Source organism: Lissotriton vulgaris, chromosome 9 (genome assembly GCF_964263255.1).
Source record: "Lissotriton vulgaris chromosome 9, aLisVul1.2, whole genome shotgun sequence".
In the NCBI taxonomy this organism is placed as follows: Eukaryota; Metazoa; Chordata; class Amphibia; order Caudata; family Salamandridae; genus Lissotriton; species Lissotriton vulgaris.
The window spans coordinates 197,860,619-197,932,707 of NC_141697.1; the positions used below are offsets into that span (position 1 = coordinate 197,860,619).

General features: G+C 42.0%; 1 protein-coding gene across 1 annotated transcript; it reads right to left on the reverse strand.

The window, feature by feature from the left end:
• Positions 1 to 17,562: 17,562 nt before the first annotated feature.
• LOC147689843 (uncharacterized) lies at positions 17,563 to 19,108 on the reverse strand. Its single transcript, XM_086939441.1, has 5 exons — positions 18,906 to 19,108; positions 18,611 to 18,697; positions 18,372 to 18,519; positions 17,961 to 18,262; positions 17,563 to 17,791 (listed from the first exon to the last, which is right to left on the reverse strand). Exons 1-5 carry the CDS (start codon positions 19,106 to 19,108, stop codon positions 17,563 to 17,565), a joined length of 969 nt encoding a protein of 322 aa, XP_086795567.1.
• Positions 19,109 to 72,089: the final 52,981 nt, after the last annotated feature.

Sequence of the window (72,089 nt, forward strand, 5' to 3'; positions counted from 1 at the left end):
ATTTTTGCAGTAGCTTTTCCTACTTTATGGTCCTGAAGAAAGCCGGACAGTAGTTTCCATTTTGGCTGAAACATGTCAACCTCTCTGCACTACGCCACTGTGTAGTTATAATTTCAAACTATTGGGCGTTATCATGACACTAGGACAATCCTGATTAAACTCTATTTCTTGCCCTAGTAGCCATTTTTAGATTTTCACTGACACCTTTTCACAGCACTACACTTCATTAGCACCACTTGAGACGCACCTTGGCTAGAGTTAACCTACTGATATCCATCTCTGCACCATCAACTGATGGGTTGGGCGAGGTTTGGATTCACCATCTAAATCCCACATGATGATGCTCCGCCATGAGGGTGGGCTGAGGGGAGTTTCTCAGCCTGGTGTTACCTCTTCTGGTTGCTTTAGTATTCAGTACAGTACACACTCTTCCTTGACCGGACATTTCTCCTTCTTTTGGTTGCTAAAACAATTGTTTCCCCTTTGCTTTCCATGGCTACATTTATTTAGCAGTTTGGCTGCAGCATTGATATTTTCCTTTCCTCATTCAATAATGTTTTCAGCAGTGGGAGTAGAATGTACCATGTAATACACAAAAAGGCTAATTTTAGCATCTGTCCGGTCTTTTTTTGGCTGCTGTCTCAAACTTGTGCAGTTTGCGGACTCGTGACTGAAGGGATATTGTACCTGTAAGAATTGACATGTGAATCGTGCTGGTCATACTGTGAATATTCACGTATTTTTAAATGTATGGATAATGTGTGGATACCATTGTCAACTGAAGTAATACTACAGCCATCTTTTTGGATGTCAAATAACCCTCATCCATTGTAAACTAGTAGACACACTTCAACTATTATGAATATGTGAATGCAAAAAGGCACAACAAGAACTTCAATAATATCTTTCATGATATTGTTTTGGATCATTTGAAGGATTATAAATTGAATGGCCCTTTGATGTCTCTTTCACTAATATCTCAGAATTCACCGTCAGGAAATATTGCCCAATTAACTGTAGGAAAAGGGAAAAACTAATAGGAATTCACAGAGAAGGCGTGAGAATGCATCTGTGACTGAATACAAGCATTATATCTTGCACTGCTAAGTCCTGCTTGTTGGCTAGTTTTTCTGTAGATTTGAGGAAGTCTTCCTTTGCTTTCTCCAAAATCAATAAGCAGTGTTCAGGGGTAACTTTTTCTGCTGTAAACTCTTTATTCTTAGGAAATATTAGGAAAGACCTAAGTGCAGAGAGTTCGCAGATTACATTATCATAAAACATACTATTTCACCATTTTGTAATTTTGATTGTGCATTGATAATGGACAAAGTTTTAGATTTTTTTAATGTAGTGTATTATGATCTGATGTGCCATTGATTTAAGGGGATTGAATAACACCTGTGTGCGTTGGATGTCCTTTTGGAAATTCAACACTGGTAAAGATGCTAAAAAGTGCCTTTGATAATGCAGGCACCTGGTTTAGTAAGGGAGTATGTTGAGGTGTTCGGTTCAAAGTGACATTGTCACTTCATCAACCAAAGGTCATGGAACTCTGAGTCCTTTAAAATTTAAGCTTGACCCCCCCCCCCACTATGAAAGTCAAATATGTAGAAAAAAAAATATTTAAAAACTTTGTATGCACTTTTTTGCAGTGTGCCGAGTTTCTCCAAAATAAATTCTCAACACTTTTGAAGAATCCCTGAAACAATAATCATCTAAGTTATAATGCACTATCAATGCATCAAAGTGTTCAATGCTTAAAAATAGACTAGAATGAAAACAAAAAGGGTGTTACAGTGGCTTATTACCATGCTAAATACAGAAAGAAGGAAACGCAACTAATAGTTTTACAAACAAAGTTGACACTTCATTTTCAAGTTCATGTAGGCTTTTGTGTCCGGTGTCATGGAACCTCTTAAGGTAAAATTTCAGCTGGTCCCCCCTTATGGAGGTCAAAGTTGTTTAAATGATCTAATCATTAAAAAAACGTCATAGGTGCAATGGTAGTGTCCTAAATACTCCCCAAATGAATTTCAACATGTTTGGAGTATCCTTGATCAAAAACCTAATTAAAATCCCTCTTCATCTGTGCTTTGAAGGGCCATGAAACGTTTATAAATTGTACAAGTGAAGAATAAAGTATGCAAATGTGACATATTAACATGGTGAACAAAATGTATATTTCCAAATATTGCTACGTCCTTTAATAAAGTCACTTTTTCATGCATCACCAGTGATGGGTGCAAGAAGCTCACTCTTTCTTAAAAAAGAAATTTAAAAAAATTGAGTTTTCTCAGCAACCTATTTCTTATAAAGAAGGTAGATGGGGTTTTTTGAAGTAGAATACATCTCAAATCTCTGAACAAATATTTGTCCAGTGTGAGGAATTGTTTTTATTTTATTACACGGCTGGGGGCCTTATCATAGAAAACTCACTCAAAAATAGTTTGGATTCCAGTCAGGCTCATCTGCATCACCTTTGGGCAGCCCTAAGCAGCTGTGGCATCAAGCAGCAACTCTCACTTGGGTACAGAGGAGTGCTCACACTAAAATTAAGAATCAACTTTTCATTACAAGCTCCTGTTACAGGTTTGTGATCTTTCAAAGAAAATTGATCAACACGGTATCATTCAAAGAAAGTTGTTATTTTTCAAAAGTAGATATACAAATTAGAATAATACATGAAATATAACAATTTAGCACAAACTTGAAAAAAAATAACCTGTTAGGGTCTCAAGTTTCAGAGTCACATGAAATTCATTTTGCACATTTTATGAATACATCATGAATATTCACAAAAGGCACTTTGGCTGTAGAAGGCCTGTTATGTTGTGCCCTTTAAGCACAAAAAGACTAATTATAGCGTTAGTAAAAAGTGCTTTGTGATTCAAAGTGAATAATTTTTATGGAGATGATTACATGTTTGGTTATTATAGATATATGCAAAGTGCATACAATCTAGAACTTTAAGTTCACTAATACTGGAACAGTAGCTAACAAAGTGTATATGTATATAAGGACGAACACCCATTACAAAGATGAGTGCTCATCGAGGTTGCATAACAGCGCAAATTTTACAGCGCAGAAACGTTTACATAGAATGTCTCCAACGCATGCTGTTACATCGCATGGTTTTCCACATCGCTTGCAATTACAACGCATTTACATAATATGTCTACACGACGCATGCTGTTACATAGCAAATATGATATCAGCGATTGCATGGTATTACAACACTAACATATGTATTTTATTGTATCATGGTATTACAACACTAATATATGTATTTTATTGCATTATGAATGACGTATGGTGACGTCGGCATTACGCTAATATGATGTGTATAATCTATACAGAAAAAGAAGGGCTCTGCCAGCACACCAAAAGTGGACTTAAGTGTATCAATTCTAGACAATACTAGATCTCCAGGTGGCTCATGATTACACCTTTAGTATAAGGAGAAAAAACACCAGCTAAAATAAAGTCCAATCCAACAGTAACATTTTAAATAGATGCAAAGATCCAGTGCAGAAAGTAATCTTCAAAATCTTTATTTCAAAAGTTCATATAGATAAACTTCACAGTTCACACCGCCGACACGTGTTTCGTCTCAATCTTGAGATTTATTTTTTCATGGCTGGAAGTATTAAACAAATACAATAGTGAGTAATACACCCAATAATAAATAGAACATTTTTAGCGCGTCCCGAGTGACACCTGTATTTTACTCGTTTTCGCTTTTTTAAAAGCGGACTTTTACCTGCATCTGTGTCTCATACCTCCTCTACCTCCTGGGCCGCTCTCAGCTGAGTATTGACGCTGAGAGCTGGTCCCGGGGAGGCGAGGGCTGTTTGGCGGCCATCTTTAGTGTAGGCGCGCCCTCGCGCTCTAGCTTCTATAAAAGAGTACTCAGCGGCTCCGCGCAGCGGACGCGGCAGCGGATGCGCCGGATGCCCGCCGGAGTCACGCCAGAGTCCAGCCCGTCTGCGCCCGTCCGCGCTAAGGACGCGCTGGACGGCGGGGCACTGGACTCGGCCAAAATGTCATCCTCCGCCTGTAGTTATTCTTTGCGTGATATGTTGGCCCTTAAACCTAGGAACAAACGCTGTCATCATACCTACGATCCGGACGCTTTCCTGCTCCCCCTCCGCTGCGGCTGCTACCTTTCTCCAAGACCTTCCAATCCCGTTCCCATCCACCCTACCTCTGAACCCTCTACCTCTCCCACTTCTAATCTAGTTGAAGTAGAGGGCATCCTAATTAATGCCCGCTCGCTGATCAAGAACAGGGTCATGTTTAAGGAGATGGTATTGGATAGAACGCCTACTGTAGTGTTTGTGACAGAAACGTGGGCCAAGGACTCCTCTGACCCCGATCTAACAGAGGCCGTTCCGGAAGGTTACTGCCTGGCCAGACTCGATAGGCAGAGACGAGTGGGAGGGGGGATAGCGATCCTTTATAAGGATCACCTTCAATGCCACACTGTACCCCTGACTGATTTCCCTGATAGCTTTCAAGCTTTTCACTTTTCAATAAAGGAAGAACAACGCCCCTTCTTTAATGGCATTCTCATCTACCGTCCCCCCGGCTCGAGAACTCATTTCACGCACCACCTTCTTCAATATCTTGAACCCTACTTTGGTCTAGATAATTTTTCCATCATGGGTGACTTCAACTACCACCTAGAACGACACGACCTCTCTGACACCTCTTGTCTTACTGAGGCCTTACAATCTTGCGGCCTTATGCAACGTGTCATGGGAGCTACTCACCGTGCAGGACACACCCTAGATGGCATCTTCTCCAATGATCCTCGTCTGACTACCAAGGACCCGATCCATCTTTCTTGGTCCGACCATCTGGCGGTCCCTTTCCTCTTGAATCATCATAGGGTAAAGTCCCCTATACCAGCAAACCACACTATAGAGACGACGAGGAATTTTAGGAATATTAACAGCAATTCCTTCGTGCCCTGGGCTGCAAACCTTGCCATCTCAGGCCCGTGCAGCGTTCAGACTGCAGTCGCCCATTTTGATCAGGTCACGACTGAGGCCTTGAATCAACTGGCCCCAGAACAATCCCGACGCCGCGCTAGAAAGAGACCCTCTGCCCCCTGGTTTTCTAACTCTCTTAGGCTTCTTAGGCAAGAAGTGAGGAGAATGGAGAGACTGTGGCATGCCAGTTGGGATTTTAAAAACAAGGATGCGCATCGACTTCTGGTTAAAAAATACAAGGCGGAAATCTTGCAGGCTAAACAACAATACTTCGTGACAGTGACCTCCTCGCTTTCTTCCCCGAAGGAACTTTTTAAAACTGTTGATTCCCTGGTTAGACTGCAAGTCCCTGACCCCGTTATCCCCTCACAGGATCTCTGCGAGAAGATCGCCTCCTTTTTTCATTCCAAGATCCAGGACATTTACCTAGCCCTTGAGGAACAAAGAGCTGCCCTCAGTGCACCTACACCTGGTGTGGAGATGAGTCTAACCATCACTGAAATCTCCACTCCTTGCACTCTGGACACCTTTCCCTCGCTGACCGTACAAGATCTTGAGCTCTTGTTAGCCAAGACTAAGTCCGGATCTCCTTTGGACTCTTGTCCGCTGAAGGTCATTAAACAATGTAGGGAGACCCTCCTACCTCCTTTGGTGGAGCTAATGAATCTTGCCATTAGAGATGGTATCTTCCCTGCAGAGTGGAAGAAGGCGGTAGTGAAACCCCTGCTGAAAAAAGCTTCCCTGGATCCGGGGGTTCTAAAAAACTTCCGGCCTATCTCCCTGCTCCCCGCTCCTGCCAAGATGCTTGAAACTCATCTCAACAAACATCTTGCCGCCTTTGTCGAAAGCTCTGGATGATTAGACTCCTCTCAGCATGGATTCAGGAAGGAATTTAGTACTGAGTCAGCCCTCACCATCGTACTTGACAAGATCCGTACATCAGTAGATGAGGGCCAGACATCTCTCCTGGTCCTGCTAGATCTAACGGCGGCTTTCGACACCCTCTCCCCCTCGGTCCTTACATCCCGGCTGAGGGAGGTGGGGGTGAAGAATGCAGCTCTTGATCTCTTGACCTCCTTCCTTACAGGGAGGGAACAAAGAGTCAAACTTGGGGAGTTTCTATCTCCATCCCGTCCGGTGCTATGTGGGGTTCCTCAAGGGTCGGCCCTTAGCCCGACCCTTTTTAATATCTATGTCACCCCACTGGCCAAACTTATAAGATCTTTCGGGATGGAGGTAGTCTCGTATGCAGACGACACTCAAATCCTCGTTTCTCTACCCCATTCAGATGAACCAACCGCCTCCAAATTTAGATCTTGCATGGAGGCGGTCGGTAGGTGGATGGTTTTGAACTCTCTGAAACTGAATGGGGAGAAAACTGAGGTGATGGTGTTTGGGGGAAAAGAAAACATCTGGTCAGCCAAGTGGTGGCCTGACTCCCTTGGTACCTGTCCCTCCCCCACCTCCTCTGCTAAAAATCTCGGGGTGATATTAGATCCTGCCCTCGACCTAGGCAACCAGGTGAGCAGAACTGTCTCCACTTGCTGGGGCTTGATTCACACTCTCCGTAGGGTTAGGAAATTTCTTTCCCTCCAGGCAAGAAAACAAATGGCTGTCGCTCTCATCGGCTCGCGTTTGGACTATTGCAATGCGCTGTATGCAGGACTCAATAAAGGACAGCTGCAGCGCTTGCAGGTGGTCCAAAATGCCGTAGCCAGATTTGTGCTGGATATCCCCAGACGCTCTTCAGCCACGGCAGCCAGAAAAACTCTGCACTGGCTGCCGGTGGAACTGCGCATTCGGTTTAAGGTCCTGTGTATGACCTACAGAGCCATTGCTAAAAAGAGCGACACTGGAATTGGATCCATTATCTCCCACTATGTTCCCCGCAGAAACCTGCGTTCCTCCGGGAAGCTGCTTCTTGCAACTCCCCGTGTACGGAAAGCCAGGTGGGGCGGTAGAGCCTTTTCCACTCTGGCTCCTAAGTGGTGGAATGAACTTCCTTTGGATCTGAGATCCCTTCCATCCCTACAGATTTTCCGCACTGCCTTAAAGACCTTTCTCTTCAAGCAAGCTTATGTTTAAGATATATGTTTCCCCTCTTGGTCCTTCCTGACCTTCTGCTAGGCGCCTTGATACCTTCGGGTTATTGTTCTGCGCAATATAAATTATTTTCAATTTCAATTTCAATTTCAAAACCCACCATTGTCAAGCTTACTAATTAATCACTCACAAATCTAACACATTCTTAAAACCTTTACCTTAAAATTTATAAGCTAGAACACACACACATGATAAATACAGTGCGGTAAGACACCTGTTAGGTACATAATAACACATTCATTTCTATACATATTTACAAAAATCCTATATTTCATATCTTGCATCAGCGGAGCTTATGTCATGTGGACATCACATCTGAGTTATATATAAACGGGGAGAAAAAACATTACATATGCATAATAAATAGAGATAAGACACAGTTTGCAAACATTATATACCCTAGTGTATCACAAACAGTAGGGAAAAGAGCAATTATTATGGTTGATTTTCTAAACATTAGTTAAGATGGCCTATTGACACAGCAATGACCGAGATCAATCACTATTACTAATCAAAACCATATAATTCAAGTTCACATACCATATAATGTATAGTGATCCTTCTGTATCTAAACGGTGTAAAGTTAGACAACCTATCCATCGCGAAAGACACTGGTAACACGCGGACCTCGTTACCCTTCCAAAGTGACGGAATATCTAAACCACGGTCATCACACGCAGCCTAGAAAGAGTTCAAACAGCATATATAGGAGAAACAATTATGAAGAAAGCGGTGCAATGACCATACAGTATACTTAAAGACATCCCTAAAGTCATAGCATCAGGAGGCCCAAAGCATCCCCCGATTTGCTATATTTCATATTACTATATGGATACTAGCCACAATAAGTCTAGATATTATTATTCATGACTGGAAGACCCCATATGGCCACAATAGCCCTTGAGACACATTCCTCACCTCATAAGACCCGACCAGGAGTAGTCTGCCGAGTGAATATTGATAATAAAGACCTACAAGTGGTACAAATATATAGTATATGTCATATAGTTGGCTATGTTGACCGTTATAAGATAAACTAGCTATAATTATCGTTTTTTATTTCTTATTTTTTTTATTTTATTGATCTTAGTACAGTAAACTGCAAACAAGCTCAAAAACTTAATGTACATCACATTAATCACCAAATAACAATGTCCGTCTCTTTACTTTCATTAGAGAAAAATACTCATGATTCGTAATAGTCCCGAAAGACGCTCCAAATTTTGATACCCAGTCTCTTTTTCCTTGATCCTTTAATTGAAAATAAACTCCACTCCAAATTATATAAGCTCAGAATTTTTGGAAAGCCATTCATGAAAATCCGGTGATTTTTTCCTGTAGGCACTCCTTGGCTATACATAGAGGTGCCACAGTCATCGCAAAAAATATAAAATGTCTATATTGAAAAATTGTTTCCATATTATCTTTTTGAATTTTACCTAGCAGCATCATTGCTGGAGAGAACAACCGTTGTTTTAATCACCAAAGAGATACATTTTTCCAAATGCTCAATACATTCCTTCAACTTAACACAACTATAAAAAATGTGAATCGCCCCAGCATCCTCATCCCCACAGCAAAAACATTTACCATCGTTTCCGGCTCCCCATTTTGCCATTCGCTTAGGTGTATAATATAAATCATATAACGATTTAAAAAACTGAGCTTTCAAATTTGCAGACATAAGCGCCTCCTTTGACAAAATTAAAAGATCCTCTACGTCAATCTCTACATCCCCTAGAGATTCTCTCCATTTCAACTGCACTTTCTCTACATCATCTTTCTTAGCATAGACCAAGTACTGATAAATCACTCCAATTTTACCTGATCTGTTAATTTCTTCAATGACTTGATGTTGAATTAGGTTCCTACCCCTTCGATTTAAATAGTCCCGAATTTGTAGGTATTTAAAAAAATACCATCTGGGCAGTGAATATTCATCCTTGATCTCTGCAAAAGATTTATAAATCCCATTCTCATTAACAATGTGTCCTAAGATCTTAATGCCTTTCTGCTGCCACTTATTGGTCATTACATCAGAAAAAATTCCAGGTAAAATCCTATGCGCATTGAGCAGAGTATAATGTGACACTCTTGGTAAATCCATATTTTTCATATACCATTTCCAAACCTTCAAGGCCCCCATGGTTACCTTAAACCTTGTTCACTTGAAATAGCTCCCATCAATTTCTTGAACTAGAATATACTTTGCATATGTCCCTAGCTGTATATCAAAGATATTTGACATATTAGCATCAGCACTTTCATGTTCTCCTGTTATCAAGACTTTCATTTTCAGTAAAAAACAAGTTATATAATAAAGAAAAAAGTCAGGTACACCCATTCCTCCCCTTAAAACTGGCAGCGTCATGTAATTCATTGCCCTTCTAGGTCTCCCAGGACTCCATATGAATTTCCCGCATTTAGATTGCAGCGCCTGTATTTTATTTTTAGTTATCTCTAAAGGTATAGATCTGAATAAATACAGAACCTTTGGCAATATATTCATTTTAATGACATTTGATTGTCCTATAATCGTTAGATACAGCCTCCCCCATCTATCCAGAGATGACGTGATTTTTGCCATTAACGTATTCCAATTGACTTGCACTAATTCCGTCATATTTCCCCTGATTAAAATTCCCAAATACGTCACTTCTTTGACCACCCTACTATCTTGCAATATAATCGTATCAGAGCACAGAATTTGAGTTTTTGACTCATTCAGTTTATAACCGGTTATAGAACCAAATACCTGTGCTAATCGTTCTATTTCCTTTATTGCTGTTACAGGATTAGTTGTGGCCACTGCGATGTCATCAGCGTATGCAAATACTGAAAAATAATAGTCCTGAGCTTTATAAGGGGGAATCAAAATGTTCCGACTCAGTAACTCGACTAAGGGGTTTATATAAAGGGCAAATAAAAGTGGGGAGCAGGGGCAGCCTTGTCGTGTGCCGCAGGATATGATGACAGTTTCAGAGAGTTGGCCCATTACTGATTTTCGTTTTAGGCAAAGGCAAAATGCAGCATTGGTGATGCATGTGTATTTCAATGGGGATTTTTAAAGTCTACCTAAATACGCTTTACCAATACATTTTCATTATTTTCTCTTTACTATCTCATTATGCACATGTTAAGAAACAGTTTCATGCATTATTACCTAAATAGCATAAAAACACACTGAATTATTAACAATTTTCTTTGGGAATTGGGTGACCAGATGGCCGGAAATCGCCTCGTATGGATTCAACTTCCATTTTGGGTACCTTCTGTGTAGACCACATGCCTTTAAATTGGCACACTGTAGTAGGCTATGCAATAGAATGTGTTGCAGAGGCAAATGTAGCTCTACCTAGTATGGATCATGAATTATGCCACAATATATGTGACACATTTTCCCAAAACTGGATGAAACATTCTAAAAACATGAATGGAATCAGGGAATGATTCGTACTACTTCTAAACATGCTACATGCATGAGATGTGACACAGAACAGTGGACTGATGTCAGCATTGTTCTCCTTTTTGAATTATGATTCCAGATAGTATGGCTTTAGAATTATAGGCAAAAACAGAAAGTGTTCTTCGACCTACCTGAAGCTGAAAAAGAAAAACATACCTCGAGGGTACACTTAATTTGAACCTTTTTCCTATAAGCCACAAACATAAGAATTGGTACAATGAAGTGTACATATGTTCTCTACAATCTGCAATTGAAATTAAGTCTTTACCGTATACGCTTCAAGAATTATAGGGCACATTCGGCTATGTGTTGTATCCCATCAATTTCAATGGGTGACCAGATGGCCGGAAATTGAAAATCGCCTCATATGGATTCAACTTCCATTTTGTGTACCTTCTGTGTAGACCACATGCCTTTAAATTGGCACACTGTAGTAGGCTATGCAATAGGATGTGTTGCAGAAGCAAATTAATCTCTATCTAGTGTGGATCATGAATTATGACACAATATATGTGACACATTTTCCCAAAACTGGAGGCAACATTCTAAAACATGAATGGAATCAGGGAATGATTAGTACTACTTCTAAACACGCCACATGCATGAGAAGTGACACAGAACAGTGGACTGATGTCAGCATTGTGCTCCTTTTCCAATTAGGATTCCAGATAGTATGGTTTTAGAATTATAGGCAAAAACATACAGTGTTCTTTGACCTACCTGAAGCTGAAACAGAAAAACATACCCCAAGGATACACTTAATTGTAACCCTTTCCCGAGAAGGCACAGACATAGAAATTGGTACAATATTGTGTACATATCTTAGCTACAATCTGCAATTGAAATTAAGTCTTTACCGTAAACGCTTCAAGAATTATAGGGCACATTCTTCTATGTATTGTATCCTATCCATTTTAATTGGTGACCAGATGGCCGGAAATTGAAAATCGCCTCGTATGGATTCAACTTCCATTTTGTGTACCTTCTGTGTAGACCACATGCCTTTAAATTGGCACACTGTAGTAGGCTATGCTATAGAATGTGTTGGAGGTGCAAATGTAGCTCTACCTAGTATGGATCATGAATTATGACACAATATATGTGACACATTTTCCCAAAACTGAAGGCAACATTCTAAAAACATGAATGGAATCAGGGAATGATTCGTACTACTTCTAAACATGCCACATGCATGAGAAGTGAGACAGAACAGTGGACTGATGTCAGCATTATGCTCCTTTTTGAATTATGATTCCAGATAGTATGGTTTTAGAATTATAGGCAGAAACATAAAGTGTTCTTCGACCTACCTGAAGCTGAAACAGAAAAACATACCTCAAGGTTACACTTAATTTTTAACCTTTTCCCTAGAATGCTCAGCCATAGGAATTGGTACAATAATGTGTACATATCTTATCCACAATCTTCAATTGAAATTAAGTCTTTACCTTATACTCTTCAAAAATTATAGGAGGGTTGGCTACATGGCAGCAAAGTACATGACTTCACAGGATTGTATAATTTGATTATGAGGGAGCAGATCCTAAGTAATTGTCAGACCAGCTCTTGCACCAACACCTGGTGGACTCAGATTTGACGTCTCTCCACGAATTGGGAAAGAAGGCAGATAAATGGGTCAGAACCAGGATTGGGCCTAAGAATCAGGACAGTAACCAGAAGAAGGAGTCTACCAAGCCTCAAGATAAGGGTGGGGATAGAAATAAAGAAAAGACTTCCCCAGGGCCCCAAAACTCCAAGAATGGGGGTGGGTCCCAAGACACTTCTTCAACCCAGAAAAAGCCTTATTGTCATGCCTGTCAACAGGTTGGGCATTACATAACAGACAGCTGTTGTCCCAAGAATGGCAATAAAGAGAATATACCTCCAAAGCCAGCTACAACACATCCTGTTACTTTCAGCAGTAATCCCCCAGGAAGTGGGAGCACCCCCAGGAATCTGGGTGGGTTTAATTTGGGAGCCCAGGTGGACCCTGGCATATCCAGGTCTCCATCCCCAATTGATCTTGTTTATGAGACTGGCATGGTGTTTGCCAACTTCTCCGATTGCCCAAATACCGTGAGCAAATATAGACAAGAACCCATCATCAATGGTTTGAAAGTTGAAGCCTTTAGAGACACAGGGGCTAGCATCACCATGGTGGCTGACTGTATAGTCCCCTCTAAGCAACTTTTACCAGGTGCCACATACCAGGTAACAAACATTGATGGAATCCAGACAAATCATCCCATGGCAGTAGTAAGTCTCAGCTGGGCAGGTGTCACTGGTCCAAAGAGATGGCAGTGTCACCAAACTTGCCTGTAGACTGCCTACTTGGTAATGATTTAGAAATCTCAGCCTGGGCTGAGGTGGAACCGGAAATCCATTCTAGAATGGTAAACTCCAATGGAAAGGTTAGTGGGGCTGTCATGGCTACAGCCCCAACCCAAGATGTCCTTCCTGAAAAGGTTGGTAGGGCTGAACAACTCCCTGCCCCATCTTTAACAGACGCTCTTCCAAAATAGAATAGCAAAGCTGTTATGATAACAGCAGAAACCCAAACTGAGTCTCCTCCTGAAAAGGTTGGTGGGGCTGTGATGGCCACAGCCCATACTCAAACTGATGTGTGTTGTGAAGCCTGAAATGATGGATCACTCAACCCAAACTGAGAGCATGGAGGAGGAAGAGAAATCTTCCCCTCACCAGACATTAGGACAGGATCATCCTACTCAGGGAACTGATCTTACCCCTGATGAAGGAACTGCCCCAGAGGTTGTTAGGCCTGGCCTGACAGAGCCTCTGATGGCAGTGGACCCTTCTCAGGTGGGACGCAGTCTGGAGCCCCCGCTCTGACCCTCCTGGTTCGAGTGAGAAGCAATCTTCCGGGCGCCAGCTATCCTGAGGGAAACTTCAGAGGGAACCAGCTACTAGATGGCTCAATTAGTCTTTCGCCCCTATACCCAGGTCGGATGACCGATTTGCACGTCAGGACCGCTACGGACCTCCACCAGAGTTTCCTCTAATATGGATCATGAATTATGATACAATTTATGTGACACATTTAGCAATTACTGGAGGCAACATTTTAAAAACATTCATGGAATCAGTGAATGATTTGTGATATCTCTAAATATGCCCACAGACATTAAAATAGATACAGGACAGTTGACTGATGTACGCAGTATGCTTCACTTTGAATTATGGCTCAAGATAGTGGGATTTTAGAATTACATGACAAACTGTAAGGGAAACTTTTTCCGAGCACTGGATGTGATTGAAAAACATCTTCTATTCAACTTCACATTTTTACTTCTTTCCAATAGGACACATATGTGATCATTCACAGGGGTACGTAGACCAAAGCTACAAATAGGTTGTCATTTAAATTATGTCTTTATCATATATGGATTTTGAATTATAGGCAACAACATAAGGTATTCTTCAACATACCTGAAAACCTGAAAATCTACAGCTAGGATATACTTAACCCACCCACGCGAGTGAGGTACCATTTTTATCGGGAGACCTGGAGGAATGCTGGGTGGTTGGAAAATTGTGTTTTTTCTGACAGCAGTGACACAGTAATGCAAGGAAAATGTTTGAATATATCCACATTTTTATTTTTTCATGGCATTGTGAGTAATAAAACGTGTTGGGGTCCATGAGAGGCATACCACCAATAACTCCTCATTTTTTATTTTTACTTTACAGAAATATCTAAAGTTAGTAAATTTTCCCTAGAAACTACACCTTAGCACAGAAAGAAAATTGAGACAAATGCGACTGCCTAGCCATCTGTTCCTCAAGTACACACAAACACTGGTTGGATTTGGCACAAGGGTGAGTGAAAGGTTCAATGTGTATATTTTATTAACAAGAGATTGGAGAATGCAGGGGGGTACCATGGGAATCCCCCAGTGTAGCAAAACCCCCCACCCAAGGTTGGTCCACAACGATCCCCCAAACCCAATCCCTGCTGGAAAGCGGTGGCTATCCTTCCGCCATCGTAATGAGCCCCTAAATCTTCTGTGAATTGTCCTTAATCAAGGCAGGGCAGCACCAGGCCTCTGTGGGCTTTCGTTGATAGAACATAGTCATAAGTAAGATCACAACTGATCTGAATATTTTGCAATGCAACAAATAAAATAACGTATCTCAGCTTTTCATCGATTTCAAAAGTCTCAAGAACTGGTTTGACGTTAAATTTCTTTTTTGATGTCCGCACTAGCTTTCCAGGAGTTTCCTTTGAGGGGTGACATGAGCATGGACTGTCTGTGGCATCCATGCAATACTGTTCCTTGCGATCATTGGTAAAAAGAAATAAGCTGTTCATTTTTTTCTTGGGCAGCTCATTTATCTTCTGTATTCCTTCTGTTGCAGATATTAGGTCCCCATGTAAATCGCAGATGACCTCGCCTTTTAGAAATATGCGTGATGCAACAGCCTTCCTTCTTCCTTCTTCCTCAACAACAGAAACTCCACTCCACCGTTGGTGAATCAGACATGAGTTAATTTGTTTATCACCCATTCGAGATGTGCTTTCTGTCATTGGTTTCCAATTCTGGATTAGCTCTGCAATGTCTGGTAAATTCTTGATCCATTGCATCTCATTATAAAACTTTAGCACAGATTTTTCACTTGGTGCCTTTGTGGGAACTGTTCTGTGATTGAAAGAAACAAAATAAATTGATATAAGTTTCTAAAATGTTAACTTTTCACTATATTTCAGCATATCTAAATGTTTACTTACTCATTGTTTCCTCCTTTCTTAGAAGTTGTTGTTGCTTTCTCCATTTATGATATGCAAGCTGCTTGCGATCACCAACAATGGCAATTCTGTCTTTTTTACTTGGTATTTTTCCATTCAGTGCCACAGGAAAAATTGTTTCAAAATGTAAGAATTCATCATGATCTTTTTCACCAGGTACTTTAGATGTAGAATGCCCATTATGCTGTTCCCTTTAATTACATACAAATGACAAAGTTAATCATTAGTAAATGGTTCTGTGTTATAGAAAGTGAATATTTTTCATTTTGCATATATGCAAAGTGCATACAATCTATAACTGTCAGAAGTCTAATACTGAAACAGTAGCTTATAAAATGTATCTGTAAATTAGACCATGCAAAAACCATAAGATCTACAAGGTGGTCATAATTTATGACAGAGATGATTGTATGCGAAAAACAAAGCAGCACATTCTACGTAGCATACCTTTTGCCGTCTCTTATCAAGTGGTTGTCTGGAATGTATTGGTTTATCTGGTTTCGGGCATCTGCAAACAAACACAGATAGTAATAATGGTTAACAAATGTTCAAAATAAATGTCTAAATACAATAAATAGTTGCATTAAAAGAATAAGGATTTTGAGTAAAGTAACTGTTTTCTAAAAATCAGTGAGATAAAAAACAATGATTATTGCCTCACCGTGGGTTTTCATGTGCAAGCTTATTAAGCAGTTTTGATGCTGCACAGACATTTTCTTCTCTCATCATTCTATAATGCTTTTCGGCAGTCTGAGTAGAATGAGCTATGTAGTCAGCAACTAGGCTCTTTTCAGCATCAGTACAGTCTCTTTTCGTTGCTGTTTCGTACACTCGTCGTGCTTGCTGACTTGTTACAGCAGGAACCTTATACCTGTAAGAATTATTAATATGTGAAACCTGCTCATTATCCTATAGTCATGTATTTTATAAAGGTATTATTTGGGTCATGAGCGTATACAATTCCTAACAAATTAATACTAGTTATAAGAAATGTTTAAGCCATCTCTTTGGAAACTACATAACCCCCATAAATTGTAGACTTGTACACCACTGACCGATAAAAATCTGGGAATTCAAAAAGGCACAGCCAGCATTGCAGTAATACCTTTCTTGAAATCGATTAAGATCATTTGATGGGTTGTGAATTGGATCCCCCTTTGACGATACAAAAAAGGGATCCATTGTTGATGATGTCTTCTTTTTCTTTAACATCAAAGGCCTGATCTTGGTAAAATATTGTTCAAACCACTGAAGAAAAGAAAATAAGGTAATAAGGTCACAGAGCAGGCATTGAGATGCATCTGTGAACAAATTCTGTAGTTTTTACACAAGAGCAATGCCACTCAATAAAACAATATTAGGATGTGATGGTATTATTTAAATTGGTAGTACAGGGTGAATAAATATTCAAAAAATGTTTGTGGCTATTCAAAAATAAATATAGTATCCTAAAAGAATACCTGTTCTTCTTCATAACTTAAACAAAAGGATGCAATCTGCTGGGCTGCAGTTTTGTGCTCCTTCACTGCAACGATCACATAGTAGTCTCCCTCCTCATCATTGTACGGTCTTCGGTCACTCCATTCCTTGGCCTGCAAAATTGTAAGGTATGTATAATAATTAGATATAGTTTCTAATTATTTAAATGTAGTTATTTTAAGAATGAGGACCATGGGACCGCCAAACCTGTGGTGACAGTCCACGACCCAACAGATTGGCGGTCCCCCCACTGTATATAAAATTTGGAGTGTACACCACCACTGGACCACTGCAACTGGCAGAGATCCATGATCTCAGGGTGGTGGCACAGTGGTCAGAGAGAGCAATATGCTGGTTGTGCCACTGCAGCACTGTCAAGCATTTTGCGATTTGCCTCACCGCCAGCCTTACCATGGAAAGGCTGGCGGTGGGGCAACAAAGCAAGGCCCTAACTGGGCCCCCTTTGTGACTGGGCCTGGGAGTCCCAGTTACTGCATGGTGCAGCCTGTGTGAGGGTTACCAATGGGACTTTAGATAGGCACGGCTGTAACACCACTGCAGCACCAGCTGCCCACCAAGAATTACAATTGTAATCCAGTGGGCGATGCGAGTACAGCTTTGGGGGTCCTCCTGCATGGCACTGCCATTGATGGCAGCAGGAAAAAAAAAATGTCATAATCAGGCCCTTAATATTCTACATTGTTTATGAAGAGTGAGCATGAAGGCTTCAATGTAGACACATTGTTTAACTCATATTAGTCTTTTTTGTTTACATACCTGAAATTCTTGACAACACATGGTCGCTGCACATGCTTTAGGAGCAATAGTGCCTCCAAATAATGCAACACCACTAGTGTTTCCTGAGAGGAGAAATCCTGATTGGTATTTAGCTTTTCGATGACTGTGAGGAAATCTTCTTTTGCCTTGTCCAGAATCTGTAAGCAGCGCCCAGGGGTCTTCTTTTCTGCTGTGAATTCCCTATATCTAGGCAATATTAGGAAAGACATAATAAATAACAGGATTTGCCCATGCAATAGTAATGAAACATAATATTAATTTCATGATTTTTGAATTGGGAACTTGCAATGAGGAGAAATGTTATTGTGTATGATCATCTAAAGGCTATTATACTTCACAATGATTAAATTATTACCTTCTGTGAGTGACTTCTTCTGAAATCCCTCTGCTTATTTTCTTCTGCATGTCCTGCATCACATCCTGGAAATGCTGAGCTGACATATAGAGTTCGGTATTTTCTTCTCTCAGGTTTGTACCCACGATGTGATAGTGGATAAACCGCTTGATATTTTTCATGTAATTGATAATGGTCTGCTGTGCTAAACCAAGCTCTTTCAGGCAGTTGAAGAACTCCCGTGTGCGAGGAATCTCCTTGATGAAATTTATTGATGGTTCATCAGGATTGTAGAAGAAGAGGAATCTTGCTACATTTTCCAGCTTAAATTAAATATATAAATACAGTTAACAATAATTATATACTTTACTGAATATAATAGGTATTAGTAGGAATAAGGGTAGTCATAGTAATAAAAGCTTATTTGATTACCTCTTGCTTGCAGTTGGAGACTGAGAGATTGTGTTTTAAATAGTTTCTGATATCAACTAGGAGTTTGCAGTCCAGGGAATGTTTCCTGTAAAAACCAGCGTCTCTCAGCTTCTTCCGTATAGTTGTCAGCCACTTTGTTGTACTTGGTCTGTTGGATTGAATAGTGAAATGTTTTAGAAAACAAATGGTATATAAATATATGACTATGGTGCAAATAGATTGTGGTCATTTGAACTTACGGTTGGTATAATTCAGCAGCTTCTTCTTCTTCTTCATCTTCTCTCAGATGTTCAATCTCCATTTCTTCATCGGGTGTTTTAGGAGGTCTAAAAGTAAGTCTTATAATTGAGCAATAAAGCATGCATGAGTAGCTGCAACAGTTCATAACATACAGGTTCCTTGAAGGATTATATTAATTATACAAGTTTAAAGGGTTAATAATTATGTACAAATAATGCAGTAATTATGAAAATAGATTTAGTGATTGTAACGGTAGCAAAATAATGATAATGAAAGAAAAAAAATGTTACTTACATGACAACTTGATCAACAGGCTTTCCAACAATAAAACACCCATTTGCTTCCAACATATTGATGACCGTTTTTCTGGTCTCTTCATTGAAAAGGAGCTGGAGATTATCGTAGGTGTATATTCTCCCCATATACAGATGGACAATCATTGATTTTCTTGCCTCCTTTACAACTGCTGCAATCGCTTCAGGAGTGCTTTTCTTCATGCAAACTCGTGCCAGGTGAACTGACAACTGCTCACAATTTTTTAAGCACTTTGTGCAAACCAATGGGATGCGATTCGCTTTTCTAGCAAGAAAATAAAAAGGTCATGTAATGAGTAACAAGCTGTAAGACAATATGTATTTCAGTATCCGTGTTATATGCTGCAAAAACACAAATTCAAATTATTACAATATCACAAATTAGAAAAACAGCACATTACCTCAGAGTGGAATCTATTCTGAAGGTTTTAAGGAAAAAAGATATCTAGGTAGCACTAAACTATCCTTACCAACTGTATCCACCTGTACTCAGCAGAGCTCAAGCACATGATTTTAATGGGAAAAGGCCCTGCCACATATTCAGGGGATGGGGCATTACCTGCAATGATTTAATTGGCTAATGTAGAGTAGGGTTACACCTCCCTAGGGTCATATTGGGGTCAACTCCTACCTCCAGCTTCCAACTCCCAGGTCATGTTATACAAATGGAGGACATGTCACACCTGCCTGAAGGCAAGGCACACACCGTAATTGCAATAGCAGAGATGTGCTAATGACATCCCGGGCAGTTTAAAATTTCACAGTCACAATATTACAACATATAAGCAATTCCCCCATTTTTTTCAGCATGTTCTTGATGCACTACGAGCATGAAAATTTGCACACAAAAGCGCACAAACCTCTCCTACAACCTGAAAGTTAAATTAGATTTCTAGCTTATGTGGTTCTTGAGCATAGGTATTCATAGTACGGCCCGTGGAGAGAGAGCCAGCGGCAGAGAGAGGCAGAGATAGGGATAGAGACGGACAAAGAAAGAGACAGAGACAGAAACAGGGACAGACAGAGACAGGAAAAGGCAGATAGATAGAGGAAGAGACAGGGACAGACAGAGGCAGAGACAGACAGAGAACGAGAGAGACCAAGAGGGAGAGAGACTGAGAGGGAGACGGAGGGAGACAGGGACAGGGACAGGCAGAGACAGGGGCAGACAGAGACAGGGACAGACAGAGAGAGGCAGAGACAGAGAGAGAAAGAGAGAGACAGGGAGACAGAGGGAGACAGAGGGAGACTTAGGGAGGGAGTCAGGGGGAGAGAGAGGGAGACAGACTGAGGGAGATGGAGGGAAGGGAGACAGGGAGACAGAGAGAGGGGGAGAGAGTGAGGGAGACAGGGAGACAGAGAGGGAGACAGAGAGGGAGACAGAGAGGGAGACAGAGAGGGAGACAGAGAGGGAAGACAGAGAGAGGGAAGACAGAGAGAGGGAAGACAGAGAGAGGGAAGACAGAGAGAGGGAGAGAGACAGAGGGAGACTGAGAGAGACACAGAGAGAGAGAGACAGGGTGAGGGAGACTGAGAGAGACACAGAGAGAGAGAGACAGGGTGAGGGAGACTGAGAGAGACACAGAGAGAGAGAGACAGGGTGAGGGAGACTGAGAGAGACACAGAGAGAGAGAGACAGGGTGAGGGAGACTGAGAGAGACACAGAGAGAGAGAGACAGGGTGAGGGAGACTGAGAGAGACACAGAGAGAGAGAGACAGGGTGAGGGAGACCGATAGAGACAGACAGAGGGAGACAGACAGAGGGAGGCTAATAGAGGGAGAGAGATGGAGACAGAGAGACAGAGGGAGAGGGAAACAGAAAGAGACAGGGTGAGGGAGAGAGATGGAGACAGATAGAGGGGGACAGAGGGAGGCTAATGGAGGGAGAGAGATGGAGACGGAGAGAGACAGAGGGACACAGACAGAGGGACACAGACAGAGGGAGACAGACAGAGGGAGACAGACAGAGGGAGACAGGGTGAGGGAGACAGATGGAGACAGATAGAGGGTGACAGACAGACAGACAGAAGTTTCTAGCTTCTGCGATTCCAGAGATATGTATTTTTATTTGTGGAACACAGTACATAATTTCGCTGCCCAAGCTGGGAGCCTCCCTGCTCAGGCAGTACAGCAAGGGTCAGCTCCTCCCACTACCTGCCAGAAGGGAGGCAGTTCACACTGCCCCATTTCCAACTCTTCTCACTAGCTGCCAGCTCCCAGCCTCAAGCTGGGCACAAGGGAGGCAGTTCAAACTGCACCATTTACAACTCTTCTCACTAGCTGCCAGCTCCCAGCCTCAAGCTGGGCACAAAGGAGGCAGTTCACACTGGCCCATTGCAAATTCTTCTCGCTAGCTGCCAGCTCCCAGCCTCAAGCTGGGCACAAGGGAGGCAGTTCACACTGCCCCATTTACAACTCTTCTCACTAGCTGCCAGCTCCCAGCCTCAAGCGGGGCACAAGGGAGGCAGTTGACACTGCCCCATTTACAACTCTTCTCACTAGCTGCCAGCTCCCAGCCTCAAGCTGGGCACAAGAGAGGCAGTTCACACTGCCCCATTTCCAACTCTTCTCACTAGCTGCCAGCTCCCAGCCTCAAGCTGGGCACAAGGGAGGCAGTTGACACTGCCCCATTTACAACTCTTCACACTAGCTGCCAGCTCAGCTTGTGTCAGCTCAGGGTGTGCCTGGAGGCAATGGCACACCTTACTGGGGTCAACTCCTCCCTCCATGTGCTAACTCTCAGGTCAGGTTATGCAAAGGGAGGCCATGTCCTCCCCTACAGAATGAAGTTAAATTAGGTTTCTAGTTCATGTGGTTTCAGAGATATATATGTATATTTGTGGAACACAGTACATAATTTCGCTGCCTAATACAAAAGTTTTAATGTTTCCCTGATTTTTACGAGCATGTTCCCGATGTCCTACGATCGTGAAAATCGGCACACACAAGCGCACGATCCTCCCCTCAACCTGCAATTTCAATTAGGCTTCTAGATTCTGCGGTTCTTAGAGATATTTATTTTTATTTGTGGAACACAGTACATAATTTCGCTGCCCAAGCTGGGAGCCTCCCCGCTCAGGCAGTACAGCAAGGGTCAGCTCCTCCAACTACCTGCCAGAAGGGAGGCAGTTCACACTGCCCCATTTCCAACTCTTCTCACTAGCTGCCAGCTCCCAGCCTCAAGCTGGGCACAAGGGAGGCAGTTCACACTGTCCCATTTACAACTCTTCTCACTAGCTGCCAGCTCCCAGCCTCAAGCTGGGCACAAGGGAGGCAGTTCACACTGGCCCATTTACAACTCTTCTCACTAGCTGCTAGCTCCCAGCCTCAAGCTGGGCACAATGGAGGCAGTTCACACTGCCCCATGTACAGCTCTTCTCACTAGCTGCCAGCTCCCAGCCTCAAGCTGGGCACAAGGGAGGCAGTTGACACTGCCCCATTTACAACTCTTCTCACTAGCTGCCAGCTCCCAGCCTCAAGCTGGGCACAAGGGAGGCAGTTCACACTGCCCCATTTCCAACTCTTCTCACTAGCTGCCAGCTCCCAGCCTCAAGCTGGGCACAAGGGAGGCAGTTGACACTGGCCCATTTACAACTCTTCTCGCTAGCTGCCAGCTCAGCTTGTGTCAGCTCAGGGTGTGCCTGGAGGCAATGGCACACCTTACTGTTGTCAACTCCTCCCTCCAGGTGCTAACTCTCAGGTCAGGTCAGGTTATGCAAAGGGAGGCCATGTCCTCCCCTACAGAATGAAGTTAAATTAGGTTTCTAGTTCATGTGGTTTCAGAGATATATATGTATATTTGTGGAACACAGTACATAATTTCGCTGCCTAACAAAAGTTTTAATGTTTCCCTGATTTTTACGAGCATGTTACCAATGTCGGGGAAACATTAAAACTTTTCTTTTAGGCAGCAAAATTATGTACTGTGTTCCACAAATAAAAATACATATCTCTTGAACCGCCAAAGCTAGAAGCCTAATTTAAATTGCAGGTTGTAGGGGAGGATCGTGCGCTCGCGTGTGACAATTGTCACGATCGTAGAACATTGGGAACATGCTCGTAAAAATCAGGGAAACATTAAAACATTTCTTTTAGGCAGCGAAATTATGTACTGTGTTCCACAAATATACATATATATCTCTGAAACCACATGAACTAGAAACCTAATTTAACTTCAGGTTGTAGGGGAGGACATGGCCTCCCTTTGCATAACCTGACCTGACCTGAGAGTTAGCACCTGGAGGGAGGAGTTGACCCCAGTAAGGTGTGCCATTGCCTCCAGGCACACCCTGAGCTGACACAAGCTGAGCTGGCAGCTAGTGAGAAGAGTTGTAAATGGGGCAGTGTGAACTGCCTCCCTTGTGCCCAGCTTGAGGCTGGGAGCTGGCAGCTAGTGAGAAGAGTTGTAAATGGGCCAGTGCCAACTGCCTCCCTTGTGCCCAGCTTGAGGCTGGGAGCTGGCAGCTAGTGAGAAGAGTTGGAAATGGGGCAGTGTGAACTGCCTCCCTTCTGGCAGGTAGTGGGAGGAGCTGACCCTTGCTGTACTGCCTGAGCCGGGAGGCTCCCAGCTTGGGCAGCGAAATTATGTACTGTGTTCTACAAATAAAAATACATATCTCTGTCCATGAGGTTGAACTCAGGCCTCTGCAGTGGACACATTCATCCACTGAGCCACCAGACCTGACATACACGACCCGACATACACACATCTCTCTCTCTGTCTCCATCTCTCTTTCTATATCTCCATCCCTCTCTCTCTGTCTCCCTCCCTCTGTCCCATCTATCACTCTCTAGCTCCCTCCCTTTATCTCCCTGTCTCTCTCCCTTTGTCTGTCTCTGTCTCCTTCCCTCTCTCGCCCTCTCTCTCTGTCTCCCTCTGTCTCCCTCTTCCTCCATCTCCCTCTCTATCTCTCTACCTGTCTCTGCCTCTATCTGCCTATCCCTATCTCTGCCTCCCTCTGTCTCCCTCTCTCTGTCTTTCTCGGTTTCTGTCTGTCTCTGCCTCTATCTGTCCCTGTCTCTGTCTGTCTGTTTTGCTGTCTCTGCCTCTATCTGTCCCTTCTTTCTCTCTGTCAGTCTGTCCCTGTCTCTATCTCTATTTGTATCTCTGCCTCTATCTGCCTCTGCCTGCCTGCATGGGTCTCCTCCGGTATGCGACTCGGAGTGCTACGGGTCTTTTTCCAACCGAGATCAGAATCGGCCCCTTAGTGGTATATAAGAAACAGAGCAATACTTAATACAAACTCTTTTATTTTCCAGCAACAACATGTGTATCCCCTGGTTTGCAGAATCTGCTTGAAAAGTACATTCTCCCTTTATGGTCACTTGATGAGAAGATGCATGAAGAGCTGCTCCTCAGAGGTTATAAAGAACGCTGTGAAGGAAGCTAAAGAATCTGTTGTCTCACAACTTTGTCATGGAATGGTGTTCCAATATGCGAATCTTCAGAAAATCTTTGATGAAACAAACAGAAGAAAAGTAATCACTCTGCTTGAGTCAAGCGGATGCTTTATTGATGGGAAGCCTGAAAAGTCACTTTCATTGTAAGTAAAATATACATTTTGAGAAATAATAATTAGATGTTAGTTGTAAGTACAGTATACATCGTCAGAAATATTTGATAGCCTGTTTTTAACATTCAGACTTTACCCTCCTAGGAAAACAGGACCTGAAGATGAACAGCTCGGAGAAGAAGAGAAAATGCATTGTGAAAAACATCATGAAATGTAAGTTGCAACACTGTGGATTTGACTGTTATAAAATATGCATTTGTTTCAAACAGTTAATCAAATTAATGTTTCATATATTATAGCTGCAAAACACACATATGTGAAGTGAAGACGCCGGGGGAATGTCTCATGATTTTGAAGGTGGCAAAGCAGGATTTCATCACTGTCATGCAAAAACTGGCCGTCAGCAGCAAATTAAGTGTTCAGGAGAACTTGCACGTGTTATATTATCTGGAGGCAATTTTGCTCCTGAAATATTTACAAAAGCCAATTGTTGTTAAGGGCTTTCTTGTAAGTATATGCATTACCCCTTTATTTCCAGTTTGAAAGGTGTATTTATTGGAGATGTTCAAACATGTACATGATAACAAAAACGTATTTTCTCAGGTTGAAGAATGGTTGGAAAGGACCCATCAGACCGAGGATGGTATGACATTTGCAATTATAACAGTTATGAAAAAGAAGACTGGGCAATCGCGAGAAACAAGATTTGCTTTAAATGCTGTTGAAGAAAATGTAGGTACCCCAGTTGTATTTTCTATTCATATTCTTATGTGATATTTCTCTTTTAAGATTATCCTAATGTGTTTCCCCTTTAATATGCTGTTCTTTAGTTCTGTGCACATGCCTCAAGATTCCTTTTAGAATTGTTTTCCTGTAAATGTGTTTGTACTGGCAGATCTCTGCTTGGACTTGACAAAGAGAGTACTGTGCTGATATCATTAAACCAGTACCATCTATACTTGGATGATTTGCATTATTTTCTACAATTTACTACAGTACCTTTTTATAATACTAACCCCTGAAATTAGATCTCTGTTTAAACTTATCAACTGAAACATATACCCAATTTTCTTTTCAGAATGTTGTTGTTTTTTAAAACTTTTTTGATGATAAGGTATCCCTATATATTATTTATTTTAATCGCTAAAATCACAGTTTTATCAATATTATTGTTATTGCATATGACAAAATTATATTTGAATATATTTATTGCATATTCATATAATGCTTCAACTTTGTTTTAGTGGTTTCACATGTATTTCACAATGCTACGTCCCAAGATGCTGAAGAACAGCAAGGCACTGACCGAGAGCAGCCCGGGAAAAGATTACTTTTTTGTTTCCTCTGAAGGAGAGGAAGTTTACAATGCAACATTAAATGTCACAAGGTTAATTGAAAGGTAAGTGTTGGAAAGTAGGATCTTTAAGGCATGGAGCCCCCCACTTTTGCTGGTGTCAGTGTGCTTATACTGTAATAGACTGGGATCCTGCTAATCATGACCCCAGTGTAGAGGCTCTCTCACCTCTAAATTGGTTGTTGGTACTTTGTAAACCCCCATAATGTGGAAAGGTGTTTGTGGAAATAATTTTTCAATTGCGTGCAACACATTAAATTGCTGTTCCTGAACCTTTCTGCCTTCAGCTGTAACTTTTTAAACTAGTAATTATTGACTAAAGGAGTTAGGTGTAAGCGTCATAACAACAGCGGATCACTACTACATAAACATTTGAATTACTAAGTCAATTGAAAATGTGCATTTTTCTTACAGATACAGATTACCAAAAGTGAAGAGAATGGAAGTGGTGAAAACTTTTAAGGACGCTGCAGTTACAAATTTATGTCACCAAGAGAATAGCATTGTCTTACAGTACATAAAACAAGCTAATGGCAATGTAAACGGACCAAGTGAGATGCTAAATTTCTGCTTAGCATCCATGTTAATGGAGAAACTGGCCAATTACAACTCTGAGTAAGCATTTAAAGAGACAATTTAAGTGTGACAATACATGGATGACAATACATGTATCCAATACTCTAAAACATTCTGTCTATTTTTTTCAGTTGCATTGAAAATAGAGTTGCCAGCATCTCCCATGCCCAAGTTATAGAGCCACAGGAACAGTAAGTGTATATATATAATATTAAATGATATACAATTTGTGTTAGTGTTTTCACAACAAATTGTGAATTTGTTACACAAGCATATTTTGAAAACATATTTGTATTTTGTAGGACAAATTGCAACAGAAATAGAATATCAAGAATCGCAGCAGCAGCTTATCGTTACCAGAAAATGGATAATGAGTCAGCTTTTAAAAGAATGCTGGAAGAGTTTCCAGTGACACTGAATGGACAACCACCAAAAAAATAGATCTGCGTTGAGTTGGTCGGGGAACATTCACGGTACTGCTATCGCAGTTGGAGACTTTTACAACAAGCATTGAGAAGGGAAGAAATGCAAAGTAAGTGTTTTTGAATTGAAATGAAATCGAATAAGCGTGTAGAATTATATAATGTTACATAACACTCAAGAACTGCCTTATTTATATGCAGAACACTTTACAAGACGGATACCGACAGAACACAAAATCAAAACTTTCTACATGAAAATGGAATGAAACAAGAACTGTCCAGGTATACAAGATGTCATTTAATGTTGGAAACCTACAGCAAACGGAAAACAGGACCTAGGCGATCAAGGAATAGCATTTTTGGTGGAGCGTCAGTCTTGGAGAGGGCTTCATGTCACAATTGATGCCATAAAGGGTAAAAAAGTCATGACTACTCAAGTGTTCAAGAAAGGTGAGATTATTTGTGATTATCATGGAATGGTAATAACTGCAGAGGAAGGGAAACAAATGATGCGAGAGTCACAAGAAGAAGAGATGGGATATTTGTTCTTTTTTCAGGATAGGTTGGGTAGGAAATTGTGTGTAGATGCAAAAACACAGCCCTGCGTGTGTCACACAAATATGGAAACAATAGGACGGTTAATAAACCATTCAAGAAAAAAGTTCAACATTAAGCCTACTCAGGTAACACTTGTTATATGTGGGAGTATTCAAAATGTAATTCTGTTCACTGCATTGAGAGATATTAATGTTGAAGAAGAGCTGTTATTTGATTATGGCGTTTCAAGGAAATCATTTAATGGAGAAGGGGAAGAGTTAGAATGGTTAGACACATGAGAAAATAAAGGTTAGAAAGCTCATTTCTGATGCACTGAAGGTATTTTTAACATTATTAAAGTAACCACCATTAACACTATTTATTTTAGTTACAGTCTACATCATTTTTTTGTTCTTCCCTGACAATATCATGAACACTCAGATCTCTGGCTGAGCCCACCCAGAGGACAATTTCTGGCAGAGGCGTCCACTGATGAAGCATGCCATGATGGAAATGTGGGAGAGGGCTCTTATATAATCCTAAAGGGCTGCCCCATGCAAATCAAACATTGACTGTGATATCCATTCTGAGCTATTGGGAACATTTGCAAATATTGTCAAAAAAATTGACAATTTTTGCGAATTTTCGGTATCAACTCTCTTGACAGATTGTGGGTCCATGTAGCCACCAGGACCCCATAATATATCTCAGGTGATGTAACAAGAGTGGCTAGGGCTCATTTCCAACTTCCAGGTACATGTCTGATTCCTATATGTAACATTTTGAGGTGTTTGGTGTCAAATTCTTGTTTTCCATTATAGGCCCTAGAGCTCAGAGTCACATCACATTTCTAGTTCTGGACCCAAGAACCCCATAGTATACCTCAGATGACATGCCAAGAGTGTCTAAGACCCATTTCTGGCCTCCAGGGGTGAAGTTTTGAAGTTTTTGGGTTTAAGGGGGCAAAGTCACTCTTTCCACGCAGCCCAAGGTTCTCAAAATCGGGTACGGTATCAGGTGTTTCCCTTGGCTGGAAGCTGAAAAAAAAACTTTATATAATACCAAAGGTATATATATCACATGAAAGCATCAGATCTGACCTTTCTAACAAGTGTATTCATATCTTGTGCACTCAAACAGTGTCTCTGATATCCATTCTGAGCTATTTGCAAAATTAGCAAATCTTGTCAAAAAAAATATTTTGACTATTTTTGTTAATTTTCAGTATCAACCCTCCTGACTGTTTTTGGGTCCCTGTGGCCACCAGGACACCACCACATCACTCAGGGACACCGCCACATCACTCAGGGACACCGCCACATCACTCAGGGACACCGCCACATCACTCAGGGAAACCACCACAACACTCGGGGACAGTGCATGTTTCAGTCAATCCATCCCTCTCTCAATCCCTCTCTCCCCCCCCTCTGTCTCCCTCCTTCTCGCTGTCTCCCTCCGTTTCCCTCTATCCCTCTATCTTCCACCCTCTCTCTCCCTCCCTGTCCTTCTCCCTGTCATTTTTGATTCTAGCCTTCTCTGCCATCGAGACTGCAGCTACATCGTCCGTGCTGGGGGAGAGTGGTATACTTCCTGGGAAATTCCCCCCACACTTTTTGGGAGCAACTGACTTTGAGTGAGTTATCTATTCTCACTTGGGTCGTTGCTGTTTGGAAGTGTGTGGGACATTCATCTTTGCTCCTGTGGACATCCATCCTCCTCTACAGGGGAGGACCCTTGACAGTGTGGTGGGCATCTTCACACTAAAATCCTGTGCTTGAGCTCCGCTGAGTGCAGGTGGATATTGGTGGTCAAGATTGTTTATTGCTAGCCAGATAACTTTCTTCTTTAAAACCTTTGGAATGGATACCCCTCTGAGGTAAGTCTATGTGCATGGGCTGTTTTTGCAAAGATTTATATTTGACTATATTGAATTTGTGTTTTATTTTCTTTTGCTACATTTAACCTGGATACTGGTACAGCTGTCCAAGTGTTTCAAATTGCATGTCTACTGTATTCCTAATATGTATAAACAGGCGAAAAAAGAACAGCACTGAATACAACCTCTTGCTTCAAGGATACACACGTGCATCACGTGCACTGGCACAAGTAGGATAGTTGGAGGGGTAGAGCTCTCTTTACCACCAGGACCCCATTATATAGCTCAGGTGATATAGCAAGAGTGTCTAGGGCTCATTTCCAGCCTCCAGGTACATGTTTGACTCCTATTTCCGACATTTCGAGGTGTTTGGTGTCAAACTCATTTTTTCCATTATAGGCCATAGAGCCCAGAGTCACATCACATTTCTAGTTCTGGAGCCAAGGACCCCATTGTGAACCTCAGATGACATTGCAGGAGTGTCTATGACCCATTTCTAGACTACAGGGGTGACTTTTTGAAGTTTTTGGGATTTAAGGGGGCAAAGTCACTTCTTCCACCCAGCCCAAGTGGCTCAAAATCAGGTACGATATCAGGTTTTTCCCTTGGCTGGAAGCTGAAAAAAAACTGTATATAATACCAAAGGCATATATATCACATGAAAGCATCAGATCTGACCTTTCTAACAAGTGTATTCATATTGTGCACTCAAACAGTGTCTCTGATATCCATTCTGAGCTATTTGACAAATTAGCAAATCTTGTCAAAAGTTTTTTTGACGATTTTTGCTAATTTACGGTATTGACTCTCATGACAGTTTGTGGGTCCTTGTGGACATTAGGAACCCAAATTATACCTCAGGTAATATATCAGCAATGTATGAGACCCAATTCTAACATCCATCCACCTGTTGTAGTGATATTTGTCACATTTTAGCTGTTCAGGGTACAGAGTCACTTCTTATACAGAAAGCTATGGTGCTTCATGTGCTCCAAGAGGTCAAAACAATATATAACACAAAATCATTTAAAAAGTGTACAGGTGCAACTGCAGTGTTTGGAATGCTATAAATGTGCAATTGTAGTGTCCTGTGTACCTCCAAAATGAATTTCTACCACCTTTGAAGTGTACCTGAAGCAAAAAATGGCTTTGTCTCAAAATGCATCAAAGTGTGAAAAAATGCAAAAAAATTAATTAAAATAAAAATAATTGAGTGTTACAGTGGCTTACTTGCATTATAAACACACAATGAATGAAACAGAGTCAAAAAATAAAAATAAAGTTGAAAATTTGCATTTTCAGTTTCAGGGGGACATGGTCACTTTTTTGTCCGAGGTCGTGGAACTCTGAGCTGTGTAAAAGTTTAGCTTGAGTGCCCTCCCCATGGAGGTCAAAAGCGTTAATACATCAAAACCATTTAAAAACTATATAGGTGTAATTGCAGTGTCCTGAATGATATATGACTGCATTTGCAGTGTTCTGTGTCCCTCCAAAATGAATTTATAACACTTTTGAAGTCTGCTGAAGCAAAAAATGACTAAGTCCAAAACCATCATAAAGTGTTAACAAACGGTCAAAATTGGGTTAAAATGAAAAAAACAAAGGGCTACAGTGGCCCACTAGCATGCTGAACATATAATGAATGATATAGAATGAATAGTTTTACAAAAACATAAAAAATTGTTATTTTAAATTTCAGGGTGACAAGGTCACGGAAGTCATGGAACTCCGAGCGGGGTAAAATTTCACCTTTCCCCCTTATGGAGGTCAAAAACTTGTATTGCATCAAAATCATTTTAAAACTATATAGGTGTGATTGCAGTGTCCTGAATACTATATAACTGTATTTGCACTGTTCTGTGCCCCTCCAAAATGAATTTATAACACTTTTGAAGTCAAAATGACTAAGTCCAAAAACATCAATGGTGCATCAAAATGTTCAAAAATGGATTAAAATGAAAACAAATGTGTTAAAGTGGCCTTTAAGCATTATAAACACACAATGATTGAAACAGAATGAATAGCTTTACAAATAAACCTGAAAATTAGCATTTTAAATTTCAGGGGGACAAGGTCACTTTTGTGTCCGAGGTCATGGAACTCCGAGTTGGGTAAAATTTCAGGTTGCCTCCCTTATGATGTTTGAAATTTTTAATACTTCAAAATCATTTAAAAACTATATAGGTGTGATTGCAGTGTCCTGAATAGTTCCCAAATGTATTTTCAGCACTTTTGAATCATCCCTCATCACAATTTTCATCAATTTCCCAATCATCACCAGCGCTTCAAAGTGTCATAAAACGGTCAAAAATGGTGGAAAATGAAAAAAACAGCAAGGATCATGTGCCTAATAACATGCTAAACATAATGTATATCTCCAATAATTTTTAAATCAATTTAACCTTTTCATGCATCACTAGTGATGCACACTAAACCTGATGCGCAGCACTGGTGATGCATGTGCATCACTAGTGATGCAAATGCATCACTGGTGAGGCAGAGGTCAAGCTCATCTGCATCACCTTTGGGCAGCCCTAAGCAGCTGTGGCATCAAGCAGCAACTCTCACTTGGGTACAGAGGAGTGCTCACACTAAAATTAAGAATCAACTTTTCATTACAAGCTCCTGTTACAGGTTTGTGATCTTTCAAAGAAAATTGATCAACACGGTATCATTCAAAGAAAGTTGTTATTTTTCAAAAGTAGATATACAAATTATAATAATACATGAAATATAACAATTTAGCACAAACTTGAAAAAAATAACCTGTTAGGGTCTCAAGTTTCAGAGTCACATGAAATTCATTTTGCAAATTTTATGAATACATCATGAATATTCACAAAAGGCACTTTGGCTGTAGAAGGCCTGTTATGTTGTGCCCTTTAAGCACAAAAAGACTAATTATAGCGTTAGTAAAAAGTGCTTTGTGATTCAAAGTGAATAATTTTTATGGAGATGATTACATGTTTGGTTATTATAGATATATGCAAAGTGCATAAAATCTAGAACTTTAAGTTCACTAATACTGGAACAGTAGCTAACAAAGTGTATATGTATATAAGGACGAACACCCATTACAAAGATGAGTGCTCATCGAGGTTGCATAACAGCGCAAATTTTACAGCGCAGAAACGTTTACATAGAAGGTCTGCAACGCATGCTGTTACATCGCATGGTTTTCCACATCGCTTGCTATTACAATGCATTTACATAGTATGTCTACACGACGCATGCTGTTACATAGCAAATATGATATCAGCGATTGCATGGTATTACAACGCTAACATATGTATTTTATTGTATCATGGTATTACAACACTAATATATGTATTTTATTGCATTATGAATGACGTATGGTGACGTCGGCATTACGCTAATATGATGTGTATAATCTATACAGAAAAAGAAGGGCTCTGCCAGCACACCAAAAGTGGACTTAAGTGTATCAATTCTAGACAATACTAGATCTCCAGGTGGCTCATGATTACACCTTTAGTATAAGGAGAAAAAACACCAGCTAAAATAAAGTCCAATCCAACAGTAACATTTTAAATAGATGCAAAGATCCAGTGCAGAAAGTAATCTTCAAAATCTTTATTTCAAAAGTTCATATAGATAAACTTCACAACTCACACCGCCGACCCGTGTTTCATCTCAATCTTGAGATTTTTTCATGGCTGGAAGTATTAAACAAATACAATAGTGAGTAATACACCCAATAATAAATAGAAAACCCACCATTGTCAAGCTTACTAATTAATCACTCACAAAACTAACACATTCTTAAAACCTATATCTTAAAATTTATAAGCTAGAACACACACACATGATAAATACAGTGCGGTAAGACACCTGTTAGGTACATAATAACACATTCATTTCTATACATATTTACAAAAATCTTATATTTCATATCTTGCATCAGCGGAGCTTATGTCATGTGGACATCATATCTGAGTTATATATAAACGGGGAGAAAAAACATTACATATGCATAATAAATAGAGATAAGACACAGTTTGCAAACATTATATACCCTAGTGTATCACAAACAGTAGGGAAAAAAACAATTATTATGGTGGATTTTCTAAACATTAGTTAAGATGGCCTATTGACACATCAATGACCGAGATCAATCACTATTACTAATCAAAACCATATAATTCAAGTTCACATACCATATAATGTATAGTGATCCTTCTGTATCTAAACGGTGTAAAGTTAGACAACCTATCCATCGCGAAAGACACTGGTAATACGCGGACCTGGTAACCCTTCCAAAGTGACGGAATATCTAAACCACGGTCATCACACGCAGCCTAGAATGAGTTCAAACAGCATATATAGGAGAAACAATTATGAAGAAAGCGGTGCAATGACCATACAGTATACTTAAAGACATCCCTAAAGTGTCATAGCATCAGGAGGCCCAAAGCATCCCCCGATTTTCTATATTTCATATTACTATATGGATACTAGCCACAATAAGTCTAGATATTATTATTCATAACTGGAAGACCCCATATGGCCACAATAGCCCTTGAGACACATTCCTCACCTCATAAGACCCGACCAGGAGTAGTCTGCCGAGTGAATATTGATAATAAAGACCTACAAGTGGTAGAAATATATAGTATATGTCATATAGTTGGCTATGTTGATCGTTATAAGATAAACTAGCTATAATCAATTTTTATTTCTTATTTTTTTTATTTTATTGATCTTAGTACAGTAAACTGCAAACAAGCTCAAAAATAAATGTACATCACATTAATCACCAAATAACAATGTCCGTCTCTTTTCTTTCATTAGAGAAAAATACTCATGATTCGTAATAGTGCCGAAAGGCGCTCCAAATTTTGATACCCAGTCTCTTTTTCCTTGATCCTTTAATTGAAAATAAACTCCACTCCAAATTATATAAGCTCAGAATTTTTGGAAAGCCATTGATGAAAATCCGGTGATATTTCCTGTAGGCACTCCTTTGCTATACATACATGTGCCACAGTCATCGCAAAAAATATAAAATGTCTATATTGAAAAATTGTTTCCATATTATTATCTTTTTGAATTTTACCTAGCAGCATCATTGCTGGAGAGATAACAACCGTTGTTTTAATCACCAAAGAGATACATTTTTCCAAATGCTCAATACATTCCTTCAACTTAACACAAATATAAAAAATGTGAATCGCCCCAGCATCCTCATCCCCACAGCGAAAACATTTACCATCGTTTCCGGCTCCCCATTTTGCCATTCGCTTAGGTGTATAATATAAATCATATAACGATTTAAAAAACTGAGCTTTCAAATTTGCAGACATAAGCGCCTCCTTTGACAAAATTAAAAGATCCTCTACGTCAATCTCTACATCCCCTAGAGATTCTCTCCATTTCAACTGCACTTTCTCTACATCATCTTTCTTAGCAGAGACCAAGTACTGATAAATCATTCCAATTTTACCTGATCGGTTAATTTCTTCAGTGACTTGATGTTGAATTAGGTTCCTACCCCTTCGATTTAAATAGTCCCGAATTTGTAGGTATTTAAAAAAATACCATCTGGGCAGTGAATATTCATCCTTGATCTCTGCAAAAGATTTACAAATCCCATTCTCATTAACAATGCGTCCTAAGATCTTAATGCCTTTCTGCTGCCACTTATTGGTCATTACATCAGAAAAAATTCCAGGTAAAATCCTATGCGCATTGAGCGGAGTATAATGTGACACTCTTGGTAAATCCATATTTTTCATATACCAATTTCCAAACCTTCAAGGCCCCCATGGTTACCTTAAACCTTGTTCACTTAAAATAGCTCCCATCAATTTCTTGAACTAGAATATACTTTGCATATGTCCCTAGCTGTATTTCAAAGATAATTGACATATTAGCATCAGCACTTTCATGTTCTCCTGTTATCAAGACTTTCATTTTCAGTAAAAAACAAGTTATATAATAAAGAAAAGTCAGGTACACCCATTCCTCCCCTTAAAACTGGCAGCGTCATGTAATTCATTGCCCTTCTAGGTCTCCCAGGACTCCGTATGAATTTCCCGCATTTAGATTGCAGCGCCTGTATTTTATCTTTAGTTATCTCTAAAGGTATATGTGAATAAATACAGAACCTTTGGCAATATATTCATTTTAATGACATTTGATAGTCCTATAATCGTTAGATACAGCCTCTCCCATCTATCCAGAGATGACGTGATTTTTGCCATTAACGTATTCCAATTGACTTGCACTAATTCCGTCATATTTCCCCTGATTAAAATTCCCAAATACGTCACTTCTTTGACCACCCTACTATCTTGCAATATAATCGTATCAGAGCGCAGAATTTGAGTTTTTGACTCATTCAGTTTATAACCGGTTATAGAACCAAAAATACCTGTGCTAATCGTTCTATTTCCTTTATTGCTGTTACAGGATTAGTTGTGGCCACTGCGATGTCATCAGCGTATGCAAATACTGAAAAATAATAGTCCTGAGCTTTATAAGGGGGAATCAAAATGTTCTGAATCAGTAACTCGACTAAGGGGTTTATATAAAGGGCAAATAAAAGGGGGGAGCAGGGGCAGCCTTGTCGTGTGCCGCAGGATATGATGACAGTTTCAGAGAGTTGGCCCATTACTGATATCTTTGCCACAGGATTTAAATAGAGACTGTATAGCTCTAATGAATTTAGCTCCAAATCGCATTTTTTCCATTAATTCCCAAACATACCCCCACTGCACACGATCAAACGCTTTTTCTGCGTCTAACAGAATCAGCGCTACATCTTTTTTGTTCACCGAGGCAATATCAAATAAAGAGAACTTTATTGACGTGTTCTACCGTCCCCCTTCTGGGGATGAATCCATGTTGGTACTGTGATACTGAGGGGGTAATACAATCAGACAACCTATTAGCTAAAATTTTGGAATATATTTTGTTGTCAGCATTTAACAGCGAAATCGGTCGATATGACCCGACACGTTCTGGTGGTTTACCTCTCTTACAGAAGACTTCAATGGTAGCCTCTGTCCATGGATCAAATTGGAATACAATAGTAACAGAAGGCTTAAAAAGGGTGGATTTAACCGAATCACAGGGGTTAGAGGATATAATTACAGAGGAGGAGCTGGACAGGGCTGTTAAAAGTTTAGCTAAAGGGAAAGCTGCAGGGCCCGATAGATTACCTAGTGAAGTATATGTGCAATTTTATCATGATATTAAAAAAGAATTACTAAAAACAGTGCGAGAAGCCCAGATGGGAAATCCACTAGCTATAATTATCAATGGTAGAGAGGCCAAGCTACTGCGCACACTCACCTAAAACTGCAATAGGTGAGATCACATGGAGAGGGAACCAGTGTTCCTGTAGTTATCTTCTACTCTTGGACGTGGATCTATTAAAGAATCATTGTGGGTATAAAAAGAAGAGGTTAATAATGGGTCCCCATCTCTTATATAAAGCCAACTCTCATGCGTAGAAATAAGGCTTACCATGTAATTACATGGTGTCCCTGATGGTGCACACCTTCTTCACTTCGAATACGAATAGTGGTCCTTGAGCCCCCAATATAGGACTAAATCTAAGTCCGATACCTATTTATAGTCATATAAACAAAGGAGGTATTAGTAAACATTCCTTCATTCCTTACAACGTAACAACTATAGTAAAGACATAAACATGACTCACCGCGTAGTCACGCGGCTTCAACTTAATAAGCTTTGTCTTCTCTTTATCGGAGTGACAGTCCTTGACCTTCCAATTAGGTCACATGAGAGACCATGATAAGTCTATAGTTAATTCTGGAAATAATAATATATATATATAGAACATGCCATTACATGTTAACAGAAGTCCACCCAGTTGATCACGTGTAGAAAAAACGATTGCAACTGTTGATACCGATAATATATATTATCCAAGTCTATGGGTGTGCATATAGTGTGATATAGACATCAAGTAGTCCTATACATTGCTCGGCACTTGGGAATGAGGCATTTCCCACAATCATATATCGTTTTAGTGCTAAGCATGCTTGACCTCCCTCGCCCCACCAAGTTAATTTGTCAAGTCACTGGCACTCGTGACTAGAGAACCATCACTAAAGTCTCGATGCCAACATGAACGCATTAAGTCCAAATAAGTAGCGTCCTGGCACATTTATTGTAATTGAAAGGCCATCACGGCATAAGGTTCAGAACAACATATATCACATAACCTACCGGTGAGTAACGTCCACCCATTAGCAAAGAGGATGGATAACCAGAGTCCACACTTGTTGAATGAGTAACTAATTCTCTCTTCAAAGCGCCGCTTAAGCAGTATCAGAGCTACCAAACGCAAAACTCGCCAGAGAGCTTTGTGGGCCCCCAAATCAACAGCAATCCTATAGCACTTAGTCCCAGTGGAGGCGCTCATTTTTAAAGCTCGCTCTGTCCATGCCCACACGTCACGTGACCTGGAGACGTATACTAGCCACTACGTTAGAGAATTCGACGAACGATAACGGCGGCCATCTTACAATAGATTAAGTGCAATGAAGTATGCAATCACCACCCCACAAGTCTGCTGTTATTATCAAACAGACAGCCCATACTTGTATATCTTAACAAGAATTGGTACAGATCGGCTTGGTTACCCACACTGGCAGCCATTAATTAATGCGTAAAATGATGTTGGCCATATAGTCAAGACGTGACGAGATAACGATCGACATTAGAGCAAAATGCTCCTTATATGACTTTGAGTACCAGTACGTGTTTTCTTCAAAGCACGTGTTTGTTTTAAAAATATGGCATTACTTATACAAATACATGTATCATGTTCTTTGGGATGAAATTATCCCTACTAGCAGCGATATTGACACACACATATATTTGCATATGTATTAGAGGTCAGATATATATATATATATAATGAATGTGTCATTTATTTTAATATGGACAGTGAACATTTATTGGATGTAACAACTGGGATTGTCCTTTTTAGGTTTTTACGCACAACTATGACATATGGTGACGTAATAACTGGGATTGTCCTTTTCAGATTTTTACTTATGATGACGTCGGCATACAGTAGTTTGTCATTATGGACAGTGAATATTGATTTTCACACGCTTTGCCAACAAAGAACAGTAATATTGATTTTTACACACACAGAACAGTAATATTGATTTTTACACACAACTATGACGTATGGTGACATCAGAGCCAAGGCGGACATTACGTAATTAGTTGGGTCCATGCAAGACTGAGAAGATGCCAGGACTCACCTGTAAATGGTCTTTTCATCACATTACCCCACTGAACTCTATTAAGGTTGGACACTTTGACTGTTTAATGCCTATTAGATACATTAATGCCTATTAGATACATGGAGTGCTGGGAAAGTCAGCTGTAGATGGTCTTCTCATCACGTTACCCCACTACTTAATTGTGTTTCATCACACCGGGTTATACAAATAGGTGAATGAGACACAATACAACACACCAGGGAATCTCATACCCCAGCACTATTGGATACATGTTGTTGTGTTTAAAGTTGGAGTGCTGGGAAAGTCAGCTGTACATGGTCTTCTCATCACGTTACACCACTACTTAATTGTGTGTTTTCACACCGGGTTCATTAAATCAGTGAAGTGTAAATGTAAGCACTTCACTTATTTGATGTTTATGCCATTGCAGGATTAGTAATGTTAAATAACACTTGAATACTAGTACTGTTAACTTATACTTGCTGTTGCCTCTTTGGGACGCTTGCACAGCAATAAAGAAATCGAAGTAATGATCGGGATGCTATGTGTCTGCATAACATGGCAGTCACAGCAGGTGTGCAGTGGAGTCTATCATCTAAGGTTGATGTATAAGCAATGAAAGTTGCTGATAATGCCTGCTTCATGTTCATAACTGGCTTCAGATATCATGCCCATTCTATATTTGGCCTCTCTGCAGAGCACACACACTAATTGTCACATATACGCAGAGGTAAAACATTCTCGGGGTGGGAGGTTAGGCCGGTGGGGAGGGGAGGAAGGGTAACGTCTGGCCACACAAAAAAAAACTGTTTTCCCTGCAGCCTCGTATAGAGGCAAAAAAAAAGATAAGCGTACGTGTCATTGTGACTTCCCACTACAGGGAAGTATTCGGTATTCATGTGAACATTGTTTTAGAAATACAGTGAACCAGGAGAAGCAGCACGTTCGATGGATGGCACAGTGACGTACACAGCTGTCATGGCTATGTCACATGGCTTAGAAAACATGGCTGGCTGTCATGGCAACGGAACACGGCTATTATGCGTGCCACATGTTGATGTACACACAAGCAGCCCATTCGATCCCTTAAGATAATGTGCTAATGGTGGTGGGTGGTGTTGGTTGATGGGTCAATAGGACCATGTGTGGTTTATATTGACTTACTAATAGGTAAATTTGTTTCTTAAGGCTTGTGACAGGTACAATGTGTCAAAACGATGTGATCGATAGGGGGATATCATATGCCACGTTTGATTTAACAACTTTCTATGGGACACATATGACTTACAAATACTTATTAATACTTGCTTCATGTACGGCTTAACAGGAAATGCAATGACAAGGTTTGGATTCTTTAAATTTTTTATTTACACGGGGCAAAAACTTTACATTACATTTTTTATTTACAAGAAGGTTACACATTTAACAGAGCATTTTTTATCACTATTACATTATTAAAAATGTTATTTACATGAAGGTTACACATTTTAAAAGAACATCGTTGTTGCTGTATTACTTGGCATTAATAATGACAAGCTTCAATTACAATGAATTGTTGTGCAACCATTTGGTACTTTACTTATTTATTATACTTATGAACTTCAGTTACACGGTGTTGGCAGGCCGCTTCATAAGGTAAGATGAAAGTGATACATTATGTATGTTACAAGAGAAGTACTACAATAGTTACACATAGAAATTCGGTTTGTGGGCCAGGCTACAAAGTAATTCTGAAGCCACGGCCAAAGAGTTGTAATGCTGCCAATAGTCTTGCCAGCATTTCCTTGGTTCTATGGGGAAATACATGGGTTAAGACTATCTGTCGAAGATTGACACTTGTGCATTTCTTGAAAACTTTGCTCCTTAACCAAAACTTCAAAACAATTGTACAAATTAGGGTGTGGTTTGCCTTTTGAGTGGTTTAAGGAGTTGTGCCATCCCTCAATGACATTGTCTTTGCTCCTCCCTCTAAGCAGGTCGAGTAGCAGTTCCACCTGTCCAGAAGAAAATGTGGCTTCCTCCTGCGACCTGCCCTGCTTAGATCGCCAATCCATGTGTCTTCAAAATAATTGAGGATAGGTGCCAATTTCTCTTCATTTGACGTGAAGTAATCAGACTCCGTGATAGAGGTTCAGTACTTGTCTACACTTTCAGGAGGAACAAATCAAAGTGCTGTTAATTTTTTTAACTCAATCTGTAGTTTACTGTCACACATAATCTGCAATTAGAGATGTTTTGGGGATTTTGCGCCAATTGGCCTGAGAAAAGTGGAAAAAACCTTGAAGTTTTGTCTCCGAGTAAAATTTAGTTATAGTATTCATCATTGGCAATTAAAAGTCCACTATAACTTTTAGAGGACTTTTGCCAGAGGTTTTGAATTTTATAACTGATAAAAGCTCACTATACGTGGACGATTGTTTGTCTGGGAGCAAACTGTACACCAAGGGGACAACTGTGTTGTTAAAGTACCCATGAATTGCATATATTTGTATGAAAGGGTGGGGCGTTGTCAGGCGAAGTCTTCCTCGGGATCTGATGTGATGATATCAGGGCCCACCTCTCGATACCTCCAATTCTGATTGTAATTACTACACAGAATATTGAAGTGATCAAGCGGGGGGAAAAGGGAATTAGGAAGGGAACAGCGGGGAAGGAGATCTGAAAAGGAATAGTTAACGAAGCACCAAAATACTTTGCTTAATTTCTGTGGTTTTAAATAAAGACTATCTCCGAAATGTAACCTATACTTTGAAGATACCTTCTTGGTTCTCGTTATTTCAATAGTGATCAGCTTAAGCTTACATAAAAGAGAGTAGTTGTAACTATCCAAATTCTGTAAATAACTCTTTACATCATAATCACATTCATTTGACAGCTGGTCTTTGATTTTACTATTGCTCTTCTTTTCAGGGAAATCAAAAGAAATCAAAATACCAATAAAGAAACACCTGAGGTCACATTATATCAGCAGTGCAGATTTTTCAAATAAGATACCCAAAAGGTTGAATGCACCTCTAATAATCCAAAGTTTAATAACCTCTACATCAGAATCCTTAAACTTGACATAACATTTCTGCCAAATTCCTTTGCTTGGAATTAAACAATTTTTTGCAGTAAAGAATCCTTTCTCTTATTCTGCGCAATCATAGGATGCTCTCCTACCTGTAGAGCACGACCTACTCTATGAATCAGGAAGTCTTCAGCAAGTTCTGCGACCAAAGAATGTAACTTTTCTCTGCTTCTCTGGATGCACCAAAAAGACTTGCCTGGAAACTGCCTTCACGCTCTGAAAACTGAAATCTGTGAACATGGACCCAACACCTGAAGCTACGCAGCCAGCCGAGTCCCCAATCAGCAAAAACGAATCAAAAATGGTTCAAAGAGAATAGAGCTAGCCAGGAAGCCTGCTACCTCCTAGAACAACCCAGAATAGTGAGCAAAAGGGCCTGGGCGTGGTCACGTACATTGACGTGACTACGCCCTGTGTTTTCCCCTTAAGCGCGTGTATTGAAAGAGCCTACGCATCTCGCGGATGCGACATCTTGCCAAATCTCACGCATCTCGCAGAACGCGTTTAGGTTGCCGAACCTCACGCATCTCGCGGACGCGGTGCATTCAGGTTGCCGAACCTCACGCATCTCGTGGATGCATCAAACTGCTTTTTCCCACGCATTAGGCGGACAGTAATAGGCGGACAGTAAAACATAAAGCCATATACTGAATTGTGAATTACATCATATTCATTACAGTCTAGCACAATTGTACCTCCAACGTCCCCTAGTAGGAAAATAGTGCACTTTACTACATAAGTGCTTATTAGAACACGATACATGACTGTACTTGTGACTGAGTGGGGCGGGCCCTAGACCGCAGACCACCCTAGTCCTGACAGGCGTGCTTTTAAATGTACCATCCATCATCCACACCTCACTGTTCTCCAACCTAACAAGGTTTCTGTGGGTGCTAAAATGCGCTTTTGGTAATTTTCGTTGTCATATATTAGGAAAGGTTAATTACAAACAGTGACAGACAGTTGCCGAGGAATACATATGTCGGAAAATTTTTGAGAGGTAAATCTTTTAGGGTTGCATGCCTGTTTCTTACGTTGTATAATTCAACACAAGTTTGGGATACTAGGCATACTCGTTGCAACGTGTTCAGGGATATGTTGGGCTACCTCCCTTAAAGTTGCACCGCATGGTTCATTAGATATGACTGCAATTTCTTTCATTTCATTAACAGATTCTCTCACTTGAATCGCTGTTGCAGAGGCAGAGTGGCTATGATCTGTGCTTCTTAAAACAGAGGCACCCAGAGTAACCGCTCTGCCTCTGCAATGAGTGGAGTAGTATTGCACACACCTCCAATGACACAGGCTCAGAATTTCGCTCTTTGCAATACACATAACCACTATGTTCTAGTAGGTGGTTTCCTCTGCTGGAGGTGATGTATTTCACCAGCTTTTATCCAGACATTAGCTGGGGGGAAAAAGGAAAAAACTAAATATAGTTCTTTAAATACAGAGACAAGTTGACAGATTCAGGTTGCAATAAAAGAAGAAAAATTACACCTAATGTCAAATGGTGATATCACAGTTGTTAATATAGAAATAGGAAATATGGTTGGATGGTATGTTTGCTTGTCTCCACAGGAACGTGCAAGTGATGAGAGTAAAAGGTGGAGAGCTTCCAGCAGCTTCTCACAGATCGCACCAAGGTCAGTAGAATTCTCACATCTGGACAATGATGCAGTAATAGTGACTCTTTAAAGGGGTCCAGCAATTGTGGCTCGACAACTAACGCAAAGAAACGCCAATTCAGCTTCGGGTCCATGGATTTAGGACACATCATAAGAGAAGGTATTAAACAAGGTTCAAGTTGGTAGAAGCAGTGTATGGGTGCCAGTGCCCAAAAGTAAACTTTACACTTTCTGTGGCCTTGGTGAGTATTAACAAGGTGTATGGGAATTCTGCACGTGCAATGGCAACGCGTGTGCAAGACGATGGATTATGACAGGTCCAAGATGATGCGTCGAGGATTTTGATGCAACATGAGGTACGTTTTAAAACATATTGGCATATGCTGGCACTATAGTGGATGGATGGAGGATGAAAGGGTAGATGGGTGGATGGATGAAGGATACTCGTAGGCCGTATAGTTTTATAGTGATTGGTCTGGAGAGACACAATACCTAGAATTTAAAGCTTAATATTATGGTTGGGGGTTCTCTTTAATAATCAGAATTGATTTCTGTCCAAAAGAACACGTTTTGCAACATTAGATAATCAAAGAGTGGGGGAAAACAACATAACATTGTAATTTGTACCTTGCAGTTTGTATGCAGCTCTTCGATGACAGTTAATAGCTCATTGTTATATGTTTGGCTCTTAACTTCTAAACTGCAAGTAACAAAAGGATCTCTCTGACAAAAGCAGTAGCCCACTGACCTATTTACAATATGTGCACTTTGTGATCTGCATGGTATATGTTCTTTGCAGCAGGTAAATTAACCCTCTGAGCTACCTTTCCATGAGTCAAAACTTCCACTAGACAAAATTCCTATCTCGCTCTAGGAGCAACATTAATGACCGGAGTCGTCATATTTTTTATTGTTGCTGAAAATTGCTGGAGGCCAGGAAGGAGGCACCAACCACTTTTAAAACCATAATATACTTGCAAACATGAAGTCTCCACCTAAAGTCAGCACCCAGTGAGTTCACACCAGTTGCATCGCCCGGCAGCACGGACTGAGATTTGCTGCATTTATTGTATTTGGGCTTTATATAACATACTTACCCTACCTAAATCCAAGGTTTTGCTGACAAACACTTTGGCAGTAAGCCCCTTACTCTAATATCAGGAGCGGACAGATTAAGACCCCCCCCATCCTCTACTTATTACTTAACTTACTAAGATTACACCAGGCAAATTCTGACTGACTTATTTCATTTTAAATAGAAAACTACTACGTAATGCTATTGTCCATGCTGACATAATGCACTGAGTAACTACTGTTCTTCTTTCATTTTATTTTTTTCTCTATAGAATGTCTATAAATGCTTCATGAAAGTGGGATACTTGAATTTTAGCACACAATGGGTCGGGTATCACGTCCTTCAAATGCACACGTCTCTCTCCCCAGATTCCTGGGGACTGGGTGCAATGTTGGAAATAGCTGAGGTCTTTCCTTTGCACTGATGAAGTACATAGCCCTTTGGCGAACTTGTGCGTGCCTAGCATCCTATGCTTGCAAATCTCTGTGGAAGGCAATATGGAGCAGAGAGCCCACCCCATCTGTACCTGTCTGGGGTATATAGAGCAGAGAGGTAAAGCCTGTGTACCTATCAAATAATCTGCCATATAGATTCTAAAATACATGCTTCCTGCAGTTGTTGCAATGAGTCCATGATTGCTTTTTTGCACGCTTTTGCAGCTGATTCTCACGTCATAAAGTTCAGGTCATCTCTGTTCCTGTGGCTTTGCATGCAAGCGCCTTGAGAGAAAGACAGCCATGCACACACACTTAATCACAGAAGAGAGGAAGTAAGACATCTGAGGGGGATCATGAACGTGCTCTTGTTTACGTTTGCTCACATCTTTTATCAAAAATATTTCCTGCCATCTGAGCCCTCTGACATGTAAACAAATGCACGGAGCCTGATGCTTTAGTTTGCGCCGTAGAGTTGCACTCCGTATTAACTCTTTAACTTCAGGAATCTTTTTTTTTTTTTTTTTACAACCAATGAAACTTGGAAATGTTGACTCTCAAACAGATCTACAAAGTGCATTCTGGTAACACTCGATCAAAGGCTTTCTCCATGATGTTGCCTTCGGAAAGAGTTAAGGTTATAGCGGGATGGTACATTTTGCATCACAGTCATTTAAATAGTTGATGCCATGAACCTGTTGACATGGCGAACAAGATGCATATCTGTAGACCAGAGCTGCCAGTGCAAGGAATAAGGGTGGAGGCCGTCCAACTCAGGTCAGCACCACTTGCAAGGGAAAACAATGATCCGGCAGCGAGCTGAAAACACCCATGGAATCCCACGATCAAATTAGCACTGCATGAGGCAATTCCTGTTTTTTTGGGCAGGACGGCATTAAACTTTATTCACTTTGTAATTTATTTATTTTGTGTTCCATCACTTGCATTGGAAACACTTAACGATTAGGATAAAAATGTCGGGGGAATGCGTACGGTGAACTGCACATTCTAGGAAGTTTGCGGATCTTCGACAGTATGCCAGTGAAAGGCAAGCCCTTGGGAAGAGAAAAAAAAATCACTGATTGCAAAGAGCGGGTTAAACGCTCAGTCATTACTTTGTTAAACTGACTGCATATATGGCGGTTGTCTTGGCAATGGAACGTTGGAGTCACGTCTGGTCAGCTGGACAATCGAGTCACAAATGGCTGGAGACATGGTGGCCGACACCTTATATACCCCTCATTAAGCTTTTCGGAATAATGAAGGGGAAACATTTAAGTAATGTAGCATTTTCAATTGTAGGATTTATTGTCTCAAAGAAAAAAAAATGTGGAAATAAAAATTGAAAATAATTAGCTTAGTGGGAAGGGGGGGCAGTGGGGGCTGGGGGTTAGAGGCGGGATCACACTTTTTGTTAAATAACATCTGAAACCGTGTTAGGACTGGCAACATACAAAGAATGGGTTTCCACTGACATAAAGAATACATTAGGTGTTGTAATGGCGTGCGCTTTTGCAGTGTGCAATGTAATGGAGTTCGCAATCGGTAACACTGCATTGGCCTTGAAACGCCATGCATTGCAAAAACTGCCGGTGTGACATTGTTTGCGATGTGTTAGACGCGTGATAAAAGCACGCGTTGAAAACGTGTGCGATGTACGAACATACATACGTATATTAGAGCATGCAAAACACAAGATCTACAAGGTGGTCAGAATTTATGTCAGATGATTGTATACGAAAGACAAAGGAATACTTTTTACTTAGCATACCTTTGCAGTCTCTCATTAACTGGTTGTCTGCAATTCATAAAATCTTGTTTAAAGTGTCTGCAAACAAACACAGATTGTAATGCTTAAGTACTGTTCAAAATAAAAATCTTAATACAATAAATAGTTTCATTAAAAGCGTATAGTAACTGTTTTATCTAAGTCAGAGAGATGAAAAACAATGATTATTGACTCCTATTTGGTTTTCATGTGGAAGTTTATCCAGCAGTTTTGATGCAGCACATATATTTTCTACTCTCATCATGTGATAATGCTTTTCTGCAGTTTGAGTTGAATGAGCAATGCAATCAGCAACAATGCCCTTTTCAGTATCCGTACAGTCTTTTAGTTGCTGTCTATATACTCCTCTAGCTTGCTGACTTGTTACTGCAGGGACAATGTACCTGCAAGAATTATTAAATGTGTGAAACCTGCTTGTTATACTATAAATATTCATGTATTTTATAAAGGTATTCTATGGGTCAAGAATTTATACCATTCCTAACAAAGTATTACTAGCTACTAATAATGTTAAAGCCATCCTTTTTGGATGCCAAACACTCCCCATCAATTGTAAACTTGTACACCACTGACCAAAAGTATTCGGGGAATTCAAAACTGCACAGACAGCATTTATTGATTTATTTATTTGTGTGTTTTATAAAGCGCGCAGCTACCCCAACGGGGTGTCCCGGCGCTAATGCTCCGGATACTGGATCTTACCGGAGGATACGATTAACAGAAAAGTAAAGTCTTAAGAGATTTACGGAATGGCAGTTCCTCTTGAATCATGTGCAGAGAGATTGGAAGTTTGTTCCACCGAGAGGAAGCACACACTTGAAATGTTCTTCCGCCAGAGCATACTTTATTAAATCTGGGAGTTACAAGTAGTAGCTTGGAATTAGAGTGGAGATTTCGGGAATTACTATAGGGAAGAAGGCACGATGAGAGATAGGCAGAACCGCGTCCTTTTGTGGCCCGGTGAGCCAAAGTCAAAGCTTTGAACTCCACCCTTTTGTGGATCTGTAGCCAATGTAGCTTACGCAAATGAGGGGAGATATATTCTTGGAGAGAGATGCCACAGACTAGCCGAGCAGCGGCGTTTTGGACTATTGCAGTAATAACTTTCATGAAATTGATTAAGATCATTTGATGGGTTGTATATTGGATCCTCTTTGATGATATAAATAAAGTATCAATTATTGATGCTGTCCTCTTTTTCATTATTATCACAGGCCTCACTTTTGTAAAATATTGAACAAACCACTGCAAGAAAAACAGTAATTAGTCACAGAGTAGGCATGAAGTTGCATCAGTGATCACATTCTGTAGTATTTCCACATGAGAAATGCTACTCAAATTAGCAGACTTTAAAGCAACATTAGGATATGATGGCTTTATCTAAATTGGTAGTTCTGGGTGAATAAATATTAAACATTTTTGTGACTGCGCTAAAAAATATATATTGCGTCTTAATGGAATACCTGTTGTTCATAACTTAAATAAAAGGATGCCATCTGCCGGGCTGCAGTTTTGTGCTCCTTCACTGCAACAATCATGGCGTAGGCTCCCTCCTCATCGTGGTACGTTTTTTGTTCACTCCATTCATTAGCCTGCAAAATTGTAAGGTATGTGTAATAAATAGATATAGTTTAGGTTTAATCAAATTTACTTATTTGTAGGAAGGATAAACTTTAAGGGGCTGATTATTAGTTCAGCGGCCCATGAGACCACCAATACCCATGTTGATAGTCAAAGAACCAGCGGACTGGCGGTCCACCCACTAGATGGCAAATTTGGAGTTTAGACCCCCAATGGACCACTGCAACTGGCAGGGATCTGTGATCCCACGGTGGTGGCACAGAGGTCAGAAGCAGTGAAATGATGGTGTTGCCAGTGCTGCACCCCAAGTGTTTTATAAGTTGCCTTACCATGGCAGGGAGACCGATATGGAAGGGCTGGAGTTGAGGCAACAAAGCGAGGCCTGACCAGGGCACCCTTGTGACTCTAGGAGGCCGGTTCCTACATGGTGCCATGAAGGAACGTGCTGCAACAGTGTCTGTCTGAGGCTTACCTATGGACCTTTAGACAGTCACAGCCATGACACCACTCTAGCACCACCTGCCAACCAAGAATTAAAATTGTAATCCAATGGGTGGTATGAGTACGGCTTTGGCAGTCCTCTTGTGAGGCACTGCCATGGAGGCACACAGGACTACCAATGTTGCAGTGAGATTATTAATATTCTACATTGTTAATGCAAAGTGTGCATGAAGGCTACAATGTAGATGCATTGCATGATACCCATTAGTGTATTTGTTTACATAGCTGAAAATTCTCCACAACAGTCTCTGCATATGCTTTAAGAGCAATAGTGCCTCTAAAAGATACAATACCACCAGTGTATCCTGAAAGAAGAATTCCTGATTGGCTTTCAGCTTTTCAATCACTTTGAGGTAGTCTTTTGTTTTATCTAAAATCAAGAGTGCCCAGGGGTCTTTTTTTCTGCTGTAAACTCTTTATATCGAAGCAATTTTAGGGAAGACGTAACCAGATTTGCCCATTCAATAGTAAAGAAACATAATAATAAATTCACGATTTTTTAATTGGCAATGTGCAATGAGAAGAAATGTTTACAATCATCTAATGGCTATTATACTTCGCAATTAATAAATTGTTACCTTCTGTAAGTGACATCCTTTGAAATGCCATTACTTATTTTTTTCTGCATATCTTTCATCACACACTGGAATTGTTAAGCTGATGTATAGAGATCGTTAACTTCTCTCAGATTTGTAGACTCGATGTGATAGTGAACAACGCACTTGATATAATTGATGTAATTTATGATGGTCGGTTGTGCTAACCCAGTTGATTTCAGGAGGTTGAAAAGCTCCAGTGTGCATGGGATGTCCTTTATGAAACTTACTGATGTTAGGATTGTAGATCAGGAATCCTGCTCCATTTTCCAGCTTAAATTAAATAAAAAAATACAGCTAACCATTATTATATACTTTACTGAATATAATAGGTATTAGTAGTAATAAGAGTAGTCGTATCAGTAACAGCTTTTTTGCATTACCTCTTGCTTGCAGTTGGAGACTGAGAGATTGTATTTTAGATAGTTTCTGATATGAACAAACCGTTTGTAGTCCAGGGAATGTTTCTTATAAAGCCCTGCGCCGTTAACCTTCTAGTAGTCACCGTCTTTTTCCCCTTGGTCTGTTGGATTAAATAGTTAAATGTTTCATAAAACAAACTTTTCATAAATGAGTGTCTGAGATGCATGTGGTGCAAATAGATTTTGGTCATTTGAAGTTACGGTTGAGATATTTCCGCTGCTGCTGCTTCTCTCAGATGTCCAGCCTCTGTGTCTTCATTGGGTGTTTTAGGAAGTCTAAAAGTAAGGCATATAATTGAGCAATAAAGCATGAAGTGAGCAGCTGCAGCAGTTAATAACATACAGGTTTCATCAAATGGCACAACATGCACAGATGGACGAGAGAGCCTCACAAAGGTAAAGGCATGTGCTAGTAAAATGGAGGTTGGGAACACTCGGTGTTCTACAATACCCCTCACCCACCAAAAGGACCCTTGGTGTCATGCTTTATCATTGGGGTCTTCACACCCCTCTACGGGATGTGGCGTGCTACGACCTGCGACTACGCGGGAGTACTTAATCAAGACTATGCGTGGTGCATGTGAAGGTATCTTATGTGAGTGGTGAGGTTATAAACGGCGAGTGAAGTTTAAAAAGGGCCTGGCTCATGGGGTAAAAAGGATTTGAATCTGCCCCTGAGCTGGCACTGTTAAAAACGTGCAGTAAATGGAGGTTTGAAGTGCAGGGCTATGTGCACTACCTCCCTTGTGTGTGTGTGTAAATGTTTCGGAGACTGAGCTCCTTCTTCAGGACAGGGAACACAAATCCCCACCTTACTTGCGTATTTCTACTTAAAACATGAAGTATATTTACAAAAGTGAAATGTAAGTGCAGGACATGTTATGTACCTACAGGTTGATATGGAGTCGCTAAATTCGACCTGTAAAGGAAGGGGACAAAGAATTGTTTCTGGTGGTCCAATCATTTTTAACAAAAAACACTAGGCGCAGTGACCTGTGGAGAAAAAGATTGTGTGGGCTTCGATCACTAGACAGTAAAAGTCAAACTACTTGTGAATTTGTGCCTGGCGTGAAAAAAAGGACAAGGACAAGGACAAGTACAAGACATACATTACACTTAACATAAAACACACTCTCTAAGAAACAAGTTCTTTATCCAGTTTCATCTATGGTGGTGATAATACTCTGGGTTTTCAATGCAAAGTGAGTAAATGGGGAGAAAGGAAATGAGAATGGCATACTGTAATGGTTCACTTCCAATGCCTCATGAGCCTGTGGAACGGAGGGGATTAGGTGCTGATTCCCTACCTGAAAGAAGTACAATTGATGCTTTACTGGTACTTACATCTTGGTTTCGGCGTTTTACCTTTATCCCTATTACATACTCACGAAGGTCTAGGAGACACTGCTGCCTGACTGCCGCATACGCGGCTCCACTGAGAGTGCGCTGGCTGATGTTCTTGTGCCGTATACACTGTATACACTCTCAGTATTGTACTTTAATTTAATCGTCTTGTTCATAGAAAAACAACATACACTGCAAGTTCCACAGTTGTGGATACCTTTTGGAGCAAATGGTAGCCATGTTTTGTTAGCCATTGGTGGTATAAAGCTTGGGCAAAGTGATTGTCTCAATGTTCGGCCCCTTTTGTGTGTGATTGTTGGTTTTGTGCCCACTACTCTGTGTAAGCTAGAAAAATCTGTTAGTAAGTGCCAATGTTTGTGTAAACTTTTATATACTTCAGTACTGTCCGAAGAAAACTGTGATAAATCAAACTTTCTTATTTTTCTTTGTTTTCCTCTTAGTATTCCCTGTTAGTAAATTGTCTCTGTTGATTTTGTTGATCTTAAGGCAGGCTTTATTAATGTTGTCCTGATTATACCCCCTAGCACTGAATCTTTTTTCCACCAAACTGAGTTCTTCATCTAATCTCATTGCATCACCAAAATTCCTTTTGGTTCTTACCCTTTCTCCAAATGGAATAGATCTCATTTGTGATGGCGGAGGAGAGATGCTGGCATTTAGTGTGGCATTGCATGCCGTAGGTTCTCTAAAGGGTACTGACATTAAATTGTCATTGTTCACCAAAATTTGTTTGGTACTTTGATCCTTCGTAAAGATCAAATTAAAAGGATTGTCATTGATATACATGACAAATTCCTCAAGGGCATCACTCATCCCTGCCAAAAACATCAGAATGTCATCGATATATCGTCGTAGATATAGAACATTTTCCATTAGGGCGGTCAGACCTTTTCGCCAGAGGCGGGTCTGCTCAAAATGCCCCATATAGAGGTTGGCAAAAGATTGTGAACATTTTGCCCCCATTGCCACCGCTCTTATCTGACTATACCAATTGCCATTGTGTACAAATATGTTGTTGAATAAGACTAGTTCTATTAGATCTAGCAGTTTGATTTCATGTTCATACATATGATCTGGTCTTGTACCCAAAAACTGCTGTACTGCATTGAGTCCAAATTTCGCTGGTATGCTCGTATATAAGGAGCATACATTCAGTGTCACTAGATAATGTCCCTTCACCCATAATTTTGCTCAAGATGGCACATGTATCCTTGATGTAGGCTGATAAATTTACAACAAAAGGTTGCAAAAATAAGTCAATATATTCAGATATTTTCTCCGTGGGAGAACCAATACCTGAGATGATGTGTCTTCCCAGAGGGGAAACTCCCCCTTTGTGTATTTTTGGCAAACAATAAATACATGGATTGGTTGGGGTTAGTAAGACTAAGGGATACCATCACTTCACTCTGGTCGCAAAAGTGACAGGTCTGGCCGCAAACTGCTGGCTCACTCTGGTCGCAAAAGTCACAGCTCTGGCCGCAAACTGCTGGCTCACTCCGGTTGCAAAAGTGACTGGTCTGGCCACAAACTACTGGCAGCAATCACTCTGGCCGCAAAAGTGACATGTGTCACTTTTGCTGACCCGTGTTCCCAAAAGTGACCCGTGTCACTTTTGCTGACCCGTGTTCCGAAAAGTGACATGTGACACTTTTGCTGCCAAGGGTCTCTAGAAGTGACAGGTCTGGCCTCAAAAGTGACACGTCACTTTTGTTGCCACGTGTTCCCAAAAGTGACACGTGTCACTTTTGCTGCCAAGGGTGCTTAAAAACAGCTGTCCCCGAAGGGGCGGATGAGTTACAGGGGGGAGGGTTGTTTTGGAGACTGAGGCGTGGCGGAACCGCCCTGAGGTCATGTTTCCCTGTTGTGGTGTAGCGGTGTAAGCCTCTTTTAGGAGGTTGTGGTTTCTTAGAATACATATAAGCCGTTAAGAGCCTGGTGCAGCAAGCAGACGCCGGACTACGTGAAGGGGTGCCATAGCAAAATGAAGAGATACAACCCATTTGTGAAAAACCCTTGGATTGATGGCTCCCAGCCCCCCATCAGTAGATATTATAGTACCTTCAGACCCCTGGTAATGGACAAGAATGCTCAACCAGAAGAACCCAAGGATCTGGGCTGCAACGTTACTACTTTTGGCGGTGATCTTTGCAGGCGTATGGACGACATCAGTCTCAAGGATTGGCCTCGCTGTGCGTCCCTGATTAAGCTCGACAGCAGTGCTAGCGAGGGTTCGAGTGAAGCGGGGCGTCTGACCAAAGCATGCTCTTGGAGTTGGAGGATGATGATGAAGAATCCATAGTTTCGCCTAAAACCCCCGTCTATGAAGACTTGGGTTTTCAGGAGGGAATTGTTCCTGAGAAGGCCCCGGAACAACAGTCTGATAGAAGCATCAAAGCTAATAGGGCATAGGTGGATATTAGCGACTCTCAAGATGTCAGAGCCGCAGATGAGGGCTGTGAACATGTGAAGATTAGTAAAAAAAATAAAAAATAAAAAATGTTATGAGCAGCCATGTACATAAGGATGTATTTCTTCAACTAGCAAACGTTAATATTTCTTCTTTTTTTTTTTTTTTGGCCCCTCTAGACAGTAACCCCTCCGGGATGCACTTACTTCATAATGCACTACAACAAAGACAATGTACCATCTCCTAGCATGCCCGTCTATGAAGACATGGATGTTTAGGAGGATATGAGTCCTACGACGGTAGTTGTGCAACAGCCTGAAACAAGCGTCGAAGATGATGGGGTATCGCAGGATATTACAGACTCAAGATTTCAGAGCAGCCACAGAGGGCGGTGAAAATGTGTGGGTTAGTAAAAAATGTTAGGAGTAGACCCTTTACATGAAAGTTTGTTTTGTTTCTACCGCTAACGGTCTTTCAATATTTCTCTTTTGAACCTAGGGTGCAACACCGAAAAGAACCGATGTCCAGGGGCAGACTGCAAAAGGGAGCAGCTTGAACCTGTCTTGTATATGCTGTTCAAACCAGACTGGAAGTTCCACAAAGCAGAGTGCAGATGTTCCTATGGATTGTGAAGATGTCTCTAAGAACGACGACTTTGAAAAGGAAACATAGAGGGTCACCAGAGACGTCATTGGGTGTTAAAGGTTTCGCAGCTGTGGTTGTACGCACATGTGTCAAACGGGACTATTACAGCTGGTGTTTCGGCCACCGTATTGGGGACACTCAACAGGGGGTGCACGAGTGTTTAGCCGAATCATACAAAGAACTAATAATCCGGTACATATGTAGTTTGCTAGACCCGTACAAGATGAATAAGCTGCTAAGGGTGGTGCACGGACTGAGCGTTGAAAATAAATATGTCCACCGAACATGCTGAAGATTTTGGCGGCGACACTCAAGGGGATACGCTATGCCAGAGACCCCTGCGCAAAACTAAGAAGTATACCAAGCGCCTGTTCATGCTATGACAGAAAGATGGTAGAAAGACTCATAGAAAGGCGCATGTGTAATGTGTATATAAAGCACAGAAAAATAGTGTCCCTGGCACCACAAAGGTTATTTTATAATAAATAAGTCCTTATGTATTTTTACATGCTAGCGTGTATGTAAAGTAAAGTAGTAGAATGCTACACCCAAGACGTCTGTGTTAAGTCGTACTTACTATGCATAGGGTGGAAAGATATGAAACCCTTTTGTCTATGATTTGCTAATATTCTTTTTTTTTAATACAATGTTCTTACACAAAACAAGGTCTTTCATTTCCTGTACTGTAACGCCTGATAACATGATGGGGACCTATTAAGAAAACTTAATTATGATACAAGCTGGGTTGGAAGCGTCGCCCCTTTATATAGAAGGGCTGAGGATGAAAAGGAGTCAGTAAGCAGAGAAGCTGTGAAGACGTGGTTATCAGGAGAGGAGGAGTTATTGCGCGTATAGATTATCAGTGGCAAGCGTACATAATCGGCCTTCAAGATATAGCAAATTATAACGATGACACCTGTTATATATTAACAGTCATAGATGTGTTGTCCAAGTACGCCTACACAGAGGCGCTGCGTGATAAAAGTGGGCTAGCGTCACGACCACTTTTAAAGCCATCTTCGATAAGGGGCGTATTCCTTAAACTAAATTGTTAAACAAGTCATTTCAGAAATTATTAAAGCAGCACAATGTTCAACATTTTGTAACACAAGCAGAGGTAAAAGCAGCGGTTTTAGAACGGTTTAACAGAACTTTAAAGTCCAAGATGTGGAGGTATTTTATGGCACACAGCACCTACAGATACGCAGATGTTCTACAGACTTTTCTAGCTGTATACAATGCCTGTTATCATAAGACCATAAAAATAGCACCGGAAGGTAACACCTAGTAATTCGTTAACTGTTTGGAGAAATGTGTATGGTCGTAATTTCGGTACAAAGGTGAAGAAGCCTGTTTTTAAAAAAGGTGATCACGTAAGGATTTCAAAATTAAAAGGAGTCTTCACGAAGGGTTACCAACAGACTTTTAGCGATGAAATATTTATAGTGGAAAGTGTGGAGCTTAAGGAAGGGTTGTGTATTTACAGGTTAAAGGACTACTATGGGGAAACGGTGTCAGGGGCTTTTTAAATGGAAGAGTTACAAAAGGTGCCCGATCATCCGAGCCGTGTGTATAGGATTGAAAAGGTTCTGAAAAGGAAAGGTAGCGGTGCTAAGAGCAAGGCATATGTCAAATGGTGGTGAGGCTGGAGAAATTTAACAGTTAGGTGTTGGCCAGCTCCCTGAAGGGGGTGTGAGCTAAAAACAGCTGATGCAATGGAGCCAACACCCTTTTATATAACCTTACCATCCAACGCTTCTAATGTTCCCCAACAATCAGATTTCTAATTACACCATCAAATTGGCTAAGCCTGTGGACTTGAAAGGGGACTGTGAGGTTGCCCTAAAAGAAATCCAATACCCGAGAACATGGAATACATTTACAGCGGCTGAAACTGTTTCACATCAAGTGTGAACAGGACCCCATGGGCGTACACATATCCTTCCCTTACGGCTACTACCCAAACGTTTCAAGCATTGTCAACGCCATTAACAAATCCATAGCTGTCATAGAACCACATCCGAATATTGATATGGTGCTAGAAAACGTTCGAAGGAAGGTGTTCCTTAAAGACATAAATCGCAACACCATGTTTAACTGCTCCGGTAAGGGTATTAGGTACAGTACAACATGTAAAAAGTTCGGTGTAACAAGATCACACGTGCCCCGATATTAATGGTAGGTTCTACACGCTCTATGTGTATAGCGATATTGTAGAGGCTATAAGGATCGGGGATAGTTACTCGCCGCTGTTAAGATGGGTCCATGTACAGGGTGATGATAATACGATGGTCAACATACGATTTAACAAACCTGACTACGTCGCAGTTTCAAAAAACCATTTTGACACTATTTCAATTATGATCTACGATCAGTCTGAGCCAGTGGCCTTTAAATACGGGAAAGTTATTGTTAAGCTTCATTTAAGGCTTAGACACGACAGGGGATATTAAGCAGCCAGAATGGTGGTTATGAAAACAATGTACAGGGACTATTTTAGAAGTCAAGCAGGTTATGGAGGACCACCGTACTTTCAACGTTCATCTGTTTGGTACGGCTGGAATAGGAGGATTCTTTAGAAGTCTATTTAGAAGAGCTATGCCTTTCCTGAGAAGAGGCTATGAAATAGCCAAACCTCATGTTAAGGTGGCTGCTACGAACATTGCCCAGGATGTGGTGGGGTCTGTTACATCGGCAGTTGCAGAGCGCATGAACAAACAGCTGCACGAAGGAGCTGGTTTGGTGTATAAGCCTCGCGCAAGTGTCAAAAGAAAACGCCGTGTTTCCAGACGCAGGGGACCACCGGTCCCCTATAAAAAAAAAAGGAGGAGCACGTCAAAACGCACTAAGAAAAAGAAGAGCTCCAAGAAAGAAGAGAGCTGCGAAGAAGCAAAACTGCTCTAAAGTAAATATTTTTTAAAGCCTCATAAACAACGCCATGGCCTTTTTACATTGTGGATCTGGAGAGTGCGCCAAATCAGAGTTAGACTTGTTTACTCTAAAACCCACGCAGACAAGCATCTTAAACACCTTCTTCATGGAGGTATCACCTTTAGCAGCATTGACACAGCTGGCCCCTATAGAGTTTTTTGTAGTACAAAAGGGGGGGTGGTGATGGACGGAGCATCTGAATCAATCAATCAAACACTCACACCCAGTCAAAAGATCTGGGTTTAATCCATCACCGTTCTTTAGCCCACTCTGCCACCCCAGTTCAGACATGGCTATATGCAAATCAGTCTGACCATGTGCCTCATGGGAACAGTCCAGCCCAAACTGCCAAGCCATGTCTTCCCTGGACCAGAAACAAGCTTCCGAGGACCGGTTTCTGGCATTCCAGCTGTCTTCAGCCTGGCTTGCTTGAATCCAGTGGCAAAGTGAGCAAGGGACTCACGTCTGAGCATACCCTACCACACTTATGGCGGCCAAAAGCAGTACAAAAGGGGGTGGTGATAGTTTTTTGTGTCAGGGTCCACGGATATGTATTTGGATCTCAATAACACGCTGCTGCATCTTATGTCTAAAATCATAAAAGCGGATGGGGCCGATATTGAAGATGGTACTAAAGTGGCAACGATCGCATACCCTCTAACTACCATGTTTAATCAAGTAGACATCACCTTGGGCGATCGGCTCATCACACAGAATGATAACCTGTACGCCTACAGAGCCTACATCGAGAGCATTCTTAATTACAGTAGCTACACCCTTGACACACAGCTTTCAGCAGGTCTCTTTCACAGGGATACATGCGGTCAGTTTGAAATCATAGCTCTGGATGGCGCCTATAAGGGCTTTATAAAAAGAGCAGGGCAGGCAGCAGCCAGTCGCAACTTTGACCTCCTGGGGCGCATACATTCAGACCTCTTGTTCCAAGATAAACTGCTCATCAACGGAATTGATCTCAAGCTCAATCGCAACAAGGACTCATTCTGGCTCATCAGTGGGGATGTGGAACAGTACAAGCTGAACATACTGTCTGTGAGCCTGTTTGTGAAGAGAGTGAAAGGGTCCCGAGTGTCACGTTAGCGCACGCCGAAGCTTTACAAATATCCAACGCCAAGTACGCTGTGGAAAGATTATCTCTGAAGGTATTCAGTAACCCGGCAGGTACCCGCTTAACACAACAGCAGAAATTATTTCTGGGGCAGCTAACCTAACTCCTCACCATCGGTTTTGTGGACAATACAGCTTTTAGCAGCACCTATGCCTCAAACCCCTTCAATTTTAAACACTACAGTTTTAACTACGCGCCGTTGGTCCATGAGGGCATTGTGATTCCTGCAAAACCCTACACACCCAGTTTTACAACCGCCAATTACATCAGGGAATATCAAGGGCAGGTTTAGATAACCGGGAAGCATCAAAGGGACTGTGGTGTGGCCGTGTCAAGAGAAGTCTATGGGAGCGGATACACTCTGTTCGCATTTAACCTAACACCCGACATGGAAGCTGGCGATCACCACAACCTGGTAAAAATCGGGAATCTAAAAGCTGAAATACGATTCGCAGATCCACTGCGGGCTATTGTGAACATGGTCGTATTCTCGGTATTCGACAGCATCATTCAGATCAACCACAGATTTTGTTTGATTATCTTTAAAACACTTGTGAAATGGACACTCAGCAGATACGTGACTTCTTAAGCATACATAAATACGCTAGGAAATACTTTTTAGGGGTTTTCCCTAGTGATGGGTTACCAACTGAAATAGGGTCAGAAAGACCGTGCACCCTAGTCTTTAACACAGACCCTCATGACAAGGGTGGGACACATTGGGCTGCCGTATTTATAGCTAGTGACAAGATTAGTGTTTAACAGTACAGCAGAGTTCCTTGAACACAGAATCTATACACAGCCTATATTCAAGTTAGTGAAAAAAGCTGCAGCTGTGGTGGAGTATAACAAGCTGAGGCTCCAGGATTCCATGGCCATCACATGCGGGGAACACTATTTATTTTATCAGTAAAATGTCAGAGGGTGTTTTGTTTAGAAATTTCTTAAATCTATTCGAGGGATCTTGTTAACAAAGACAGTATAGTTGTGAAATATGTAAAAAAAAAACACAAGGGCATTGGTCAGGCCTGTGAAAACAGAATGTGCAGCTTGTCAAAACTGTAAGGGTTTATAACAGATGTGTGCTTAATGTTGAACGTTTAAAATAAAGACATTATATTTAAAAAAAAACATGCATTCAGACTCTGTATTTCAATATACATGCACCATAAATGTTTTAAAAGATGACAGACAGATTGAAAAGTTATAACGTGTTTATTACAAACAGGTAGGTAGGTTGGTCATTAGTTTGAAAAAATTTATTGAAGAAACCTATGAAGAAAACAAGAAAAAATGGGTTTATGCACATAATAACATAATACACACACTTTTTAAAAAAACTCTGTAGAAACATCAAGGCGTAATCCACGTGAGGGATTTGGTCAATGCCTTATTTCAAGGTGGCACCGCAGGTGCAGGTGCAGACCAAGTAGGGGATAGCCTTCGAATGTCAGAACCTGTAGGCAATGGTAGTAGGGGGTCTTTCAAATTTTCTAACAGTCAATGGTGTTCATTATTACCAACGAGTGTGGAGGGTATATTGAGTTCAGCAGTAACTCGCAGAACCTGATCCCAACGTCGCAGTGCATTTTGAGGGGTTAGGATTTTGGGGTGCATGAGACCTTTGACTAGATCGTACATGTGCGACCCTGCAACCGGTTGTCCCTTGTAGAGAAATTTGCCTCGTTCAATCTAAGAGGTTAGGTCTTTAGAAGCTGAGAGTTTACTCATTATCATCTGCACAGCCCCTCTGTGCCTTTGGCTTATATTTTTTAAGAGATCACCAACTAAGGTATCTTAGGATGGTGCAAGATCAGGAGGCGGTTGCAGGGGCTGGGGGGCAGTTGCAGGGGCTGGGGGCGGTTGCAGGGGGCTGGGGGGCGGTTGCAGGGGGCTGGGGGGCGGTTGCAGGGGTCTGGGGGGCGATTGCAGGGGTCTGGGGGGCGATTGCAGGGGTCTGGGGGGCAGTTGCAGGGGGCTGGGGGGCGGTTGCAGGGGCCTGGGGGCGGTTGCAGGGGGCTGGGGGGCGGTTGCAGGGGGCTGGGGGGCGGTTGCAGGGGGCTGGGGGGCGGTGGCAGGGGGCTGAGGGGCGGTGGCAGGGGGCTGAGGGGCGGTGGCAGGCAGGGGGCTGGGGGCGGTGGCAGGGGGCCGGGGGGCGGTGGCAGGGGGCCGAGGGGCGGTGGCAGGGGGCGGAGGGGCGGTTGGCAGGGGGCTGAGGGGCGGTTGGCAGGGGGCTGAGGGGCGGTTGGCAGGGGGCTGAGGGGCGGTTGGCAGGGGGCTGAGGGGCCTTGGCAGGAGCTGCTGGTTTTTAGAGTCTGGGGTATATAGAGTCAGCTTGTTCTCGGTATTCCACTGGGTGTAGTAATTTAAGAATTGTTTGAGTGCTGGTGTAAAGGTTAGCCTCGTCACAGGGGTTTAGATCGGTCCTGCTCAAAATGTCTTTAATTTCAGTATCCAGGCGTAGAGTCTCATTTCTACAGATATCCTAGGCATTGTCCGAGGAAGACCCCATATACATTTTTGTGGCATGCTCCATCACTGGCCCGATAGGAGGCTTGTAATTACAGGTATAGCTATACCCAGCAAGTTAGCTATACAGCCCCCAGACTGTTTTACCAGTTTCTTCTTGGTGATGAGTGAGGCCCTTTTATAACTGAGCTTCTTGATAAGACCCCTCTTTCTCAGCACCTGTAACTGACGCTTTGATATAGGGACGTTGCCTTTTAGGATGTTTAGGGCTATTTCTGAAATGGCAGACACTAAATCGTCAGAAGCGGCGTCCAGGATGGCCTATCTGTGTTGGGGGTTGGCTGTAACAAGCATTTTCAGGAGAGCTGAATTGCGGCATATGGGGGCAGACATGGTCAACACTGCGCGTTATAAGGGCGGGTTTGTAAATGGCTCTAAAAGACATAATCGCAGCTTTTTATAGATCCGGGTCTTGGGCATAGGGGTGTAAACTACCGGTAGCTCTAGGGGAAAGATATCAGCCCACAGTCTTCTAGAGTTTAATTTTTCAAGTCTACCAACAGGTAACCGTGGGGTTTTGCTGTAGCGTCGTTAAAGGCCTCCATGCAAAAGTGGATGTTTTCAGGGGACATCTGTTTAGCTATGATGAATAATTGCTGTTTGTCATGGAGGTTTTTAAATAAAACAAGGTAAGAAGCGTTGAGAGCTATAGACCGACTGTTCTTTCCCTTGTAAAACCAGTTCTGCACAATGTAGCAGATGCTTAGATTGCGATGATGTGAATATTGAGTAAAAGCTCTCTAACTCCGGATGATCACCACCTTAATGCATAAGGTCATCGAAAATTCTCATATTTACAAGGGTCAGGGCAGTAGCTCATCATCGTTGCGGTTATCCGGTATACCCTCTATAAACTTGATATGGGGGAACCTCCGGGCCAAGTCTGTAAAAAGAGGCTGCCTGCATGAATAAAGCCACACAATGTTAGGGGTTTGGGATAAAACAGAGCCAGCATTTTCTAGAGTTTTTTATAAAGTAGCTCTTGCCGTAGTTTGAGGGTCCTGCTAGCACGCAGAAGAACGGATGCTGTAACCTGGTGTCCATGATATGGCGGCTGTCTCTCTAATGGGCCTAATAACCATAAGGCAGTGTTTTATAGTCAGAAGTCAGGACCCTTTAATCAAAAACAACTCGCAATGTTTGATGAAGGGGCTGGGTTGTAATTTCCCACTTCTTTTTGGATCTGACTATGCAGGGCTGGTTCACAACTATGGTTTTAGCATTCTCGGAATCATCTGCTGTAGCGTATTAATGCACCAGTTCTTCAAACTATCAAAATTGATTTTTAGGGTTTTGCTGACATTTAATGTTATCCCTTTGACCTTCATGCACACTTGTTTGTGTGGTAACTGTATATCTTAGGTCCTGAGGACGTGTATTCTAATCTATACTCATCCTTTTCTAGCTCGCTGGTCAGATTACCCAGATAAGCGATCTTGGAGCTTATCCATAACCTAGTAAAGCTCTAGACGAGCGGGGGCTGTTGTAAAGCAGGCAATGAAAATGTTTGTTACTCGTTGTGGGGTACTCTTGGGTGTATTTCCAACACAAAGCAACGGTGTCGTCCTTGATTAACTCACAGCTGGACACCTTGTAGCAAGGGGCAAAATGGTACTTGGACAGTTCATCAGGATCTGTTATTAAGGTAGGATTTGACAGGTTCATACGCTGTGCGAATTTTCCCCCTAATGAGTTGAGACAGAGTTTGGCTAACAGAGGTCAATCCTGCATGCCGCCAATCAGATTGGGGCGTAAACGGATGCCCTCGTGAGCGTAGTAGTCATCGATGTATTTCTGTTTTGCATCCTGACAAGTACACTATTCTGAAAACACAGAGGCCTCCTGTTTGTCTCTGAGAAACAAATTAATGTAGGGGGCAAAGAGTTGTTGTAGTGCTCTTAAAATGCCACACTTCGTGTAGTCTACCAAGCCTGTACCCCTTCTCTAAGGCAGCTTGTACCTCGATGCTACACCAGGTCCCTGTGAGCATCCTTTTTTCTTCGGTGTCTACAACGGATAACCTCTGTCAACATCTCACATGTTCGACAGAGGGGGAACATCAGCTTACCATTGACTCTGAATTGTAACACCAGAAAGTAAAGCTGCTTGTGAGGATAGATTTCACATTTGACCAGCCCAAAGTATTAGATAGGGGCTTAAAATCTCTATAGATGATAGTGGGGTGACCCAAGGAGTACAACTTCATTTTGTTCACAAAAGGGTACAGACTGGTGAAATCATAGTGTATTTTCTCACCCTCACCAGCGGCCTTGTACATTTCTATGGTCCACGAATAAGGCATCGCATGGCTCCAGAGGTTTAGGTAAATGACGAGTCTGAAGAAAAGAGCGGAGGCCAGTGTCTGTCTTTAACATGTCTAGCCACTCGTGCTCCCAAAGAACCCACATAGCAAAGCCACGCTTTTCAACATACATGGCCTTTGTCAGAGTACGTCTGTATAAGTGTTCAAATGGGGCACCCATCAGTTTGTTATACTCGAGGGTTTTGTAACACTTAGGGCAGCTGTGGTAAAATCAGCCGTTTAATTCAAAGGCCATCGACACTCCCTTAATTACAATGTACCTGTCTAGGTAATAGGGGCCCAGGCAGTGTTCACCACCCTGTAAGGCATGCTGAATCTGTATATCTTCCTTCTCAGAGAGGTGCATGAGCCATTGGATAGAGGGGGGTTGAATAACGTTTCTGTTTACCGCTATAGAGGTCTGGCGGTACTAGAGCGATAGTTTTCAGCCTCAAATACATGTTATTGTAGATGGGCATACACATGGAGGCCAGAGTGATGTTTTGAAATGGGTCTGTGTATTCAACCGTTTCTAGCATTTCAGGGGTCTTGGATTTCAAGACCCTGACATTCTTAGTCCGTGTCTTAGGTTTCAAGACCTTGACTTTTTTAGTCATAGACACCACAACATCCATGTAGAGGTTAAAAGCTTGCCGCAGGATCATTACATCAGCCTGACAATAAGCTTTCAACTCTGTTTAATGATGATTACGCACTTATATAGCGCACGACTACCCGGAGGCATCTCAGCGCTTGTACAAATACCGCCGAGGAACCCTTCCTGGCCTTTCCCTGTGAGGAGCCCACTCCTGGGCACCCCAAGGTGAAGTCAGGCATCCTCAACGTTGTTGGGGCTGTGGTAGAGATTAAGCAAGCTATTGCCCAGAGGTGCAGAGTGGGGCTCATGATCAGAATAGGCAATTAGGCGAGAATGATCAGGTCCGAGGAAATTGAGCCCGAGCCCTGCTGAGGCGGGAATTGAACCCTGGTCCCGGCCAGACTACTGCATCTGGGTCTGCCGCTCTCGCCATTCAGCCACACTTCTCTACTGTTTGAAAATGAAACTCCTTTTTATGGTTTTCAGAGTACCATTGTAGAAAGCTCCCTTTCTCATCTGGCATCATGTATTAAACCCCGTAGCTGTCAGGAGGTGGCATGGGCACCACATAATTCTGGTTCGCCCAGGTGTTAAAGTGTGGAAAATAAACTTAACACCCTGGGAAACCAAAGGCCTTTGGCAGCTTGCTCAATTTCATGGATTGAAAATTCAGGGTGTCAATGAACTTTATTTGTAAAGGGCATACCGTTAACAGCATCAGTTTAGAAACCTGGGTTATGAGTTTCACTTGTATCTTTTCGCGAATCATGTTTTGCAGAATAAAGAAGGAGTTGTAGGCTTTCGAGTTATGGGCGAGCATGGTATACCCTTTGAATTTGGTTTGAATGAAAGTGCTGAGGAAATCACCAACGCACGTTCGCCCTTCAAACTCCCAACTGTCGTCGGAAGTTAGATGGTGTGCATAAATATAGTTAGGTTGGTGCACCCCCGTCTCTTGTGTGTACTCTATATCAAACACTATATATAGTCTTCGGTCTTGGTCTGGGCTTTACCTTTAACCATAGGACATTGATGTCTGGTGCCTGCCGTGAAAGACATCTGGCAACGGGGGAATTTCATGCGTTTGCACTTGTGATCCGCTGCCATATACCGCCCACACTCGCTGCAATCCATTTTAGGGATGCAGTTAAGTTTTCTTGTGTATGCTCAAGCAGTTTTGCAAGCGACAAAACATCCTACACGTGCCACACCTCACCTTCAGGGTAGCATCTTCTATGCACCCGTCCCTGTGACACATCTTACAATGCATTTCACACTGGTGATCTGTTATATTGTTGTATATGTGATGCACACATACTTGACCCCCATAAAACCTTTAAGGTTCAAGATTCCGTAAAAATGATTTTCGTTGTGAAAGACATATACGGTCTTGTTTCTTACACATTCCCCGGTTGTAAAGTACTGCCAAGAGCCGTTGTGATAAAGAACTTTCACAGTCACGGCAAAATAGTTCTCAAACAGACCTATGTCACCAAAGCCGACCATGCGGTCCGGAGGTATTTCAAGAACCTCGTGGACTTCAGCCGCTCTAGACATGATGACAGCGTCAGGGGTCTTGCGATCCATCAACAACCCCACGATGCTGGCCACCAAACATGTATTGGCTGTGCTGCTGTTAAGGTTTCGGTACAAAAGGGGGTGGTGATGGACAGAGCATCTGAATCAATCAAACACTCACACCCAGTCAAAAGATCTGGGTTTAATGCATCACCGTTCTTTAGCCCACTCTGCCACCCCAGTTCAGACATGGCTATATGCAAATCAGTTTGACCCTGTGCCTCATTGGAACAGTCCAGCCCGAACTGCCAAGTCATGTCTTCCCAGGACCGGAAACAATCTTCCGAGGACCGGTTGATTGATTTGCATATAGCCATGTCTGAACAGGGGTGGCAGAGAGGGCTAAAGAACGGTGATGGATTAAACCCAAATCTTTTGACTAGGTGTGAGGGTTTGATGATTCAGATGCTCCGTCCATCATCACCCCTTCTGTGCCGCTTTTGGCCGCCTTAAGTGTGGCAGGGTATGATTAGACGGGAGTCCCTTGCTCACTTTGCCTCTGGATTCAATCAAGCCGGGCTGAAGACGGCTGGAATGCCAGAAACCGGTCCTCAGAAGCTTGTTTCCGGTCCAGGGAAGACATGGTTTGGCAGTTTGGGCTGGACTGTTCCCATGAGGCACAGGGTCAGACTGATTTGCATATAGCCATGTCTGAACTGGGGTGGCAGAGTGGGCTAAAGAACGGGGATGCATTAAACCCAGATCTTTTGACTGGGTGTGAGTGTTTGATTGATTCAGATGCTCCGTCCATCACCCCCTTTTGTATCGCTGTTAAAGTTGAGCAGCCACCGTTGTTTCTTACCAATCATCTGACTGTATAGTATGCTCGTTTAAGGACTGGAAACACCCCCCTCACACCCGATACAATGAGGGCTATGGCTCTAAAAGTGCCATAGGCGACTAGTTCAGCCTTACTCTGTAAAACCCTGGAGAGGTTTTCTAAATATTGCACAGCGTCAAACACATCGCGGGCCTTTCGTTTGGTGAACAATGGACTGTCAAAACTCTGCCCCTGGAAGCGTAGTTGGAAAAAGTAATTAGGACCCACATTGTGTAACATCCTTTCTATGAGCTCCGGCACAGCATGATGTATAACTAGAATCCCATGATCGGAGGATGGTATTTGGTGAAGGTTAACAAATCTAAACTCAAAATAGTGTTCTACAGTGTTAAACCTCTATACAGTGCGACTGTAACTTCTAACACTCTCTGAAAACAAGGGCTCTGAACCCTCATCTTCAGGAGTGTGACTTGTTACGGTGTTCTTTGGTGTGTCATTTTGTAGGTTCTGAACCTGTCTCTGGGGGTCTTGTAAGCCTGCGGGTAGCGCATATTCTAGCCTTCTTCAGCTTGCATATTAAAAGACGGCGCTGCTTTGCGCTATTAGCCCACTTTTGTTTTTTGTCGGGCCCATGCTTTTCGAGGGTTATTATTGGAGTCACAACTACAGCCTTCGGCATCCACACACATTAGTACGGCATCTTCCTTTACACTTACACTTAGTAGGTTTAATGCAGGGTGGGATCATAGAAGATTCTCCAGCTGTGATCTCAGTGGAGTGCATGAGCATCGCTGGGTCCTGTGTCAGTGTACGCCTTGTTCCAGGAGGCCTCCGCTACAGATCCACCCATAGGCCCTTCTGAGTGTTCCGTGTGCTGGAGTTTTAACGCTCTACCCCCATTGGATAGAGGGGGTTGAATAACATTTCTGTTTACCGCTATAGAGGTCTGGCAGTACCAGAACGATAGTTTTTGGCCTCAAAAACATGTGCTTGTAGATGGACATACACATGGAGGCCAGAGTGATGTTTTGAAACGGGTCTATGTATTCTACCGTTTCTAGCCATTCAGGTGTTTTGGATTTCAAGGCTCGGCCTTTTTTAGTTCGGGTCTTGGATTTCAAGGCCCTGTCTTTCTTAGTACGTGTCTTAGGTTTCAAGACCTTGACTTTTTTAGTCATAGACACCACAACATCTCTGTAGAGGTTACAAGCTTTCTGCAGGATCATCACATCAACCTGACTAAGCTTTCAACTCTGTTTGAAAATGAAACTCCTTTTCACGGTTTTCAGAGTACCATTGTAGAAAGCTCACTTTCTCATCAGGCATCATGTATTCAACCCCGTAGCTGTCAGGAGGCAGCATGGGCCCCACATAATTCTGGTTCGCCTAGGTGTTCAAGTGTGGAAAATAACCTTTACACCCTGGGAAACCAAAGGCCTTTGGCATCTTGCTCAATTTCATGGGTAGGAAATTCAGGGTGTCTATGAACCTTATTTGTAAAGGGCATACCGTTAACAGCATCAGTTTAGAACCCTGGGTTATGAGTTCCACTTGTATCTTTTCGCGAATCATGTTTTGCAGAATAAAGGAGTCGTAGGCTTTTGAGTTATGGGTGAGCATGGTATACCCTTTGATTTTGGTTTGAATGAAAGAGCTGAGGAAATCACCAACGCACGTTCGCCCTTCAGACTCCCAGCTGTCGTTGGAAGTTAGATGGTGTGCGTAAATATAGTTAGGTTGGTGTACTCCCGTCACTTGTGTGCACTCTATATCAAACACTATATAGTCTTCGGTCTTGGTCTGGGGTCTACCTTTAACCATATAACATTGATGGTTGGTGCCTGCCGTGAAAGACATCTGGCAACGGGGGCATTTCATGCCTTTGCACTTGTGATCCGCTGCCACATACAGCCCACACTCGCGGCAATTTACATTTTAGAGATGCAGTTTAAAGTTTTCTTGTGTATGCTCAAGCAGTCTTGTGAGCGACAAAACACTGTACACGTGCCGCACCTCACCTTCAGGGTAGCGTCTTCTATGCACCCGTCCCTCTGACACATCCTACAATGCATTTCACACTGGTGATATGTTCTATTGTTGTATATGTGGTCACAATGGGTGCACACATACTTGACCCCCAGAAAACCTTTAAGTTCAAGGTTCCGCAAAAATGATTTTCGTTGTGAAGGACATATACGGTCTTGTTTCTCACACATTCCCCGGTTGTAAAGTACTGCCAAGAGCCGTTATGATAAAGAACTTTTACCGTCACAGCGAAATAGTTCTCAAACAGACCTATGTCACCAAAGACGTCCATGCGGTCTGGAGGTATTAAAAGAACCTCGTGGGCATCAGCCGCTCCAGACACGCCGACAGCATCAGGGGTCTTACTATCTATCAACAACCCCACGACGCCGGCCGACAGACATGTATTAGCTGTGCCGCTGTTAGAGTTGAGCAGCCACCGTTATTTCTTACCAATTTGCTGACTATAGTATGCTCTTTAAAGGGCTGGAAACACCCCCTCACGCCCCCGTACAATGAGGGCTATGAGTGTAAAAGTGCCATAGGCGACTAGTTCAGCCTTACTCTGTGAAAGCCTGGAGAGGTTTTCTAAATATTGCACAGCGTCAAACACATTGCAGGCCTTTGGTTTGGTGAACAAAGGACTGCCAAAACCCTTCCCCTGGAAGTGTAGGTGGAAAAAGTCATTAGGACCCACATCGCGTAACAAACTTTCTATGAGCTCCTGCACAGCCTGATGTATAGCTAAAACCCCATGATTGGAGGATGGTATTTGGTGAAGGTTAACAAATCTAAACTCATCATAGTGTTCTACGGTGTTAAACCGCTCTACAATGCGACTGTAACTTCTAACACTCTCTAAAAAGAAGGGCTCCGAACCCTCATCGTTAGGAGTGTGACTTGTTACTGTGTTCTTTGGTGTCATTTTGTAGGTTCTGGTCTGAACCTGTCAATGGGGGTCTTGAAATCCTGGGGTAGCGCATATTCTAGCCTTTTTCAGCTTGTGTATTAAAAGGCGGTGCTGCTTTGCGCTATTAGCCCACTTTTGTTTTTGGTCGGGCCCATGCTTTTCGAGGGTTATTTTTGGAGCCACAACTACAGCCTTCGGCAACCACACACATTAGTATTGCATCTTCCTTTACACTTACACTTAGTAAACCGAACACCTCCTCAACAGTATGAGCCACCTTGGATTGACACAGATTACCCACAACCCTATGCACACAGCAGCACAGAAGTTGGACCCAATTTTTAACTCCAGGAACAGAGTCTAAGCCATGTCACAGAACACACATGGACCGATCACTCCATTGTCCACTTCAGCATCTCCAGCTCCCACACCAAAGATGACCAACACCCTCCAACCAAAGCAGAACAAAATCTCAGAGACCAGCTGGGCGAACGCCCTCAACATCTCCAACCCTGATGCCATCACCAACCTTCAACAGGGAGTGAAAAACTTCAATGCCTGGATGACAAATTGCACAGGCAGCATCATCCCCATCAAGAGCAACACCCAGAGAAAATCCTCCAGAAAGGCCAGCTGGTACTCCAAAGAACTCAGAACAATAAAACGAGACAGCAAACAGTTGGAGAGGAGATGGTGCACCTGCAAGGTCACCTCCGACAAGGCAGTCTTCAAGACCTCCCTCAACCTCTACCATAGCCTGCTATAGGAAACAAAGAAGACAGCCCTTGCCACGCACATCAAATCCAGTATGAACAACACCAAGGAACTTTTCAACATCATTAAGGAATTCTCCAACCCAGCTGCCAGCGAAAACAACATCACACTGTGCCAGGAGCTGTGCAACAACCTCGCCCACTTCTTCCAAGACAAGATCGCAACCTTATACAGAAACTTCAAACCCCAACCCACACCGATGGACTTCCTCAACATATATGCCACCACCGTAACCAACACGAACAACACACTGACCACCTGAACAATCCTCTCCACCCAGGACACCACCTCCTCCATGACATCCATCCAGTCGGGAGTTCCCAAGACCCATGCTTGCACCACATCTTCAACGGTCAGGAACTCACCACCCTAATCAACATCTCTAACGCCCCGTAACATTTTCCCATGCCTGTAAACATGTCAAAGTCAGACCATGACTCAAAAAACCTTTGCTGACTTCAGCGAACTCAAAAATACCGGGCAATCTCCCTGCTCCCATTTTCACAGAAGGTACTAGAAAAGATGATCAATAATCAACTCATGACACACCTGAAGCAGAACAAGCTACTGGTATGCCTCCTAATCCAGCTTTCACAACAATCACAACACTGAAACCGCCTTGATTGCAGCCACCGATGACATCCAAACATACTACTTGACCGACTTAAAACAGCAGCTTTGATCCTCTTCGACCTCTTGGCGGCCTTCAACACCATATCCTACCACACACAGATCAAAATACTCCATCATATCAGCATCCAAGGGGATGCGTTCAGATGGATCACCTACTTCTTAACCAGAAGAACTCAGAGGATCTACATCCACCTTTCACCTCTGAACCGAAGTAGATCACTTAGGGCACATCTCTCAACCCCATGTTCTTCAACGCATATATGACTGCACTGGCCAACAACATCAGGTCCTACGGTCTCAACATTAATTCCTTCGTAGACAATACCCAACTCGCCCTCTCACCCACCAATGACCCCAACACCACCAGAACCAGCTACCACAAATGCATGACAAACATCCCGGACTGGATGAAGACTTACTGCCTGCATCCGAACACAGACAAGACAGAAGTACTGCTCTTTAACAACAGCAGCAACACATAAAACAATTCCTGGTGGCCATCCGATCTAGGACCCTCACCCAATCCCTTCAAAGACGCCAGGAACCTCGGAATCATCATTGACAACAAGCTCGCCATGAAATCACAGCTCAATGCCATCCCCTGCACCTGCTACCTCATCTGCACATGCTACGTAAGATCTCAAGTGGCTACCCCTACACACAAGATGCACCATGACACAAGCCCCCATCACCAGCTAACTGAAGAATGGCAATGCCGTCTACATCGAAATCGCCGCTCACCTTCTACAGGGACTTCAGACCATACAGCCTTCCCCGATGAACCCACATCACACCCCACCTCAGGAAACTCCACTGGCTCCTTGTAGAGAAGAGATGCCAATTCAAGTTGCTGAACATGCACACAAGGCTCTACACAACCGAGGACCCGCCAACATTAACCACCGATTGAAATTCCACCAACCATTGAGAAGACTACTCTCTGCTTCCCTTCGCCCATACTCCCAGCATCTACCAAAGCAGAAGTGCAGGTCGCTCCTTCTCGCATATCGCAGAGAAGACCTGAAATAGCCTCACCACGCACATCCGGACCATCACCTCACTTAAGGAATTGTGAATGGCCCTCAAGACCTGGCTGTTTGAATAAGCCTACGGGGCCTGCAAGTGCCTTGATACCCTATTGGGTAATGAGCTGCGCTCTATAAATCCTGGTTGATTGATTGATGGGTTTTTGCTAATGTAGTATGCAGTTTCAAACCATTAAGTTGAAAAGGTGTGCCTTTGACTACAGACAAATTCTTCAAGAGGGTTATTTTGGATTGCTAGGGATGCTGTTTTAGAAGAGCACTCATTGTTCGAGGATGCCAATGGGTTGCTCTGTGGTGTAAGCCTTATTTGAAAGGCTAAAAACTTCCATCCAATGAGATGCTATGGTATCAGGATGGCCCTGGCACTTAAAGTATGGCTACCTCTACCTTCCCAAAGCCCATTGGAGTGTGGTGGTTCACAGTGGGCTCTAAGAGGCAGACCAAGACTTTGAGCTTACCTTGGCACCTGAAAAGGGAGCAGGACTGGGTGGCAGATCACCAGGTGAGTGAACTGGATTTGGTCATGATAGTGGTGTTCTTACTTAAATAATACTGCCAATTTTGAAGATGCTGTGAAGGCAGGTTTTCATGGCTGGGATGGCCACACTACCATCATGCCAGTGGGCTTCAGGGTGAAGAGCTGCATTCAGGCCAGGATGTGCTGCCATTACCACACTGTGCCCTCCTGGCCCCACTCTAGGTGTGGCTCCTGGTGTGTGAGGATGATTTGAACATTTCTACCACAGCTGATTTTGCTTTCCAGACCAAGCTTTAAGGTTTCCGATTGTAGCAAGATTTTCTGAAAGATTTAAAAGGCATAAATAGTTGGATGCTGCAGGCAGAGGATGTTGGGTGAACACAGGTTTTTGTGGCAATACAGCTTGTA

Bases quoted from the DNA above. Each gene is read 5' to 3' on its own strand.
- LOC147689843 (XM_086939441.1), bottom strand. From the start codon at position 19,108: ATGAAGAAAAGCACTCCTGAAGCGATTGCAGCAGTTGTAAAGGAGGCA. The intron at 18,698-18,905 runs GTAAGTAACATT...ACTTACTTTTAG, and splicing joins CCTGTTGATCAAGTTGTCAT to ACCTCCTAAAACACCCGATG. The intron at 18,263-18,371 runs GTAATCAAATAA...ATTTAATTTAAG, and splicing joins TCTCCAACTGCAAGCAAGAG to CTGGAAAATGTAGCAAGATT.